Here is a 72,089-nt window from a genome sequence, read left to right as displayed (position 1 = left end):
TCAAAGTAATGAAAAGCAGAAACCTACAACCATAATTACTCTATCCAGCAAAGCTGTCATTCAGAATAGAAAGGCAGAGAAAATGTTTCCAGGACAAAGTAAAACTGAAGGAGTTCACCGTATCCAAACCACTGTTTTATGAAATGTTAAAGGGCTTGTTTAGAAGAAAGAGGATCAAAACTATGAACATTAAAATGAAAACTGTATCACAAGAACCAACAGCAGAAGCTAGGGAATCAAAACAAAGGCAAACTAAGTAGGCAATGAGAGTGGGAAAAAGAATTATAGGTATGGGGAATATATTGCGGGGAAGTCAGCTGGGAGGGGAAAAGAGGGAAGGGAGGGAAATGGTACAGGGATTAAGAAGCATAGTAGGAGGAAGTGGAATAGATAGGAAGATATTAAGAAGAACTATATTCACAACCAATGGGCATGGACTAATGAGGGGGGCAACTGGAGGGAGGGGGGTCACTGGGTGGATATCTGTGGGAAGCCAGGGTGCTTGGTGGTAGCAAATGTAGCTCATCCTCAGAGTGGAAAACCACTGGGAATGTGGCGGCATGCAGGACCCACTCCACACACTGGTTTTCCAGTGGGGAATGAGGCCTGCATTTCTCTAATAGTTAAAAACTTGCTTTCTGCTAAAGGACTCCCTCATCCTGGGATGAGAACAACAGATGTTCAGTGTGTAACCTTGAAGCAGTTTCTTAGCGCCTATTTTGGACCAATTTCTAAGAACACGATGTGCCTAGACGAGTTATCCTTATCACTCATGCATGTGTAACATTCTTTTCTCTGTTATATAAATGTAATAATTATATAAGGCAATGAGTGGCACAATGATTCACAATTTTCTTGGATGAAATCCACCTAAGAAATCAATAAAAGCCTGTTAATGCAGGGGCAAACTGTGCTTTCTTTTCTAGAAAGTGGCCAGTTCTTTCCCCTCTTCTCCACAGGATTTTTGCTGTCGCTGTGCGTTTATTCTCCTCATTCACTACGCCGTGGGCTCTGCGGTCAGAGGTCCTTGACATCTGGCACCCAAAGACCGGGACAATCAAAGGTCACGAACCTGCGCATTGAGGACCACGAGTCAACCACGGATTGGAGGGCACACATCAGCCCCAAGGTAAGGGTCGATGACACCGAGTGCTTGCCGGTAAGGTCATAGGATGCGTGAAGATAAGAGGGAGGAAATCATTTCCCAGACTGCCTCTTGTGGCCCTTTCAATTTATGTCTCTTTTCTCTGTTCATCCATGTAAAGAAAGTACATAGTGAATGAGTGTTCCGGTCTTGATCAGACTCTGAAGATCGCATTCAGGAAGCAATTAGTGTCAGTCATATGGTTTATATGAAAGCACTTGGCCCTTGCCAAGCTCCGAAGATAAAAAGGCACTTCCTCCCCTCAGCTCGAGATATCTGGTGCTCCCACATGAGTCGGAGTCCGGGATCAATTCCTGAGATGGGCAGAGCCCTTATAGGGATCGCCAAAACGTTTTAATATGATTTTTGGCTCAGCCAGTAATGCACAATATAAAGATTTGTCATCTGGCACATTCAAGCCCCCCCCCCTTGCAGTTTTAGACACTTGGGGGAGACACCGAGACCCATAAGCAGGGTCAAGGTACCCAAAATCTCCGGCAGCCCTCCTTGACTGTTTCACATCAACAGTACATTCTTGACTCACTACATTAAAATCCCTCAGTAGCTAGTTAGCTAGGGCTCAGTGAAAGCAGAAGAAATCAAAGAGTCTTAAATTGAAAGCAAAACAAAATAGACTCGTTTAAAATGGGCTCAGGTTTATCAAAGGAACAAGAAGTTTACCTATGCCTGTTGCAGCAGCTTCTGCATGCAGTAGGATGTAATGTAAAACAGCTGCATCTAATTCAGCTTTTACAGATTATTAAATAATATTACCCTGCTATTCCTGATAAGGGACCTTGATATTAACATTTGGGAAAAGGCAGGTCACAAGCTAAAATCTCTACAGGATAGTCGTGTTTCTATAAAGTTCATCTGATAATTTATTGCATACTGCTGTAGCTCAAAGCACTGTGGTCTCAGAAAAACAAAGGGAAAGTAAGGAAAATAACTCAGGTTTGAAAGATGCTGCAGCTGTGATAGAAGTAGGAGAGGGGGACAGAGAAGGGGACATGTAAAAATTTGCAATCACTGTCAAATGATCAGCTCTGCCAGCCCCTTCCCCCTGGGATCCTGAAAAGTCTCAATAGCTCTTGTCACCTCCAATGACTAACACAGGTCTGCCTACTCCTGCTAACCCAAACCTTGGCAATTGCTTAAAAACTAAGGTTTTGTATAATAAAATAATTATATATTGTGATATATTACTCAAATACTCAACTAATGTTAAAAAATGCATGTCTCTCAATGCTAAGAACTGAATTTTTGTCAGCCTATATTAATAGTATATACTTTTTAATACCACTTTAAATAAAGTCAAATATCATTTCATAATATATATTCCTTGGTTGACAAAATTTCCAAGATTTAAAATTTATACGCCTTCCTTATAGCCTTGGGGTATTTCAAAGGGCCCCCAAAATATCTCAAGGATTTATTATTTTCTTCTTACCAAAAAGAAGAAAACTCTAGACCAATCAGGCTTAATGCATTTTAAAATACTTGGAAAGCTTTATCAAATAAGGAAATTTTACAAAAATCTCCAAAACTCTATGAAGTTCTAATTATTTATAATTCTAATAATTATTTTAGAATGTTATATTGCAAAATTACATATGTTATAAAACATCTAATCACATAAGTCTTTAAAACAATAACTAAAGTCTAAACCTAAAAACAGTTGGCTAATACCTTTGCTCATTTACAGCAATCTATAGCCCAGGCAGTCTTACAAGTAACTCCTAAGAAAGTACAACAATCAAGAGTCTTGACAACCTCAAGTGCTCCAAATTAATTCTCTGAAGCCTTTAACTCTCAATAATCTCCAACAATTGCCAGGCGTTATCAATTAGCTAAGGCCTAGCCTTGGTGCAATTACCCAGCAGCTTACTCATCTTTCAACACCCTTAAGAGAGGTCCAGACTTAAATTTGTCTAATTATTTATTTCCCATCAACCTCAAAAAACTATAACTACTTATGTCTGTACCCTTTACCAGCTAATAATTAGAGGAGGAGATAGAGTTCAGCAATTATTTGGCTATGATCCAGGGGTATTCACTTACCCCTCACTCAAGTTTATTTACAACAGCTTATTTCCCAGTCCCTAGATTTTCAAGGCACAATAGCTAATTATGTTGAAAAATCTTCCTTCAGATAAACGTCTACAAAATATTCCTTAATTAAATATACATATTAAAAATAAAATTAGTCCTACCCCAATATCTGAAGCAAAAAGTATGTTTATAAATAAATCAGAAAAAAAAACTAAAAAAGAAATGAGGAAAAAATAAATGTACGTTTTTAAAACACTGTAAATTTTAGAACTAAAAACTGCAGTCCCAAATATGAGCTGTGCCAAACTTACTATCTCCCCATCTTCTCTAGCCTCTGTGAAGCTGTCAAAATCACTAAATAATAAAAACACCCCACTTTTAAACACACTAAAGGAAAGCAGTAATCACCAAAAATAAAAAAAGTTTCTATTTTTCTAGCATAAACGGGAGAACACTCTACACTTCCAACACCCTCCCAGGGAATAGCTGTCACTGTTTAACCCTATAATTCTCCCTTGATATCTTACAGAAATAGGTTTGTCTCTACTTTACACACAAAAAGTCCTAGGTTTATAACATCATCAAAGATGAAGTATTATTCCAGCAAACTCCCTGTAACTGGGTGTCTCCACAATCTTACAGATTCAAAATACAGTTTGTGAGTTGTTATGTAAATTAACTGTTTTGCACAAGTTTGTTTATTGCAGGTTTATCTATCCACCTAAGAAGCGTCTGCACCTGCTCCAAGCAGGGGACCAAATCTTACTAAAGGCCTAGAATACTCAAGCCCCTGAATAGCCGCTGGCTAAACAACAGACTGGTTCCTGTGACATCCTATTGAAGACCTGTATTGATCAGGAAACCCTGGCCCAACTCTCAGCCACAGAACCAGCCATACTGTAGCTGGGGAAAAGACAGAATTTTTTTGGTGACTAGACAACAACTCACCCATGACCCTAGATTCTCGAGACTATGTATCACCCCAGAAAATAGAACTCTAATCAGCATTCTTAGGCTGACATGTAACATCACTTACAGGGTACCTTTTCTACCAACATGAAAGGTGAAAGGCCAAATTGATTGGCTACAATTTGAACTTCATCAACTTATGGACATTAAAAAGCTCAGTAAGCAAAAGGTTTTTCAAACCCTCCATGATAATCTCAGCTCGCTAAACCCAAAAAAATGTTTTGATGGGTCTAACCTAAGAATTTAGCTGCATGGAGCTGCCAGTTGTTTATTGGTTTTAACAACAGTCTGCATGCTTCACTGCATTTGCAAATTATTTTCCCAGAGTCGTAAGAGGGACTAGAAAGTAGCAAGCCTTGTAGGTCTCACTACTAAGACCAATTTAACTAAAAACAAAAAGGGAGGTATAGAAAGCCGGGGTGCTTGGTGGCAGCAAATGTAGCTCATCCTCAGAGTGGAAAACCACTAGGAGCATGGTGACACTCAGGACCCACTCCACAAACCGGTTTTCCCATGGAGAACTAGGCCTGCATTTCTCTAATAGTTAAAAGCTTGCTTTCTGCTAAAGGACTCCCTCATCCTGGGATGAGAACAACAGATGTTCAGTGTGTAACCTGGAAGCAGTTTCTTAGTGCCTATTCTGGGCCAATTTCTAAGAACACGATGTGGCTAGACGAATTATTCTTATCACCCATGCATGTGTAACATTTTTTCTCTATTATATAAAAGTAATAATCATATAAGGCAATGAGTGGCACAATGATTCACAATTTTCTTGGATGAAATCCACCTAAGAAATCAATAAAAGCCTGTTAAGGCAGGGGCAAACTATGATATATCCTCTAGAAAGTGGCCAGTTCTTTCCCCTCTTCTCCACAGGATTTTTGCAGTTGCTGTGCATTTATTCCCTTCATCCACAATGCCGTGGACTCTGCTGGTCAGAGGTCCGCGACGGAGGGGAACAAAGGAAAAAGAAATTGGGACAACTGTAACAGCATAATCAATAAAGCATATTAAAAAAAAAAAAAAAGACTCCACAAAAAAAAAAAAAAAAGCAAAACTGAGCCATGAAGAGGGGCCCCTATGGGAAAGCTGCGGTGGAACCCCAGACTCGGTAGGGACCCCAGACAAGCAAGTGGTACACACAGGAGCACTATAAGGCTCTGCCAGGCAGGGACACCAGCTAGTGCTACAGCGTGGAGGTAACACAGAGACTTTTTTGGAGGAGGACCGGAGACAGGACCCGAGGCTGGGCAGGGCCTATGGGCATGCACACTGACTCACCAGCAGAACAGCATTACTAGACAAGTTGAGGAGTGCTGGCAGGTGTCGCAGGACCAGGGGGGACCCAACTAAGTGTGACTCACAGCAGAGATCTGAGGCAGGCCCACGAATGAGAGAACAGAAGCCTTAGAATCCAGCTAGGTCTCCTCACATCCAGCCAGCCAGAAAATGAGATTTGAAACCCATGAAATTTTGACCAGGGGGAGATCCAGAAAAATAAGACAGAGCCAGCCCAAAGGGTGTACTAGGAAAAAACTCTTTCTTTAATCTGTTTCCTACCTTCTCTCTCTCCTATTCTTCTTTAATTTTGTTAGTTTGTTTTGTTTATCCTCCCTCTCGCACTAAATATAGAATATAACTGCAATATAAACTTAATACTATACACTTCCACTTTCTCATTTCATTCTGTATTCTTCCCTCCATTTTTTAACATATAATGTAAATAATGCTTACTGTCTCACATAGCTTTGACCTTACTTGCTACTATTATCATTCTGTCATCTTTCCTCTCAAAAGTTATCTTTCTTTCAGTTAAAACAACTCTTATTTGTTTTTCATACAGTATAATAGTCTTAACCTCTTTACATCTATATTAATACTGGCTTATTTGCTGCCGATAGTGTGATTGTGGTTGGGGGATATTTTGGAGGGTGTGGATTTCTTGCTTGGGTTATGTTTTTATGTTTTAACAGCACCTTCACAAAAGAACTAAAAACAAGGTTGGCTGAGTGACCCTCAATCAACTAGCCACAGGGAAGGCTCAAGAAAGAGTAACGAAAAATAACCAGACAGGTTAAATGGCATAAATGGCATCCCAAGAGCATTAAGCTCAGGAGATCAAACAGACAGGACCACTGAATCCCCCAGGTCTCCTATACAAAACCTCTTACCACGAGCTGGGAAATCAAATCAGACAAATCTAAACAACAAAACAAACAAGAAGCATCCAACATGGGGAGACACAGAAACGAGCTCCTAATGAAAGGAAAAGAGGAATCCCCAGAAAGAGTGCTGGATGAAACAGAGGTAAGCCAGCTATCAGACATGCAATTCAAAAGAACGGTTATAAGGAAGCTCAATGAACTTGACAAACTCAGAGAAAATTACAATGAACTCCAGGGGAATTACAAAGAATTCCAGGGAAACTACAAAGAACTCCAGGGAAACTACAAGGAACTTACGGAGACCTACACCAGCATAAAAAAAGACTAAAACCTATCAACAAGAACCAAGAAGAAATGAAAAAATACAAGTTCTGAAATGAAGAACACAGTTTAATCAATAAAATGCAGACTAAATGAAGGAGAGGATAGGATCAGTGAGATGGAGGACAATGTAGAAAAAAATTCCCAGACAATAAAAAATAATAATAAAGATACAAAAAGAGTGAAGAGGGTTTAAGAGATCTGCAGGGCAATATGAAACAAAACAATATCCATAACATAGGATACAAGGAGAACAAGAGGAGCTGTTGCAGGAACTCAGATCTCTGGGTAGGGGCATGGGAACATGCCCCTACGTCCAGGTGTCCTGTGGCTCAGGAGATGAGCTGGTCTTGTCTCCACCTGCGGCTTTAGGCTGTTCAGGCCACTGGGTCATGGAATCCTGAGAACAAAGAGGTCTGTTAAGTACTCCACGTGCCTCCTTGTAGATAAAGTCTTAATTGGAGCTGGCCTTGAGGATTAGTGGGTCTGCTTTGTATACTTGAGAGGTGCTATCTAAACCATAAGTTACCCTGACTGTATTTTACATGTTATTGATACATTGTAACAATTCTTTCACTGCTGGCTGTAGAGCTCACCACCATCCCCTGTTTTATTTTTTGTAACTTTTGAAATCCTAATAAAAGGACGGTGAGGCTGCTTGCTCTTTGCCGACTGCCAGAGCATGCTGCAGCCCCCCAATCGTCTTTTTCATTCTGCTTGCTAGAAATATCTCCGCATCCGGGATCACAATCAACACTTCAGGAGCATGAGATACAAAACCTAATTGAAAAAGTAAAGACAGAAAATTTTCCTAACTTGATGAGAGAAAAATTCATGCAAGTCCAGAAAGCACAGAGGGTCTCAATGAACATGAACCCAAAAAGGTCCACTCAAAGGCACATCATAATTTAAATGGAAACATTCCGAGACAAAGAGAGAACCCTAAAGGCAACAGAGTCGTCGGCAGCCGTCCGTCTCGAGAGACGATGGTGTAGCTTCTTAAGAGTCCATCTGCACCGCCGAGAATGGCTGTGCAGTCCGACTCGGGAGTGACACGGTATCTGTCTCCTCCCGTGTTGTATCGACATCTTGCGATGACGCTGGAGTGTCCTCTCCAGTGACGCTGAAGCTACAGAGCCTGGGCAGGGTGATATGGAGGATCTGCTGTTGCCCATGCAGCAGACCCCCCCTCTCTTCGCAGCTGAAGGATCCAAGGGAAAGACGGAGTCAATACAGCTTGGCTTCAGGTGCGCCGCAGGAGTTGCCGGTGTTGACTACAACGTCAAACTGCCTTAGGGACTCCGGCTCCGGATTTTCTGTCGGGATTTACTCCCTTAGCCTTTCCCCTGAAGAGGTATGCCGCAAGGCAGCGGAGGTTTTTTGGAGTCAGAGTTTTCCTTCTCTGAAAAGGCAACAGAGTAAAACAGCAAATAACATACAAGGGAGCTCTGATAAGGCTATCAACTGATTTCTCAACAGAAACACTGCCAGCCACAAGGGAATGGCAAAAATTATTTTAAACACTGAAAAACAAAGGCCTACAACCAAGACTACTCCACCCAGCAAGGCTATATTTCAAAATCAAAGGTGAAATAAGAAATTTCCCAGACAAAGGAAGACTAAAAAGATACATGTCCACCAAATCAGAATTGCAAGAGTTGCTAAAGGGGATGCTTTAAGAAAAAGAAGAAAAAGAGAGAGGCAAAGGAACTCTGGTACAAAGGAAAATAAATAAATACCTGTCAATAATAGCCTTAAAAGTAAACGGATTAAATGCTCCAATCAAAGGACATAGAATAGCAGAATGGATAGAAAAACATAACCCACATATATGCTCTCTACAGGAGACACACCTCAAAACAAAAGATATATACACAGATTGACAGTAAAGGGATGGAAAAACTATTCCAATCAAATAGACATAAAAAAAAAAAAACTGGGGTAGGAATACTTATATCAGACAAAACAGATTTCACAGCAAAGGCCATTAAAAAGGACAAAGAAGGACATTTCATAATACTTAAGGGAACAATCCATCAAGAAGATATAACCCTGGTCAACCTATATGCTCCCAACCTAGGAGCACCCAAATATATAAGGAAAATATTGGAAGACTACAAAAAAGATATCAGCAGCAACACACTCATAGTAGGGGATTTTAACACCCCACTGTCAACAATGGACAGATCTTCAAAGAAAAGAAACAACAAGGATATACAGGCATTGAACAACACTCTAGATCAAATGAACATAACTGATATATATATATATATAGAAATTTTATCCCCAGAGAAGGAAAATATACACTCTTTTCAAATGTACATGAAACATTTTCAAAGCTAGACCACATGGTAGGACATGAAACAAGCCACAACTAATTACTAATTCAAGAAAATTGGAATTATATCAAACGTCCTTTCAGATCACAGTGCCTTGATACTAGAAATCAACCTCAAGAAAAAAACTCAAAGACATTCAAACTCATGGATGAAGAATAACATGATATTAAATAATGAATGGGTTAACAATGACATCAAGGAAGAAATCAAGAAATATCTGGCAATAATGATAATGAACACAAAGGAGCCCTAAACATATGGGACACAGCAAAAGAAGTCCTGAGAGAAAAGTTAATAGCAATACAGGCCAACCTGAAAAGGATAGAGGAATCTCAAACAAAAAATCTAACGCTACAGCTACAGGAACTAGAAGAACAACAAACAAAGCCCAGAGTGAATACAAGGAAGGAAATCATCAATATCACAGCAGAATTAAATGATAGAAACTAAACAAGCAATTCAAAAGATCAAAATAAGTAGGAGCTTATTCTTTCAAAAAATAAACAAAATCGACAAGCCTTTAGCCAGGCTTATCAAGAAAAAAAGAGAGGGGACCCAAATAAACAAAATCAGAAATGAAAGAGAAGAAATCATGACTGATATCACAGAAATATAAAGGATTGTAAGAAATTACTACAGATAACTATATAGCAAGAAACTCGACAACCTAGATGAAATGGACAAATTTCTAGAAACATATAATCTTCCAAAACTGAATTAAAAATAAGCAGGACTTGGAAAGCTGGCGGCGGAGTAGGGGCAGTGTTCTCTGCTCGCTCCTGTTAAGGAGAGACTCCAGGAAGGAATGCGGAGAGGAGTGACTGAGTGAGTGTGGATCTCCGATAGCGTGAACAGGGAGGAGAGCATGGAAGCAGCGTGGAGGGGGGTGGAGGGGTTTACCACGCACTGCAGGCTGAGTCATTCCGGGACCCGGTGCGTCTGCAGTACCACACTCGAGGGCTCAATAACTGAGAGCTGCTTGGAGGTTCCCCCTGCTAGGGACACACCAATAAGTGAATTCTTGTAGGGAGTTAGGGAGACGATTTGGCTGAAAAAGCCAGAGGAGTGAGAGAACAGTAAACAACCAGGACTGGGAGAAACTGTGTGAACTGAGTCTAGAAGGAAACCTCCTCAGCTGCAACCTTCAACCAAAAGTTCAGCATTTCGGGTGCACACAGCACTTGCTATAGGGCACTACAGAACAAAGGGACAGTTTTGGGGCAAGGAGACAGGCCACACAGAAAAGCTGCTGCAGAACTCCGGACCGGGGGAGAGCTCCTGAGCAAGAGAGCAGTGCATACCCCCAGCGCTTTGAATGATCGCGCTAGAATCCTACAGAACAAAGGGTGGGTTTGGGGCTAGGAGAGAGACAGGGCACGCAGGACGTGCAAGAAGGGAAGAGAGCAGAGGCTGTGGTTCCGAAGTAGAGACGGTTTTAGGGCGGAGAGAAGGGCCCGCAGGGGAAGGCTGCTTCGGAGCTCCAGACTGGTGGAGAGCTCCTGGGTAGGAGAGCACCATGCTGACTGACCACACTAGAGTCCTATAGAACAAAGGAACGGTGCTGGGGCAGAGAGGGAGATAGAGCACGCAGGCCAATAGACAAGGAAGCCAGCGGAAGCTATAGCTTGGGAATAGAAACAGCTTTGGGGCAAAAAGAAGAGCCCAAGTGGGAAAGCCGCTGCAGAGCTCCAGACCACGGAGAGGTCCTGGGTAGGACAGTGCCACTGGACCTGGCGCTTTGACCAACTGTGCCAGATTCCTGCAGAACAAAGAGACGGTCTTGAGACAGGGAGACAGGTAGGGTGTGCAGGCATATAGACAGGGAAGAGAGCAGAAGCTGTAGCCCTGGAATAGAGACATGACTGGAGGCAGAGCGGGTATTGCTGGCAGGCGCAGGCTGGACCAATGGAGGGAAGGAGTAGCTGGACAAGCCTGAGGAGGGCTGAGGGTGCCACAGGAGGAGACAACTAAATGCAGCTCACAGCAGAGCGATGGTAGGCCCATGAATAATAGACTAGCAACCCCAGAATCAAGCAGGACCTTCCCACAGGCAGCCAACCAACCAGAAAACATTTGAAACCCATAGAATTTTGAATAGGGGCGGACCCAGGAAGGCAAGGAGGAAAAACAAAAAACAAACAAACCAAAAATACCCAGAGACTGTGCCTAAAAGTTGAATTGAGTTAAAATCCTCTCATTCTTTTATTTCTTACTCTCTCTCTAACTGTCCCTCCCATCCTTTCTTATTCTCTCTCCTTTTCTCCCCTCCTGTTCCCTCCCTTCTCTCCCTTTAGCATGTCTTCCCTTCATTCTATTCTTAGTTAATTTTTTAATTTTAAGTTCTCTCCCTTTCCTTCCTATTCCCTCCTTCTAATCCACTTCCCTCCCCCTTATCCTCATCCTCCCTCCGTTTCCTTTCTCTCTTTCCTTTCTCTGCACTATGCATTTTCAATTTTATTAAATTTCTTTCTTCATTTTGTCCCCCTTCAGTCTCCATTCGTTTTTCTTTCTTCCCTTTCCCTTATTTTCCTTCTCTCCCTATAAATATTTTCTCTCTCTTTCTTTCCCCTATTCCACTTTATATTCTAATCTTTTAATATTTAAATTTTAATTCTAATCTATTCGCCTCCTCCTTAACCCTCCCCTTCTTACCCGTTCTCTCTTTCCTCCCCACCCCCTCTCTTTTTCTCTCCCTCTTGTATTTCTCTCCTTCATCCTATATTTTGTCAACTCTTCAATTTCAATTTTTCCCTCCCTAATATCTCCTCTTCCTCTCGATTTTCTTCCCTCCCCCGTGTTCTTTCCCTCCCTCATACTCTTCTTTCTTCCCTTCTTTCTTTTTAAGTACGTTTAATTTTATTAATATTTTTCTTTATTTTGCCCCCTGCTCCCTCTCCATTCAATTATTCTTGCTTCCCTTTTCCATCTCTTATTCCTCTCTCTCTACATTCTCTCTTTCCCTCTACCTTGCTATTTCATATCATGTTTTAATCTTCTATTTTTTTAATAATATATATTTTTTAAAATTTTAATCCAGTCCCCCATTTTCTCCCTCCCTTTGTTCTTTCATTCTCTTTCTTACCCTATTCTTCTCTACTTTCTCTCTCTCTTTCCTCTCTCCCTTCCTGTCTTGCTATTTTCTACTCGGTATTTTTATTCTTGAAAAATTCTTTCTCAATATGTTTCCTACATTCTAACCCCCTCAGCACTCTGCTTCAATTTTTTGCTGTCTGTGTGCCTAGATGTCTGTTGTGTCTATCCTCCCTACCACACTAAACATATAGCATGTACCTATTATATAATCCTAATACTAAACACTTCCACTTTCTGACTACACACTGTAACCCTCTCCTCCTTTTCAAACATACAGTGTAAATGTTTCTTTCTTTTTTAATTTTTTTTTAATTTATTTTTTGTTATTCAATTACAGTTCTCCCATTTTCCTCCATTGCTCCCCCCTCCCAGCCCATCCCTTCTCCCACAATTATATCCCTCCCCGTTGTCCATGTCCATGAGTCATTCATATACGTTCCTTGACCTGACCCTTCCCTTACTTATCCCCCTTCTCTCCCTCCCCCCTCCCCCCTACTGACTACTATTCTAGTCTTTGTCTATTTAGTTCGTTTGCTTGTGTTGCTCTTTAGTTTCCTGTATTGGGTGATATCATATGGTATTTTGCTTTCTTTGCCTGGCTTATTTCACTAAGCATAATTCTCTCTACTTACATCCATGTTGTCGCAAATGGCAGGAGTTCCTTCTTTCTTTCTGCTACATACTATTCCATTGTGTAGATGTACCAGGGTTTTTTGATCCACTCATCCACAGACGGGCACCTAGGCTGTTTCCAGCACTTAACTATTGTAAACAGGGCTGCTATGAACATAGGGGTGCATAAGTTCTCTTGAGTTAGGGTTTCAGGATTTTTCAGGTATAATCCTAGCAGTGGAATCACTGGTTCAAATGGCAGTTCCATTTTTAGTTTTTTGAGGTAATTCCATACTGTTTTCCATAGTGGCTGCACCAGTCTGCATGCCCACCAACAGTGCAATAGGGTTCTTGTTTCTCCACATCCTCGCCAGCATTTGTCGTTTGTTGATTTGTTGATGATGGCCATTCTGACAGGTGTAAGGTGGTATCTCACTGTGGTTTTTACTTGCATCTCTCTGATGGCCAATGATGTTGAGCATTTTTTCATGTGTCTATGGACCTTCTGTATGTCCTCTTCGGAGAAGTGTTTGTTCAGGTCCTTTGCCCATTTTTGGATTGGGTTGTTTGTTTTCTTGATGTTGAGTCGTATCAGCACTTTATATATTTTGGAGATCACTCCCCTGTCTGTCATATCATTGGCAAATATGTTTTCCGATATGGTTGGTTTCCTTTTCATCTTGCTGATGTTTTCTTTTGCTGAGCAGAAACTTTTTAGTTTGATGTAGTCCCATTTGTTTATTTTTTCCTTTATTTCCCTTGCCTTGGGAGATGTATCCGTGAAGATATTGTTACGTGTGATATCTGAAATTTTCCGGCCTATGTTTTCCTCTAGGACTTTTATGGTATCACGGCTTACATTTAAGTCTTTAATCCATCTTGAGTTTATTCTCGTGTGTGGTATAAGTTGGTGGTCTAGTTTCATTTTTTTGCACGTCCCTGTCCAGTTCTCCCAGTACCATTTATTAAAGAGGCTCTTCTCACTCCATTTTATGTTCTTTCCTCCTTTATCAAAGATTAGTTGACCATAGAGGCCTGGGTTTATTTCTGGGCTTTCAATTCTGTTCCACTGATCTATATGTCCGTTCTTATGAGAGTACCAGACTATTTTGATCACAGTAGCTTTGTAGTATTGTTTGATGTCTGGTATCGTGATTCCCCTTGCTCTGTTCTTCTGTTTCAAGATTGCTTTTGCTATTCGGAGTCTTTTTTGGTTCCATATAAATTTTTGGAGGATTTGTTCTAGGTCAGTGAAATATGTCATTGGTATTTTAATAGGGGTTGCATTGAATGTGTAAATTGCTTTGGGTAGTATGGCCATTTTGATGATGTTGATTCTTCCCATCCAAGAACATGGTATTTGCCTCCATTTATTTGTATCTTCCTTAATTTCTTTCTTCAATGTTGCATAATTTTCAGTGTACAGGTCTTTTATCTCTTGGGTTAAGTTTATTCCTAAGTACTTTATTTTTCATGTTGCTTTGGTAAATGGTATTTTCTTTTTTGTTTCTCTCTCTGAGATTTTATTCTTGGTGTACAGAAATGCCTTAGATTTTTGTATATTTATTTTGTACCCTGATATTTTACCAAATTCACTTATTATATCAAGTAGTTTTTTAGTGGAATTTATAGTGTTTTCTAGGTATACTATCATGTCGTCTGCAAATAGTGATAGTTTTACTTCTTCTTTTCCATTTGGATGCCTTTTATTTCTTTGTCTTGTCTGATTGCTGTGGCTAGGACTTCCAACACTATGTTGAATAGAAGTGGGGAGAGTGGACAGCCTTGTCTAGTTCCTGATTATAGGAGGAATGCTTTTAGTTTTTGTCCATTGAGTATGATGTTGGCTTCAGGCTTCTCATATATAGCCTTAATGATGTTAAGGTATGCTCCCTCTATTCCCATTTTGCTGAGTATTTTCATCATAAATAGGTGTTGTACTTTATCAAATGCTTTTTCTGCGTCTATAGATATGATCATGTGATTTTTGTTTTTCATTTTGTTTAGGTGATGTATTTTATTGATTGATTTGCGAATATTAAACCATCCTTGCATCCCTGCGATGAATCCCACTTGATCATGGTGTATGATTTTTTGATGTATTGTTGGATCCTGTTTGCCAAAATTTTATTGAGTATTTTACCATCTATATTCAGTGATATCGGCCTGTAGTTTTCTTTCTTTGCTGTGTCTTGACCTCGTTTTGGGATTAGGGTAATACTGGCTTCATAGAAAGAGTTTGGGAATGTTCCCTCTTCTTGTATTTTCTGGAATAGTTTGAGGAGGGTAGGAGTTAGTTCTTCCCTAAATGTTTTGTAAAATTCGCCTGTGAAGCCATCCGGTCCAGGACTTTTGTGTGCAGGGAGATTTTGGATTACTGTTTCAATTTCCTTCTTTGTTATTGGTCTGTTGAGACTTTCTACTTCTTCTTGATTCAGTTTTGGAAGGTTATATGTTTCTAGAAATCTGTCCATTTCTACTAGGTTGTCAAATTTCTTGCCATATAGTTGTTTGTAGTAATTTCTTATAATTGTTTGTATTTCTGAGGTATCAGTCGTGATTTCTCCTCTTTCATTTCTGATGTGTATTTGGGTCTTCTCCCTTTTTTTCTTAATGAGCCTGGCTAGAGGCTTGTCAATTTTGTTTATTTTTTCAGAAAACCAGCTCCTAGTTTTGTTGATTTTTTGGATTGTTCGCTTCGTTTCTATATCATTTAATTCTTCTTTGATCTTGATGATTTCCTTTCTTCTTTTTGCCCTAGGCTTTGTTTGCTGTTGCTGTTCTAGTTCTTGTAGCTTTATGGTTAGGTTTTTTATTTGAGATTCTTCTAGCCTTTTCAGATATGCCTGTATTGCTATGGATTTCCCTCTTAGGACTGCTTTTGCTGTGTCCCATAGATTTTGGGCTGTTGCGTGTTCATTGTCATTAGTTTCTAGAAATTTCTTGATTTCCTCTTTGATGTCATTGTTAATCCATTCGTTATTTAAGAGCGTGTTATTCATTCTCCATGAGTTTGGGTGTCTTTGATTTTTTCCCTGAGGTTGATTTTTGGTTTCAAGGCATTGTGGTCTGAAAAGATTCTTGATATGATTTCAATTTTCTTGAATTTGTTGAGGCTTGTTTTGTGTCCTATTATGTGGTCTATCTTTGAAAATGTCACATGTGCCTTTCAAAAGAATGTATATTTTGCTTCTTTGGGGTGAAAAGTTCTATATATATCAGTTAAGTCCATGTGGTTTAGTGTGTTGTTCAATGCCTGTATATCCTCGGTGTTTCTTTGCTTGGATGATCTGTCTATTGTTGATAATGGAGTGTTGAAGTCCCCTACTATGAGTGTGTTTTTGTTAATATCCTTCTTGTGGTCTTCTAGTATTTGCTTTATGTATTTGGGTGCTCCTATGTTGGGTGCATATATGTTTATCAGTGTTATATCTTCTTGATGAATTGTCCCTTTAAGTATTATGAAATGTCCTTTTTTGTCTCTTTTTTTTGCCCTTGCTTTGAAATCCGTTTTCTCTGATATGACGACTGCTACCCTATCTTTTTTTTCAGGTCCATTTGCTTGGAATATTTTTTTGTATCCCTTTACTTTCAGTCTATGTAAATCTTTTATTTTGAGGTGTGTTTCTTGTAGACAGCAAATATGTGGGTCCGGTTTTCTTTTCCATTCTGTTACCCTATGTATTTTAATTGTAGCATTTAAACCATTTACATTTAAGGTTATTATTGACATGTATTTATTCATTTCCCTTTTGTATCTCTGTTCCTCTACTCTTTTTTTGTTTTTTCTCTTCCTTTTTCTTAGAATATTGCCTTTAGCATCTCTTGCAATGCTGGTTTGGTGGAGATGTATTCTTTTAGTCTTCCTTGGTCTGAGAAACTCCTTATTTCACCTTCTATTTTGAATGAGAGCCTTGTTGGGTAGAGTGTTCTTGGTTGTAGGCCTTTGTTTTTCATTGCTTGAAATATTTTTGACCATTCCCTTCTGGCTTGTAATGTTTCTGTTGAGAAATCGGTCGATAGCCTTATTGGAGCTCCCTTGTAAGTTATTTGCTGTTTTTCTCTTGCTGCTTTTAGGATTCTCTCTTTGTCTTGGAATGTTGCCATTTTAACTATGATGTGCCTTGGAGTGGGTTTTTGGGGGTTCCTCTTGATTGGAACTCTCAGTGCTTCTTCGACTTGCATAACTTTTTCTCTCATCAGGTTCGGAAAATTTTCTGTCACTATTTCTCCTATCAGATTTTCAATTCCACGCTCCTTTTCTTCTCCGTCTCGTATTCCGATCATCCTTAAATTATTTTTTCAATCGCTATCCTGTAATTCCGTTACCTCTTGTTCATATTTTTTCAGTCTTTTTTAATTTTGCTGTATCATTTGAGAATTATTACCTACATTATCCTCTAACTCACTAATCCGATCCTCTGCTTCGTTTAGTCTGCTTTTGACTGATTCTGCTGTTTTTCAATTCAGAGATTGCATTCTTCATTTCTTCCTAGTTCTTGTTGATAGTTGCTATGTCTTATTTTATGCTGGTGTAGTTCTCTGCAAGTTCCCTGTAATTTTCTTGGAGCTGTTGGTAACTTCCTTGGAGGTTGTCATAGTTGTTTTTGAGGTTTTCGAGCATATTGAGGTTCTTCACCACCATAGTTTTGAATTCCATGTCTGACATTTGGGCTATGTCTATTCCATCTACCTCTCTCTCTGGGGATTCCTCTTTTCTTTTCATTGAGAGGTTGTTTCTGCGTCTTACCATGTTGGATTCTTCTTGTTTGTTTTTGTTATTTGGATTTGTCTGCTTTGTCTTCCCACCTTTGTGTTATGAGATTTTTTATGATAGATCTGGGGGATTCAGTGGTGCAGTCTCTTTGATATCCTGAGCCTGATGTTCTTGGGGTACCTTTTATATAGTTTGTTTATGCTGTCTGGTTATATTTCAGATTTTTGTTGTTGTTGTTGTGATATTCCTTCTGGCTTGTTGATTGGGAGTCACTCTATCCACTTTATCTCAAATTCTTTTGTGGAGATGTCAGTTCAGCCTTCTTGTGTCGTCTTCTTTTTCTGAGTCCACAGCTGGTCTAATGTGATGGGTCAGAGATTCCTATTCTTTGCAGCAGTGGTGTGCGCGAGGTGGCCCGCAAGGCGCAATGCAAAGCAACCAAGAGCCCACCTCAGGTTTGCCACGCTGTGCTCCAGGAAAGCAGTCCATGCCGCACTTCGGGGAAGCTGGGAAGGTGTATTTTTTTTTTTTTTTTTTTTTTTTTTTACTCAAGCATCACTGCGTGCCCAAGGCAGCTGGGGAACTAAGCTCAGGTCTGCCGTGCCGAGCTCCAGAAAGCAGGCCCTGCTGCGCTCTGGGAAAGCCCTTGAGGTGTTCTTTGGCTGGAGTGCAGGTGTGCACCCAAGCGGCTGGGGAGCTAGCCTCAGGCCTGCAGCGCCGTGTTCTGGGCGTTGGTCTTTCGCCTTAGGGCAGGGCTGTAGACACTTGTGTTCAGTAGAAGTGAGTGTCTGTGAGTCCTGCTGCCCACCGTTCCCGCACCTCCTGAGCGGGCACGCGAAGAGCCTGGGCAAGTGCTCTGCACTCCGGATTCTGGCCTGGTACTTCAGCCTGGTGCCCACTGTGCTGGCCAGGGGTGATTGCGCACAGGCTTCTGCGTGTCCAATGGGCCCTCCCTGTGCCCGTTGGGTCACTGATTTTATGTCTGTTGGCGTGTGTCCGAGGGGCACCTGGACGCACAGCCCTGCGCACCTGGGCCAGTGAATGAAGTCACTTCCCTATGCGCGCCCCCGTGACCCAAGGGGAGGGTTGGGGGGTGGATGAGCGCACCACTGCGCCTGCGCTCCTCAAGAATGGCCTACCACCCTCAAACTTTCCTCCCCTCTCCACCATCCACTAGAGAAAAATATAAAGGAGAATTATGTTCTCACTTGCCCAGAAGCACGCTGTATCCTGTCTTTCAGCGCCAATGTCACTTGGTCGAGTCCGGTCTCTGGCAGCGGGCAGAGATCCGCTCTCCTTCCAACTCCTCTCCTGGGGCAGCCTGTGGTCCCTAAAAATCCTTTGTGTCCTTCCAGCCACAGCTCCGGCAGCCGCCCCAGTCAGGAATCCCATTTCGTCCCCTTTTTCTCGGCTATCCTCCCTAAACAGGTTGTTCCCAGATGGATTTTCTCTAATCCAGCAGTGCCATGGCTCGACCCCTGCCAGTGTCCAGCTGCTCACTGAGATGTTCTGTCTGTAGTTAGTCCAAACTGCAGAAGGGTCTCGGGAGCCTGAAACCTCAGCCTCTCCTCACTCCTCCGCCATCTTCCCTCCTCATACAGTGTAAATGTTAATTGCTGTCTTACATAACCTTGATCCCAATTGTTAATATTATTACTCTATCAACTTCCTTCCCCAAAATTACCCTTCCTTCATTTTAAACAACTCCTATCTCTTTCTTCTATGAAATAAGAGTCCCAATATCTCCACAAGTATATTAATATGGGCTCCTTTGCAACATATAGTGAGATTGTAGTTGGGGGAGATATTGGAGGGTGTGGGTTTCTTGCCTAGGTTGTGTTATTACGTTTTAGCAGCACGTCCACAAAAGATCTCAAGACAAAGTTGGGCAGAGTTACTCTAAATCAACTAAACAGAGGAAAAGACCCACCAAAGAGTAGCTGAAATACAACCAGACAGATTAAACAAATAACATCAAGGACAACACAGGCGGGGATCGAAGATGGTGGAGGAGTAAGTGTAAGCTACATTAACCTCCTCCCAGGACCAGCCAGTGTTGACTCAACCACAGTAGAGCAGGCAGACCATTCCTCTCCAACTGGTGTAAGCCTGAGGGGAAATAAAAACCCTGCCTACAGGAATTAAACGGCCACACCCACGGTCCTTAAGCCTGATGGCTAATCATAGATTGAGTACATTAACAACTAAAGAAGAAAGACAAAGTCAGTAGATCCCTGGAAGTCTCCAACAGGCTGCCTAGGACCAGACTGGTACATGATCTGACAGTACAAGATGCAGATCCGGGAAGTGCAGATCATTCTAAGAAGCACCAACAAACAAGAGGAGTCACAAAAATGGGGAGACAGAGAAACAACCCTCCATTGAAAGGAAAGGTAGAATCCTCAAAAAGAGTGCTAAATGAAATAGAGAGGAGAAATCTATTAGACATGGAATTCAAAACATGAATTATGGAGAAGCTCAATGAGCTCAGAGGAAACTACAAAGAACTCCAGGGAAACTATAAGGAACTCCAGAAAAAGTACAAGGAACTTACTGAGAACGACACCAGCATGAAAAGGCACATAGAAGCTATCAATAAGAGCCAGCAGGAAATGAAGAATACGATCTCTGAATAGAAGAACACAGTAGAAAAAATTAAAAGCAGGCTAGACGAAGCAGAAGGTCAGATCAGCGAGCTAGAGGACAATGTAGACAAAAACTCCCAGACAATGCAACAAAATGAAAAGACTGAACAAGACTGAAGAGGCTCTAAGACAGCTGCAGGACAACATCAAACATAATAATATCTGTATCATAGAGATTCCAGAAGGAGAAGAAGTGCAAGGGATAGAAAATCTCTTCGAAAAACGAATGACAGAAAACTTCCCTAACATGAAGAGAGAAAGATTCAACAACTCAAGGAAGCACAGAGGGTCCCAATGAAGTTGAACCCCAACAGGCCCACTACAAGACACATCATAATTAAAATGGCAACATTCAAAGAGAAAGATAGAATCCTAAAAGCAGCAAGAAAGAAACAACTAATAACATACAAGGGAGATCCAATAAGGCTATCATCAACTTTCTCAGCAGAAACAATAGAAGCCAGAAGTGAATGGCAAAAAATATTCCAAGCAATGAAAAACAGAGGCCTACAACCTAGAATTCTTTACCCAGCGAAGCTCTCATTCAAAATGGAGGGTGAAATAAGGAGCTTCCAAGACAAAAGAAGGCTAAAAGAATACATCTCCACCAAACCAGCATTGCAAGAGATGCTAAAAGGTCTGCTTTAAGAAGATAAAGAAACAGACAGAGACAGAAAGGAACACGAGTACAAAGGGGGAAAATGAAAATGAATAAGTACTTATCGGTAATAACCTTAAATGTAAATGGATTGAACACTCCTATTAAAAGACATAGGATAGCTGAATAAATTAGAAGGAATAACCCACATATATGCTGTCTACAAGAGACCCACCTTAGAACAAATGATATACACAGACTTAAAGTGAAGGGATGGAAAAAAATTATTTCAAGTAAATGGACATGGAAAAAAACTGAGGTAGCAATACTTATATCAGACAAAACAGATTTCACAGCAAGGACCATAAAAATAGACAAAGAAGGGAATTTCATAATATTTAAGGAAAAAGTACATCAAGATGATATAACCCTTATAAATTATATATATATACATCGAATTTAGGAGCACCCAAGTATATAAGGAAACTTTTGAAAGACTGCAAGAAATATATAGAGAGCATCACACTCATAGTACAGGACTTTAACACCCTATTGTCAACAATGAACAGATCTTTGAAGCTAAGAAACACCAAAGATACTGAGGCATTGAACAACACACTAGATCAAATGGACTTAGTATAAATATATATATATAAGTTTTCAAGCCATAGAAGCAAAATATACATTCTTCTCAAGTGCACATGGAACATTTTCAAAGATAGACCACATGGTAGAACACAAAACAAGCCTAAACAAATTCAAGAAAATTGAAATTATATCAAGCATCTTCTCAGATCACAATTACTTAAAATAGGAAATCAACCTCCAGGAAAAAAGTCAAAAACATTCAAACTTATGGAGAATGAATAACATGCTATGAAATAATGAGTGCGTTAACAATGATATCAAGGAAGAAATCAAAAAGTTTCTGGAAACTAATGATAATGAACACACAACAACCCAAAACCTATGGGATACAACGAAAGCAGTCCTGAGACGAAAGTTCATAGCAATACAGGCTTACCTAAAAAAGCTAAAAGAATCTCTAATAAAAAATTTAACCCTACGGCTACAAGAACTAGAGGAATAACAACAAGCAAAGCCAAGATCAAGCAGAAAGAAGGAAATCATCAAGATCACAGCACAATTAAATGACAAAGAGACTAAACTAACTATTCAAAAGCTCAACAAAAGTACGAGCTGGTTCTTTGAAAAGATAAACAAAATTTACAAGCCTTTAACCAGGCTCATCAAGAAAAAAAAAGAGAGGACCCAAATAAATAAAATTTGAAACGAAAGAGGAGAAATCACAACCGATACCACAGAAATACAAAGGATTGTAAGAAATTATTACGAACTACTGTATGGCAAGAAGTTTGAAACCCTAGAGGAAATGGACATATTCCTGGAAACCTATAGTCTTCCCAACCTGAATCAAGAAGAAACAGAAAGTCTGAATAGACCAATAACAGCTAGTGCAATTGAAGCAGTAATCAAAAAACTCCCAGCACATAAAAGCCCTGGACCGGCTGGCTTCACAAGTGAATTCTACAAAACATATAAGAAAAAACTAACTCCTATCCTCCTCAGACTGTTTCAAAAGATCCAAGAAGAGGGAAGACTCCCAAACTCGTTCTATGAAGCCAGTATTACCCAGGTCCAAAACCAAGTCAAGGCACAACAAAGAGAAAAGTACAGGCCAATATCGCTGATGAACATAGATGATAAAATCCTTAACAAAATATTGGCAAACAAGATCCAGCAACACATTAGAAAGATAATACACCACGATCAAGTGGGATTCATCCCAGGGATGCAAGGATTGTTTAATATTTACAAATCAATAAACATAATACACCACATAAAAACAATGAAAGACAAAAACCACATGACCATATCAATAGATGCAGAAAAATCATTTAATAAAGTACAACACCCATTTATGATGAAAACTCTCAGCAAAATGGCAATAGAGGGATCATACCTCAACATAATAAAGGCCATATATGAGCAACCTGAAGCCAACATCATACTGAATGGGCAAAAACTGAGAGCATTCCCCCTGAGATCAGGAACAAGACAAGGATGTCCACTTTCTGCACTCCTATTCACATAGTCATGGAAGTTCTAGCCACAACAATAAGAGAAGAAAGAGAAATAAAAGGCATCCAAATTGCAAAAGAGGAAGTAAACTGTCATTATTTGCAGATGATATGATAGTGTACATAAAAAACCCTATAGACTCCACAAAAAAACTACTCAACCTAATAAGTGAATTTGGCAAAATAGCAGGATACAAAGTCAATATTAAGAAATCGAAGGCATTTTTGTACAGCAACAATAAAAACTCAGAGATAGAAACTGAAAGAAAAATCCCATTTACCATAGCAACAAGAAAAATAAAGTACCTAGGAATAAACTTAACCAAGGAGGTAAAAGACCTGTACTCAGAAAACTACATAACACTGAAGAAAGAAATTAAAGAAGATACAAATAAATGGATGCATATACCATGCTCAATTGATGGGAAGAATCAACATCATTAAAATGTCCATACTACCCAAAGCAATTTATAGATTCAATGCAATCCCTATTAAAATACCAATGACATTTTTCACAGACCTAGAATAAATACTTCAAAAATTTATATGGAACCAAAAAAGAGCCCGAATAGCCATAGAATTTTGAGGAAGAAGAACACAATAGGAGGAATCACAATACCTGATACCAAACTATACTACAAGGGAAAATAATCTGTTACTGGCAAAGAACAGACATATAGATCAATGGAACAGAATAGAGAGCCCAGAAATAAGCTCAGGTTCATATGGTCAACTAATATTTGACAAAGGGAAAGGAACATCAAATGGAGTGGAAAGAGCCTCTTCAACAAATGGTGTTAGGTGAACTGGACAGGACATTCAAAAAAATGAAACTAGACCAACAACTTACACCATACATCAGAATAAACCCAAAATGGACCAAGGACTTAAATGTAAGCCGTGATACCATAAAAGTCCTAGAGGAAAAAATAGGCAAGAAAATTTCAGATATCCCACGTAGCAACATTTTCACTGATATATCTCCTAAGGCAAGAAAAATAAAGGAAAGAATAAACAAATGGGAGTACGTCAAACTACAAAAGTTTCTGCTCAGCTAAAGAAAACATCAGCAAGATGAAAAGGAAACCAACCATATGGGAAAATATATTCGCCAATAACATGTCAGACAAGGGATTGATCTCCAAAATATATAAAGAACTCATAAAACTCAACATCAAGAAGACAGACAACCCAATTAAAAAATGGGCAAAGGACCTGAACAAACACTTCTCCAAAGAGGACATTCAGAGGGCCCATAGACATATGAAAGACTGCTCAACATCACTAGCCATCTGAGAGATGCAAATAAAAACCACAATGAGATACCACCTCACACCAGTCAGAATGGCTGTCAAAACAAATCAACAAACAACTTGTGGTGGAGAGAATGCGGAGAAATGGGAACCCTGGTACATTGCTGGTGGGAATGCAGACTGGTGCAGCCACTATGGAAAACAGTTTGGAATTTCGTCAAAAAACTAAAAATAGGACTGCCTTTCGAACCATTGATTCTACTACTAGGATTACAACAGAAATATCCTGAAACACCAATTCAAAAGAACCTATGCACTCCAATGTTCATAGCAGCACTATTTACAATAGCCAAGTGCTGGAAACAACCTAAGTGCCCATCTGTAGATGAGTGAATCAAAAAACTGTGGTACATTTACACAATGGAGTACTATGTAGCAGAAAGAAAGAAGGAACTTTTACCATTTGCAGCAACATGGCATGAACTAGAGAGAATTGTGCTTAACGAAATAAGCCAGGCAACGAAAGAAAAATACCTTATGCTGTCACCTATTACAGGAAACTAATGAACAACAGAAACAAATGAACAAAATTGAACCCTAGGTATGTAAACAAGAAGGAGACTAACAGTAACAAGGTGGGGTAAGAGGGAGAGAAGGGGGTAAGAAGGGGAAGGGTCTAGGCAAAGAACATATATAAATGACACACGGACATGGTCAACTGAGTGGAGACTGAATGTGGGGGAAGGGAAGGGCAGGGTGCAGGGAAGCAAGAAGGAGAAAAAGTGGGACAACTGTAATGGAAAAACAAAAAAATTTTGTTTGGTGGGGGAAAAATGAAAATATAAAGAATGGAAATGCCAGTTCAGTGAATATTAAGACAAGGATTTTCCTTCACATTGTATATTTTTCTCCCTATCTGATCCCTCCAGAGTTTGGCATTCTAAAGAAGTAAGTAATGACATAAGTTTCTTTGCATAAAACTAATAAGACCAGTTGTTAATAGAGGTTCTTTTTTTTTTGACCAAGTCTTTGACTGGAATGTGAAGCTTAAAGGAGACATGGTTGGGCTCAGATTGTTACCAAAAAGCCCTGAGGAACTGGGAATGACTTTCAAAGGTAATAAAAGGCACGAGATAAAAGGCCTGGTACCATGGTTGGTTGTGTGGTCCACAGCAATTTTTCCAGGGAAGGAACGAAGGTTGTTTTCCTGAAAGATGGCTCGATGGAACCTTAAGGAACAATGAAAAACCAGAAAGACTTTGAAAATACAGGTGTTTACAAACAAGGCTGAATGCCAGGTATGTGGCCCAGCTTCTGTGCCCTGAAGAGCAAGCTGAAGGTCACCCTAAATATTCCCTGGGTATGTTCCAGCAAAGCAGAACTAAAGATCATAAGTGATCATTTGCTTCTCTTGTGTTTATACAAATGAACAGGATACATTAAAAATGGACTTAATGTAGTCCCTTTAACGACAAGGAGGGTAAACTTAGGGAGAAAAATCATTATTCAAGGAAAATCACAATGATCAGTGGTAGACTATAAAGTAGTGCAGTTAACCATCTTAAAAGTTTCTTTTCATTTAAAATACAGTTTCACTTGAAAATTAAACCATGTCTGTGACATCATCAAAGATATTCAAGTTGCAGGCAAGTAGAATGTCAAGTGCCTTGCAACTGGATGTCTTCCCAATAAGACAGTCTTACATATTTAGAGATATGTTTGTGGGTTATGTTACATAAATTAACATGTGTTTTCTGTTTTCAAAGGGCATAAGCCTATGACCGCATTACCTGAGTGATTGTGTGTACGTATAAGCCTCACTTAATCCTCTCTGCAGCACTGCCTCCTGAGACTGAACGGTTTGTCTGAACTAAATGGCTGGGTTGGTGAAGAATGGGGTGATCTGTGGGCTTCACTTTAAAACTGGCTTCTCTCTACTATCGTAATGGCTTGGACAGAAACTACCCAGAGGTCTGAGACTGGGGAAACCTAAATTATTTCGCTCAGCGCAAACTAAGTGTAATGGGCAAAACGGTTTTGGACAGGTGAGATGTGCCTAGCACACCTTCCTCCAAAGAAGCACTTTTTTTCTTTTTTTCCCCTAATGTGTAACATTGAAAAATTAATCCCTGCCTTTTGTCATCTAGTGTTTATGGATTGAATGATGTCTTTTAACCCTTTTTGACAAATCTGTTGCCCCCAGAACACAACAAGGATGCCAGCCTGTTAAACCAAGCATGTTGTTGTCCAGAGACAGCCTACTGACCTGGAGTCTGCAAGATACTTCCTCATGTGGGAAGGCAACCCTCCCCTCCACACCCCCCTCTTATTAGGGATTTCTGGACACAAGGGTAGGTAGGACGACGACCATGTCCAGCTTGAAATAGCCAGAGGAGCTTGGGACCTTCGCCCATTGTTTTCTATAAGATTACAAAGGGTCTTAATATCTCAGAGGGAGGGATTGTTATTTTTTATTGTTAAAATAATTAATTAATCACATATTTACTAAAAAATAATAATAAGAAGAAGAATATATGAAAAGGTGAAGCGGGAAAGCTTGTATGTACAAACCATGGGTATGGACTTGGGGGGGGGATGCTGGGGGAGTGAGATGCTGGGTGGAGGGGAGTAAAGGGGAGAAAATTGGAGATATTGTAAAAATATAATCAATAAAATACAGTTAAAAGAAAGAACTTGTTCAGGGTCATAGGTCACAATCCTTTTGAGCATTATCATGAATTTATGGATTTCTAACAAAAATGTATTTCAATTGATAGCAAAAAAAAAAAAAGCAGAAAGCCTGAACAAATCAATGACAAAAAGTGAAATTGAAAGACTAAACAAAAATACCCAACACAAAAAGGTCAGGACAGGATGGCTTCACAGGCAAATTTTACAAAACATTTAGGGAAGAAGTAACACCTAAACTTCTCAAACTATTCCAAAAATTCCAAGAAGTTGGAAGACTCCCAAACATTCTCTTTGAAGCCAGGATTACACTAGTTCCAAAATCAGGTCAAGACAAAACAAAGAAAGAAAACTACAGGTCAATATCTCTTGGGAAAATAGATGCTAAAACCCTCAACAAAATATTGGTAAACCAGATCCAGCAACACATTAAAAATATTATACATCATGATCACGTGAGATTCATCCCAGGGATGCAAGGATGGTTTAATATGCACAAATCAATAAATGTAATACACGACATAAAGAAAATGAAATACAAATGCCATATAATCATGTCAATAGATGCTGAAAAATCAGTTGAAAAAGTACAACACCATTTTATGATGAAAACACTCAGCAAACTGGGAATAGAGGAAGCATACCTCAACATAATATAGGCCATATATGAGAAACCTGAAGCCAATATCATAATCAATGGACAAAAACTGAAAGCATTCCCTCTGAGACCAGGAACAAGACAAGAATGTTCACTCTCTCCACTCCTAATCTACATAGTATTGGAAGTTCTAGCTACAGCAATCAGACAAGAGAAAGTAAGAAAAGGCATCCAAATTGGAAAAGATGAAGTAAACTGTCATTATTTGCAGATGAAATGATAGTATACATAAAAAACCCTGTGGACTCCACTAAAAAACTGCTTCACCTAATAAGTGAATTTAGCAAAATAACAGGGTACAAAGTTAATATTCAGAAATTAAAGGCATTTCTGTACACCAACAATAAAATATCACATAGAAACTAGAAAACATTTCCATTTACTATAACAACAACAAAAAATTAAGTACCTAGGAATATATTTAACCAAAGAGGTAAAAGATCTGTACTCAGAAAACTACATGATCCTGAAGAAAGAAATTAAGAAAGATACAAATAAATGGAAGCATATACCCTGTTCATGGATGTGAAGAATCAACATCATTAAAATGTTTATACTACTCAATGGGAAGGGATATGATCGTGGGAGAATGGGTGGGATGGGTGGGGGGGGAGCAAAGGGGGAAAAATGGGACAACTGTAATTAAAAAACCAAAATAAATTAATTAATTTTAAAAAATGTCCGTACTACCAAAAGAAATTTATAAATTCAATGCAATCCCTATTAAGATACTAGGGACGTATTGCACAGACCTAGAACACATACTTCGAAAATTTATATGGAACTAAAAAAGACCTCGAATAGCCACAGCAATCTTGAGACAGAAGAAAACAATAGGAGGAATCACAATACCTGATATCAAACTATACTACAAGGCCACTGTAATCAAAAGAGTCTGGTACTGGCATAAGAACAGACATATAGATCAATGGAACAAAACAGAGAGCCCAGAAATAAACCCAGGCCTCTATGGTCAACAAATATTTGACAAAGGGAGAAAGAACATAAAACGGAACGAGAAGAGCCTCTTCAACTAATGATGCTGGCAGAACTGGATAAGGAAGTGCAAAAGAATAAAACTAGACCATCAACTTACACCACACACCAGAATAAACTCAAGATGAATCAAAGATTTAAATGTAAGACGTGACACCATCAAAATCCTAGAGGAAAATATAGGCAGAAAAATTTCAGATGTCCCACGTAACAATATTATCACTGATACATCTCATAAGACAAGGTAAATAAAAGAAAAAATTAACAAATGGGACTACATCAAACTATAGAGTTTCTGCTCAACAAAAGAAATCATCTGCAAGATGAAAAGGGAACCAACCATATGGGAAAATATATTTGCCCATGATACATCAGATAACGGATTGATCTTCAAAATATATAAAGAACTTACATATCTCAACACAAAGAAGACAGACATCCCAATGGGCAAAGGACCTGAACAAACACTTCTCCGAAGAGGACATACAGAAGGTCCATAGGCACATGAAAAAATGCTCAACATCATTGGCCATCAGAGAGATGAAAGTAAAAACCACAATGAGATACCACCTTACACCTGTCAGAATGGCCATCATCAACAAATCAACAAACAACAAGTGCTGGCAAGCATGTGGAGAAACAGGAACCCTACTGCACTGTTGGTGGGACTGCAAACTGGTGCAGCCACTATGAAAAACAGTATGGATTTCCTAAAAAACTAAAAATGGAACTGATTTTCTAACCAGCAATTTCTATGCTAAGATTAAACCTGAAGAATCCTAAAATACCAATTCAAAGAATCTATGCACCCCTATGTTCATAGCAGCGCCGTTTACAATAGCCAAGTGCTGGAAACAACATAAGTGCCCATCTGTAGATGAGTGGATTAAGAACCTGTGGTACATTTACACAATGGAACAGAAAGAAAGAAGAAACTCCTGCCTTTTGTCACAACATGGATGGAATTAGAGAGAATTATGCTTAGCGAAATAAGCCAGGCAATGAAAGAAAAATACCATATTATATCACCTGATACAGGAGACTAATGAAAAATGCAAACAAATGAACAAAATTGAACAAGAAACAGAGTAACTGTTGTCAGGGGGGAGAGGGGAGAGAGGGAAGGGAGTAAGCAGGGGAAGGGTTTAGTAAAGGAGCTAATATAAATAACCCATGAACCCGGACTACGGGGTGGTCATTGACTGTGGGAGAAGGAGTGGGCTTGGTGGGGGTAGCAATGAGGGAAAAAATTGGACAATTGTTATAGGAAAACAATAAAACTAAATTTTTTTAAAAAATAAAGTTTAAGTGTTATGAAAATTTGTGTATGTTCTTGTGGGTACTACTTTTCACTCATAATAAGTGTGGGAGAGGAATAAAAGACAAGGGCAGGGACATGGGATTCTATATGGTTGGGGGCCAGACTGGCTGAATCACAATCACAGAGGGAATAAGGATTGAGTCAGAACTGAGCACTGAAGACAAACTTTCTCAACATTTGAAACCACAAAATGACTTGGCATTTCTGCTAGTAGGAGAGTGGGATGAGGAGCTCAGGGTGTAGGTTGCCAGAACTGGTATGGAGTGAAGAGTTTGGGTGGCAGTACTATCACAAAAAAATAGACAAAGAAATTACTTCTGGGGCCCCTACCTCATCATAGTGTCTGTTTCACATGATCACATGATGTCAGCAAGTAAAGGTCTTCAGAAAGGCTAAAAATTACTGAAAGTACAAATGGTGATTGGAAGCCATAAGTCTAGTACTGATGAGCACATTTAAATTTAGGGTGGAGCAGTGGGCTCCCAAGGGAAGTGCAGTGAAAGCAATCTGCCTTCAGTGCAGGCAATAAAGTGGAATTTTGTCTACAGAGAATTCGAAAACCACAGTCTCCCCTCCAATTATCTTTTATCTTTAGTTTTTCCAAAGTTACTCTTTTTTCTCTGAAGAGAACATTATTTAAAATGGTGTTATTGAAGTATAATTTGCATTTTACACTCATTCAGTTTCATGAGTTTGGTCACAGGTACACACTTGTTAAACCATCACCAGTGGCCCAAAGTTTCATTTTACCACTTGGCAATTGATGTCACCTGCTCTCCCTGTACCTTTATCCTTGTATAACCAGTGTTTTCTTGCTGTTTCTACAGATTAGTTTATATTTTCTAGCATTTTATATAAATGAAATCAGTATGTACTCATTTTATCCAGCTTCTTGCACTCAGCATGATTATTTAGAGTCAAAGTTTTGTGTACATCAATATTATATTTTGATTGTTATTTTGAGTTTAGTAACATTTAAATTATACCCCAAAGATGTAACTACAATTTTAAAAGTTTTAAGATTACTGTAAATTCATATGTAGTTTCAAGAAATATAATAGAAAGCTACATCATACCTTAACCTAGTTTTCCCCAGTGGTAACATTTTGCATATACATGAGTCTGTCCGGAAAGTATCCATCCATGTACTATGAAAAATAGAGACATTTATTGAAGAAGATACAAGATACAAGAAATGTTGTACATAGGACAATGATGCCTCAGCCCCTGTCAAAATAGGCACCTTGGGACCTCACACAGTTTTCCCAATCACCTCAGCTGCCCTGTAGTGTTTTCCCGAATCTCATCAATGATCTGATATATCTTCTCTTCCAAAGGTGGTTTTAGTTTTTGGGAAAACCAGACATCACAGAGCGCCAAATATGGCCTGTAGCATGGCTGAGTCACCTGGGTGATTTGATGTTTCACTAAAAAAACTCTACATGAAGCATGATGCATGAGTCGGTATGTTGTCATGATGAAGCTGCCAATCACCAGTTGCCCACAGCTGTGGCCTTCTTAATCATCTGAATAGTTTCTGCGGAGAAATGTTCAAGCTTAATACAAAATTTGATCCAGATTCATCATTCCACTCAGTCATTTTGAATACTATAGCCACACAGTACACATATTTACTGCCTCCCCTAACTAGTATAGTCAAGTCGTCATTATTCACACATGGGCATTCCAGACCATTTTCCTTGGTTGCCAGGTTACATTGATGTCATGCAAACCATTCTCATCATACTAACAATGGCTGGGCTTTTTCCAGACAGATCCAATAGCTCAATCAGAAAAGTGCAATTTATATCATTCATTTACCTCACTCACATTCACAAGTTTGTGTATTTGTATGTGCTAAGTTTTAGGCAATTTTATTACCTCTGTAGTTTCCTGTGACTATCACTGCAATGAAAGTACTGAGAAAAGTTCCATCACAAGGATCCCTCATGCTCCTTTTATAACAACAGCCACTCCCATCCCTCCCCAACCACTAGAATATAGTAATTGATTATCTCTATAATATCGTCATTAAAGTAATGTTATGTAAATGGAATCATTCAATGTATAACCTTTTGCTATTGACTTTTTACATTCAGCATAAATCCCTTGAGATTTATTCAAGCTCAATATTTTTTTTTCTTTATTGTTGAGTAATATTCCATGGAATGGATATACCATGGTTTGTTTATCCATTACTTTATTGGAGGTCATTTTTTTTTTTGTTTTGTTTCGATTTTTTGGGACTATTTTGGCTGGGAGGATCATCCCTGTATATGTTTTTCTATGAACCGAAAGATTTCATTTCTCTGGGATAAATATCCAAGAGTACAGCTGCTGGATCACATGATAATAGCACAGTAGGTTTTATAATGAACTGTCATCCTTTTTTTAAGAGTGGCTGTACCATTTTACATTCCAAACAGCAACCTAAAGTGTTACACTTTCTCTATATTCTCAACAGCATTTTAGTTATTTTTTAAAGTTAAAGTCATCCTGGTGCATGTGCAGTGATCTTTTCATTTGTGTTTCCCTGATGGTTAACATTATTAAACACATTTTTATGTGCTCATTTGCCATCTGTGTATCCTCTGTATTGAAAATTCTATTCACACCTGTAATCCCTCTCCCCTTTTGACACTAGTAGAATCAGGCTTTAAGAAATTTGAACACAGGCACATGTTTCCAGGTGTACATAAATACATCTCCACTTTCCAATTTTTTTTTCTTGTTCTACTACTTAATGTTTTTAGACAGGGAAAAGCAACAAGAACTTCTTTAATATGACATAATGAACTTTTAAAAAATTATTTGATTACTTGAATTTCTAGCACTTCTTGCAGTAATATGTTTGTGTATCCCCTGTCTTCCCACCTACCATTAGCTGATCATTGCCTCCTAGATCCTGATGAGTTGTCTATGGTTAAATGGTGCTTTTAATCTTTGTATCAACAAAGAGCTTCTTCGTTGGTTTCTCCAAAATTATACTTTATTCCTCTCTAGTGTGTCATTACAGCCCCTTTGGCTTTTGTTTCTTCGTCATGGTATAAATGTGGGTACTCAATGCACCCCTACTTATAAAATGCTGGATGAGGATTCTTATCCTTGACATTTAGGATGATCTCTATATGTGTCCATTTTCATTCCTACTACAAAGTCATTAGTAAGCTTTATGACAGAGGGACTAATATTTCTATGTTCTATCATTCCATCCATTTTTGGTCCTGTCCCTCAGAGTACTGCAATGGAGTTCAGTCCTTGTAGCATAATATACACCATGTGAATTTTAACAGTATATTCAGCCTATAGCTGTTGTAGATGGACAACACTGCACTCCTGAACATTCCAGTCATAGATTCAATTGATATTTTCAAACAAAGTCATACAAAACTAGAGAAAATTCTACAGCCACACTATATTAAGGTTTCAGCGAATTTTTCTCCATGTCTAGCAGCTCATCAATAATCTCTAGGTTCTCCATTCTTTGGCCAATCAGAAATAAGATAGCCATCATACAGTGACTTAAAAATAAAGAAATCCCTAGCCAATTAGTTCAAACTGGCATAACTGGAAAGGTTCTTGTCATCTCTCCCTAACCAGACTCTGGTCTATTAGCTGTACTTGAGCAGACGAACTAGTCCACTAAATTACTCATTCCATTGTCTGCATTCATTTAACGAGGTCCTGTGTTGTAGTACTTTGTGGTTGAGGGCGCGGAGGCAATTCCAGCAGACAGAATGGGACGGATGGAGAGCTGCCGCACGCTCAGGCAGGTCAGCACTGAGCAGAGCAAGCACCTTCCTTGTATTGAAATCTGGGAGTGGCAATTACAGGATACACATCCTATCGCTTAAGGAGAAAACAGAATACCCGGGTTCAAACATTAACTACTTAGGTACAAAACAGAACTGTAAGTCCTTAAGGCTAAGTTCCAAACAAGATGATAGGACGAGGGAGTAATGGAGTACTCAGCAAAGTCTCTTTGTCCTCAGGATACCATAGCTCAGTGGCCTGAAACAGCTTGCAGCTAGCTTGCAGCTGCCGGTGTTAGCAAGTCCAACTTGCTTAACTGAGTCACAGGACACCTGGACAGGGGGGCGTGAAATGCCCCTACCCAGAGACTTGATTTCCACCAACAGTCCTGCTTGTTATTCTATTGTGAATACACCAGGATTGCTTGTTTATATAGTAATTTTATGTTTAATTTTTTGAGGACTCTTAATACTATTTTCCTTAGCTGCTGCACTAATTTATATCCCCACCAACACTACACTTTACTTTGTGCTGAGATTGAGTGGTTAGGGGTGCTGAAGAGATTTTCTCAATATTTTTCTTGTGTCCTCAGCTTTTGATTGTCCTTATGTATTCTCCATATAGGGACTGTTTCACCATACTTTTTTTAGTCACCTAGTGGTGAATGCTGTTGCTTATTATTCATTGATAGGTAAGCAGTATGGAGAAAGTGTTCTCTATTCTCTTAGTCCAACTTCAGTCTTAGGTTTCCTTTGTGAGCCCTATCTTCAGGGGTCAGTTCTTCAGTGTTCTTACACTTTTCCCCTATGATAGCTAGACTTGTTATGGGTGTTATATGGGTGACATATTCTAACTAATCTTCTGGCAGTAGATGTGAGAACTCACATATTTGTATCACCAGCAAATGCATATTTTTTGGCAGGAAGTCATGCCCAGTAATCTTGGGGGTAAGCAAGGTTATAGAGCTGAATGCACATGTTACTGTGTGCTATTAGTGAAAATATAAGTAGTTTCCAAGATGGTTTCAGAGTAGATATAAGCTACACTCCAGCAAACTGGATTTACAGCTACACAATAGAACAATCAGCCTGATTAACCAAATGAAGCCTAGCTGAACAGAAGTACTATAACCAAGGATTTATAGAATAAGACACATAGAGATTGGTAAGAAGGGCAGAGACACTTAAAGCGCTGGTACCCACACCCACGTGCAGTGGTTGAGAATCTGGAGGCTTATCTTGGCTTCAAAAGTCCACCATGAGGATATGGTGTCTCAACCCTATGTTGGGATCCCCATCCCAGAACACCAGAGCCAGGAAGAGGAGTCCATGTAATATCTGGCAGTGCAAATCAGCAGGAACTTTGTAAGCCTGGGAAAGAAGAGAATCTTCTAGAAACCAAGGTGCTCTCAGTAGAGGGAAGCTTACTGAGAGCATACATGTGAGGAATGACTCCCTGTGGTTTCAGGAATTGTAACCCAGGCCATGAGCCAGACTTGCCCCACGGCTTGTCTTTAAGTCTCAACAGCACACTGAAAGGCTGGGCAGGAGACAGGACTGAGGGCCATTCAGAGGGTTTCCATGGGAATTGGATTAAAAAATTTTTTACTATGCTTTGGAGCTTGCTCTGCTTTTCTTATCTCTTAGTTAACTATAAACAATCTCTAGCAAGAAATACATGAAACCATGCACCTGATGCCAATGTGGCGTCAAGATATTTAATAGACCCTGACACAGACTGGTCACTGTGCCCTCTATATTGATACTTGTAATCTGCAATTATTAACTGTAATCCAAGCGCCTAAAAGATATGGATGATTTATGAATTTTGACATTTTATCTCCCACCCACACCCTTCTCAATAAAAGGCATGAAGGATGGAGGTCTTGCGCTTTCTCCACTAGAGGGAACAGCCACTTCCCTTACTCCCTAGACAAAATACAAAGTTCTGGATAGATTTGTTCCACCGTGATCATGAAACCTCTGCTGAACAGAGTAGTTTCCAACCAAGCTGGGGCATTGGAAGCAGCTCAGCCTCATCTGGTGCACGGACGTGGGGCAGTGAAGAGAAGTGATGCCTGGAAGGGCTACGGGGCCAAGAGCCCTTCCATGGATGGGAATTTTGGCTTCTCTGTCCACGGTAAGGGTTTGCAGTCCCCAGGCTCTTTCTGGAAAAGGCTGCCTGTGTGGTTAAGCTAGGGGAGGGAGGATTTTTGTTCTTTCCACTGCTCTCTCTGGCGGGGGTTTTGGTTTCGCCTTTGTGATCTCTCAATCACTAAAGGACCATTTTTTACTTCTCTTGTTCAATAAATTGTCACAATCTTATGGGCATGGGACAAGCCCATATATGCTTATAGGGCGCTTGCCATTTGTAAAAACCCCCGTGAAAGGATAAGCTGGTACACAGACTGGATTAGAGCACTAGGCTCCCACCAGATGCAAGTCAAAGTGTGTGCAACATCAGGAACAGAGTCACAAGCACTCACTGCCTAACTTTCTGGCGTCTCCCCCCAATAGGATTTTATAAGAGCAAGAGAAGGTTTAGGTCAGAAATAGGATTTATATGGGGGCTCCGGCGGTGACCAAGCTTTGAAGATAAGAGGCACTTCCTCCTTCTGCCCCAAATTCTCAGTGTGTCTACATGAGTTGGGACCTAGCTGAGGTGTTTGGGGGCAATCCGTGAAACATGTAGGGGCCTCGCAGGGAATTCCACTCACAGTAATATAATTCTTGGCTCACCTGGGGACATGCAAAATAAGAACTGGCATTCAGCACTCTGAGCCCTTCCAGTTGTTTTATTTTATTTTTTTTCCCGTATCTCAAGGAAACTTTCCTATTTATTTATTTATTTTTTTTCAGTATTAATATTTTTTAAGTATATTTTATTGATTATATTGTTACAATAGTTCCAATTTTTTCCCCTTTGCTCCCCTCCGCCCAGCACCCCCCTTCCCCGACAATCCCCTCCCTAAGTCCATGCCCATGGCTCACCCTTTCATATATTCTTCTTTTTTTTAAAATAATTAATTAATTAGTTAAATATTTTAACAATAAAATCAGACTTAAGACCCTTTACAATCTTATAAAGGACAATGGACGAAGGTCTCGAGCTCCTCTAGCTGCTTCAAGCTGGACATGGTCGTCGTCCTACCTATCCTTGGGTCGAGAAATCCCTAATAAGAGTGGGGATGTGGAGGGGAGGGTGGCCTTCCTACAAGGGGAAGGATCGTGCAGACTCCAGGTTGGTTGGCTGTCTCTGGACAACGGCATGCTTGGTTTAACAGGCTGGCATCTTTGTTGTATTCTGGGGGCAACAGGGTTAAAGGACATCATTCAATCCGTAACCACTAGATGACAAAAGACAGGTATTAATTTTTCAATGTCCCACATTAGGGAAAAGAAGGGCTTCTTTGGAGGAAGGTATGCCAGGTACATCTCACCTGTCCAAAACCCTTTTGCCCATTATACTTAGTTTGGACTGAGGGAAATATTTTAGGTTTCCCCCCTCTCAGGCCTCTGTGCTCTTTCTGTCCAAGCCATTAGGATAGAAAAGAGAAACCAGTTTTAAAGTGAAGCCCACAGACCACCCCGTTCTTCACCAACACAACCACTCAGTTCAGCCAATCCAGTGAGTCTCAGGAGGCAGCAATGCAGACAGGATTAAGTGAGGTCTATACGTACAGACAATCACTCAGGTAATGAGATCGTAGGCTTATGCCCCTTGAAAACAGAAAACACATGTTAATTTATGTAACATAACCCACACAGAAGTTTATAGATCTGTAGGACTGTCTTATCGGAAAGACATCCAGTTTCAAGGCATTTGACATTCTTCTTGCCTGTAAATTACACATCTTTGATAATGCCACAGACATAGTTTAACTTTCAAATGAAAACAAATTTTAAATGAAAAGAAACTTTAAAGACGGTTAGCTGCATTACTTTATAGTTTACCACTGGGCATTGTGATCTTCCTTGAATCTTGATTTTTCTCCCTAAGATTACCCTCCTTGTCATTAAAGGGACTGCATTAAGTTCATTTTTAATTTATCCTGTTCATTTGCATAAACACAACAAGAGCAGCAAATGATCACTTATGATCTTTAGTTCTGCTTTACTGGAACTTACGCAAGGAACATTTAGGGTGACCTTCAGTCTGCCCTTCAGGGCACAGAAGCAGATCCACATACCTGGCATTCAGCCTTGCCTGTAAACCCCTGTCTTTTCCAGGTCCTCCTGGTTTTCCATTGTGCCTTATGGTCCCTTCTAGCCATCTTTCAGGAAAACAACCTTCGCTCCTTCCCTGGAAAGATTGCTATGGACCGCTCATCCATCCAAGGTACCAGGCATTTTATCTCGTGGACTTTTATTACCTTTGAAAGTCAGTCCCAGTTGCTCAGGGTTTTTTGGTAACAACCAAAGCCCAAGCATGTCTCCTTTAGGCATGACATTCCAGTCAAAGTCTTAGTCAAAAAAATCGTTATTAACAACTGGTCTTATTAGTTTTATGCAAAGAAACTTAGGTCATTACTTACTTCTTTAGAATGCCAAATTCTGGGGGGATCAGATAGGGAGAAAATATATACAGTGTGAAGGAAAAACCTTGTCCTTCTAATATTCACTGAACTTGCATTTCTATTCTTTATATTTTTATTTTTCCCCCCACTAAAAATTTTTCTGTTTGTTTGTTTTTCCATTACAGTTGTCTCACTTTTTTCCCCCTCTTGCTTCTCTGCACCCTGTCCCTCCCTTCTCCCACATTCAGTCCCCACCCAGTTGTCCATGTCCATGGGTCATTTATACATGCTCTTTGACTAGACCTTTCCCCTTCTTACCACTTCTCTCCCTCCCATCTCCCCCTTTGTTACTGTTAGTTTATTCCTCGTTTACATACCTCTGGTTCAATTTTGCTCATTTGTTTGTGTTGTTCATTAGTTTCCTGTAACAGGTGATAGCATAAGGTAATTTTCTTTTGTTGCCTGGCTTATTTCGCTAAGCATAATTCTCTCTAGTTCCAGTCATGTTGTTGCAAATGGTAGAAGTTCCTTCTTTCTTTCAGTACTTATTCATTGTCATTTTCCCTCTTTGTACTCGTGTTCCTCTCTGTCTCTCTCTATTTCTTCATCTTCTTAAAGCAGACCCTTTAGCATCTCTTTCAATACTGGTTTGGTGGAGATGTATTCTTTTAACCTTCTTTTGTCTTGGAAACTCCTTATTTCACCTTCCATTTTGAATGAGAGCCTTGCTGGGTAGAATATTCTTGGTTGTAGGCCTTTGTTTTTCATTTCTTGGAATATATTTTGCCATTCCCTTCTGGCTTGTAGTGTTTCTGCTGAGAAATCTGATGATAGCCTTATTGGAGCTCCCTTGTATGTTATTAGTTGTTTCTCTCTTGCTGCTTTTAGGATTCTCTCTTTGTCTTTGAATGTTGGCATTTTAATTATGATGTGTCTTGAAGTGGGCCTGTTGGGGTTCATCTTCATTGGGACCCTCTGTGCTTCCTGGTCTTGCATGATTCTTTCTCTCTTCATGTTAGGGAAGTTTTCTGTCATTAGTTTTTCAAAGAGGTTTTCTATCCCTTGCTCTTCTTCTTCTCCTTCTGGAATTCCTATGATACGGATATTATTACGTTTCATGTTGTCCTGCAGCTGTCTTAGAGCCTCTTCAGTCTTGTTCAGCCTTTTTTCATTTTGTTGCACTGTCTGTGAGTTTTTGTCTACGTTGTCCTTCAGCTCGCTGATCCGATTTTCTGCTTCCTCTAACCTGTATTTAATTCCTTCTACTGTCTTCTTCAATTCAGAGATCATATTCTTCATTTCCTCCTGGCTCTTATTGATAGCTTCCATGTCCTTTTTGATGCTTGTATAATTCTCAGTAAGTTCCTTATAGTTCTTCTGGAGTTCACTGTAGTTTTTCTGGAGTTCTTTGTAGTTTCCGCTGAGCTCATTGAGCTTCTCCATAATCCGTGCTTTCAATTCCATATCTGATAGTTGGCTCCCCTCTATTTCATTTAGCACTCTTTCTGGGGCCTCTACCTTTCCTTTCGTTGGGGGGTTGTTTCTCTGTCTCCCCATTTTTGTGACTTCTATTGTTTGTTGGTGCTTCTTAGAATGATCTGCACTTCCTGGATCTGCCCCTGGTGGCGTCAGATCCTGTACCAGTCTGGACCTAGGCAGCCTGTTGGAGACTTCCAGGGATCTACTGCCTTTGTCTGGCTTCTTAGTTGTTAATCTATTCAATCTGTGATTAGCTGTCAGGCTTAAGGACTGTGGGTGTGGCAGCTTAATTCCTGTAGGCAGGGCCTTTGCTTCCCCTCAGGCTGATGCCACTTGGCTGGGAATGGTCTGCCTGCAGTACTGGGGATGAGTCAGCACTGGGACCTGGTAGGCTGCTCCCTCAGTTCTCCCCTCAAAGCCACCAGGCCAAACTCTCCCCAAGCATCTCCAGTCCTCTCTGCCTTTTCCTCCGCTTGAGCCCAGGGTAAGTGGTGGCCAAAATATTTTTGTATGTGATCCACTTAAGAGCTCTTTTTCTCCAGCTGTTTCTCTCCGGCTAGCAAGAAACCCTGTGGCTTTTCGCTTTTCTCAGCTGGATACTATTTTACTTTCCACTCTGTTGCTGTAGGCTGGGAAGCCCAGCTGGGGGTTTAGACCCTGCCCTTCTCAGGGGGAATCCCCGGCTGCTGAGCTGTTTCTCAGCCCCTTCAGCTGCCACCCGTGTGAGCCCAGCCAGCCCTTCCGCGTCTCCACACTCCCTACCGGTCACATTGTGATGTAGTGGCCTTTTCTGTCTCTCCGTGGTTATAAGACTTCTCTCCAGCTGGTGTTCGGTTGGTTATTCCAGATGATTTCTCCAAAATTACGTTGTAAATCCAGACTAGTTCTGGGAGGAAGTTAGTATAGCTTCCACTTACTCCTCCGCCATCTTGTTTCTTTCCTCCCTTCCAGTTGTTTTAAATGACTGGGAAAGAATGCGAGGCATGTAAGAGAGGTAGAGATAACCAAAGGGTGACACCCTTGGGAGCCCTCCTCACAGGAAGCACACACCAACCCACTACACCAATTAATCCCTAGTTTAGAATTAAGGAAATTACTGGTCTACTTTATTATTTTTTTAAGTATATTTTATTGATAATGTTGTTACGGTAGTTCCAATTTTTTTCCCCTTTGCTCTCCTCTGCCCAGTAACCCCCTTCCCTCCAGTAATTCCACCCACCTTAGTTCATATCCATGGGCCCTGCATATACGTTCTTTGGCTTCACCCTTTCCTATACTATTCTTAACATACCCCTGTCTATTTTGTACTAACCGATTATGCTTCTTAGTCCCTGCACCATTTCCCCAATTTTTCCCCTCCCCCCTCCCAGCTGATAACCCTCTAAATGATCCCCATACCTATGATTCTGTTCCTATTCTGGTTTGCTTAGTTGTATTTTCTTTTTCTTTTTTAGATTCAGTTGTTTATAGTTGTGAGTTTGTTGTGATTTTAGTGTTCATAGTTTTGATCTTCTTTTTTTTAAGTAACTCCATTTGACATTTCATAATAATAAGAAGTTGGTGATAATGAACTTCTTTATCTTCACCTTGTCTGGGAAGTTCTTCATCTACCCTTCCATCCCAAATAATAGCTTTTCTGGATAGAGTAATCTTGGTTGTAGGTTGCTTTTTATCACATTGAATACTGCTTGCCAGATCCTTCTTGCCTGCAAAGTGTCCTCTGAGAAACCAGCTGATAGTCCAAAAGGCACCTCGCTGTAGGGAACACTCCACCTCTCTCTTGCTGCCCCCAGGACTCTGTATTTATCTTTCAACTTTGGTACCTCAATTATCATACATCCTAGTGTGGTCCCCTCTGGGTCCAGCTCGCTTGGGACTCTCCGTGCTTCCCAGACCTGTCCATCTCCTTCGCCAAATTTGAGAAGCTTTCCTCATTTTTTTCAATTATTGCTTCCTCATTCTGTACTAGTTGACTACTTTTTCTTCCTATGTTCCAAATCATTGATTTGAACCCTGGTTTCCTTCACTCCACAATTGGTTTTGTGTGGATTTTTTTTCATTTGACTTAGCATAGCCTTCACTTCTTCTCTTATGCATTTGCTGTACTCAAGCATATCAATCAAGCCTGTGAGCATCTTTTTCGAATTCTGCGTCTGTTAGGTTCTCTATCTCTTCATCTGTTAGGTTGGCTATCTCCTCATCCCTTAGTTCTCCCACTGGAACCTTGATACATTTCCCCTTTTGGGCCATACTTCTCTGTCTCCTCATTCTGACAGGCTCCTGTGTTTGTTTGCCTCCATGTCCCAGGTAGAGCTGACGCTCCTGTTATGTTGTAAGGGCCAGAGCCTTAGGGATTCATCAGTACAGGGTGACCTGTTTCACCACGTTGTGGTGCTGTATGTGGGGGAGGGGTCCAAGAGAAAACAATGCTGCCTTCCCAGTACTCACACCTTTTCCAGGCACTTCTCACACTTCCGCACTGGACAGGAACCCCCCTAGTTGCTGCTCTGGCCATCATTTCCAGAGTGGGTTGGTGTGCTGACATTCTAGGACTGTGCGGGCCCTTTAAATAAGCAGACTCTGCTGAGACCAGCAGTTTCTGCCTCTACCCCAACCCCCATTGGTTTGCACAGTCAGAGACAATGAGGCTTCATTTTCCCCGGTCCTGAAACCATGGGCTGCAAGGTCTGGTGAGGAGCTTAAACGCTCCCCAGGTGTCCCTCCTGACTTTTTAAAACATGTGACTGTGCTTTATGCCAGCCTGCTGCTGCTGCCACTGCTGCCATAGCAGTTGCCACCACCACAATGCATCCTCTCCACCCCAGCTCCGCCCCTCCTGCCTATCTGGATAAGTATTTCTTCTTTATATCTTTGTTTGCTCGACTTCCATGCAGTTTTATTTTCTGGAACTTCTGGTTGTTTCTAGTGGTGAGGTAGTTGTATTCCTTTTTAGTTGTGGACAGAGATGCAGCATGTCCGTCTATGCCTCCATCTTGGCTGGAAGTCTCTTGCCTTTACTGGTCCACTTTAAATGGGAGGCAGGGGAAAGGGGCGAAATGAAAACTGACAAAAAACGACCCACTACCCATGAAAGAATTAGATCAGAGTTATCCAAAGAACAAAAACTTTACTTAAAGTTACTGCAACAACTAATAAAAGGAACTGGACGCCAGATAAAGGAACGGCATCTGATTAATTTACTGCAGTCTCAAAAAACAAAGGGAAAGTAAAGATAATAACTCAGGCTTAAAATGTGCTGGAGCTGTGATAGGAATAGGAAAGGGGAAAGAAGAGGGAAATATGTGGAATTCTGACAAACAATCGACTCTGCAGACACCTTCCCTCTGGGATCCTGGAAAGCCACAATGTCTCTTGCTGCCTCAGCCGGCTGACACAGGCCCACTGGCTGACACAGGTTTACCTACTCTTGCCTGACCCAAACCTTGACAGAAAAACTGTAAAAATGTTTTTCCTATAGTTGACTAAAAGCTAAGGTTCTGTTTGGTAAAATAATTATATATCATGGTATATTACTCAAATATTCAACTGATATTCAAAAATTCATGACTAAATGCTAAGAACTGAATTTTTGTCAGCCTATATTAATATTATATCTTTTATTATCACTTTAAGTAAATTGTTAAATATCACTGCATAATATATATTCCTTAGTTGAAAAAACTTACAAGAGTTAAAACTTAAAAGACTTCCTTGGGGTATTTCAAAGGGCCCTTAAAATATCTCAAGAATTTATCATTTTTTTTCTTACCAAAAAGAAAAAAACTCTAGACAAATCAGGCTTAATACATTTTGAAATACTTGGAAAACTTTGTCAAGTAAGATAATTTTACAGAAAAACTAAAAAACAATTGGTTAATTCCTTTGCTCATTTACAGTAATCTATAGCCCAGGAAGTCGTACAAGAAACTGCTAAGAAGATACAACAATATGAGACTTGGCAACCTCAAGTGCTCCAAATTAATCCTCCAAAGCCTTTAACTCTCAATCATCTCCAACAATTGTTAGGCATTATCAACTGCCTAATGCCTAGCCTCAATATAAATACCTACCAACTTATTAATCTTTTCAACACTCTTAACTCAAGTTTATTTACAACTTTTTAGTCAATCCTTGAATTTCCAATATGCTATTGCTGATTATGTTGAAAAACTGAAGATTAATCTTCCTTCAGATAAACATTTATAGAATATTCCTCAATTAAATTTACATGTTAAAAAAAATTAGTCCTACCCCAATATCTGAGGCAAAAGCTATTTTTATAAATAAATCAGAAAAAAAAACTATAAAAGCAACCATTATATAAAGGAAAGGACAAAGTTAAAAAGATTGTGTAACTCACAACCACACATCCACCCAGACAGCTGAAATCTCTGGAGCTTTTATAGCCCTCCAACAATAGCCACATAAACCCTTAAATCTAGTCTTTGATTCTGGCTGTACGGTGTATACTATACTCCACACAGATGAGGCTTTACTTAAAGTGTCTATAGACCCCCTGTTGCTTAGTTTATTCCTAACTTTACAAAGTTTGATTAATAGGAGGACATATTCCATATTTGTCACTCATATTCACTCTCATTTATGTCTCCTAGCCCTATGGCAAGACAACGAATGTGCTGACGGCATAGTCAGTGTATTAACTACCTCCCAAAAGGCACTTGCCTCTCATTAATTTTACCATCAAAATTTTCAAACACTTCTGAAAGACATTGGCATTCCCTGTTCTCAAGTTAAGCAAGTTATCTGGGAATGCACAAATTGCCAGGTGCTAAGTGCAGTGCCTCCCAGTAGTAAAACCAAACCTCAAGGATTGGTCCCCCAAGTAATTTAGAAAACAAATGTCACTCATTAACTCCCTTTAAAAAATTTAAATACCTCCATATATCAATATATACTTACTTTGAGGTATTGCATGCCTCCTCTTTTGCAACAAAATCAGCCAAGCATATTCAAGCATATTGGCTCAAGGCATTTAATTTTTGGGGCTGACCACAGCAAATAAAAACTGATAATAAGCCAGGCTACATAGCCCATCACACCTTTAAAAATCTTCTTAAAAAACAAAAAAGGAGGAGTATGGAGTCCTCCCAAAAGGGTATAACTAATTTAGAAACCTAATTAGACTTCATTTTTTTAAAAAGTTATTATGTTTCATATAGAATGTTGGGTCAAAAGAATTATATATGTTGCAGAAAATCTGAATAAGTCTTAGATAGTCTATGCAAGTTGAAGAAGGATTCTGTAGGGAAAAGAAAGGAAAAAAATAAAGTGAGGGAAAAGGAAAGAAAAAGAAGAAATTAAGAAGGTGATAAAAGGGACTTCCATCAGAGATGGAGGTCTAGAAAGACACGCTGTGTCTCCCCCCACAACAAAGAAGAAATACAACTACCTCAAAACTAGAGACAACAAGAAGTTCCAGAAAATTGAGATAAATGGAAGTTGAACAAAGATATAAAGAAGAAATACTCATTCAGACAGGTAGGAGGGGTGGAGCCAGGGTGGAGAGGATGTGGTGTGGTGGTGGCAGCAGTGGTAGTGGCGGGAGCGAGCTAGCAGAAAGAGAAGTAAAACATTTAAAAAGTCAAGAGGGACACCTGAGGAGTGCTCCCAGCACCAGACCAGACCGCACAGCTCATGGTCCCAGCACAGCAGAAAATCAAGCCTCATTGCTTCTGACTGTGCAAACCAGTGAGGATTGGGGTGGAGGAAGATACTGCCACTGTCTCAGCAGAGTCCATATGTTTAAAGGGTTGCACAGTCCTAGAACTTCTACAGACCCACCCATCCTGGGAACAACAGCCAGGGCAACATCAAGAGAGGCACCAGCCCCATATGAAAGTGAAAGAGGTGCCTGGAAAAGAAGCGAGTGCTGAGAAAGCAGCATTGTGCCCTCTCAGACACCTCCACAACATACAGTGCCACAACGTGGTGAAACGGGTTGCCCTGTACTGATGAATACCTAAGGATCCGCCCCTATAACAGGTACAAGAGCTCTACCTAAGACACAGGAGCCTGTCAAGTTGAAGAGACAGAAAAGTATAGCCCAAAAGAGGGGAAGAATCAAGGTTCCAGTGGGAGAACAAAGCAACGAGGAGATAGCCAACCTAACAAATGCAGAGTTCAAAACACTGGTGATGAAGATGCTCACAGACCTGACAGATATCATTAAGTATGACAAATGCATAAGGGAAGAAGTGAAAGCTATGGTGAATGAAACAAAAGAAAATCCACACAAAACAGGTGGTGAAGGGAAGGAAACCGGTGTTCAAATCAATGATGAGGAACATGAGGAAGAATAAAACAGTCAACCAATACAGAATGAGGAAAAAAGAATTGAAAAAAAAATGAGGAAGGACCTAGGAACCTCTAGCACAAGTTAAAACATGCAAACATCTGAAGCATAGGGGTGACAGAAGGAGAAGAGGAAGAGAAAGAAATTGAAAGCTTAAATGAAAAAATAATGAAGAAAAACTCCCCAAATTTGGTGAAGGAAATATACGTACAAGTCCAGGAAGCACAGAGAGTCCCAAACAAGCTAGACCCAAAGAGGACCACACCAAGACACATCATAATTAATATGACAAAAGTAAAAGATAAAGAGAATCTTAAAAGCAGCAAGAGAAAAGCAGAGAGCTACTACAAATGGGTGCCTAGAAGACTTCCAGCTGATTTATCAAAAGAGACTTTGCAGGCAGGAAGGGACTGGCAAGAATTATTCAAGGTGATGAAAAGCAAGGACTTACAACCAAGATTACTCTATGCAGCATAACTTTTATTTAGAGTGGAAGGGCAGATGAAGTGCTTTCTAGACAAGGTAAAGCTTAAGGAACTCACAATCACCAAACTATTATTTTATGAAATGTCAAAGGGATTTACTTTAAAAAAAGAAGATAAAAATTATGAACATTAAAATGACAACAAGCTCACAACTATCAACAACTGAATCTGAAAAATAGAAACAAATTCCAGAGGAGAAGAAGATGGCAGAAGAGCGAGGGGACACTGCGCTTTCTCCTTCCTGAGATCTGTCTGTAGTTTGGACTAATTGCAGACAAAACATCTCAGTTAAAATCTGGATACTGGCAGGAGTTGAAGCTTGGCACTGCTGGATCAGAGAAGACCGTCTGGGAGCAACCTGTTTGGTGAGGAGAGCAGAAGAGAAAGGGATGAGATGGGATTTCTGATTGGGCTGGCTTCCTGAGCTGCAGCTGGCAGTACACAAAGACTTTTCAGTGACCCAAGGTTTTCTCAGAGAGGAATCGGGAGCAGAGCAGAACTCTGCCCACTGGCAGAGCCAGGAGTGGGCCCGGTGGCATCTGGCACTGAGAGGCAAGAAACAGTGTACTACTGTGTGTTTATGAATGTGTTTTTTCTTTTCCTTTTTCTCTTTTGTTTTTTGTGGAGAGGGGAGGAGAGGCTAGGGGTGGGACAATATTCTTCAGGATCACAGGCTCAGAAGTACACTCACCCACTCCCCAATCCTCCTACTGGGTCACACGAGTGCACACACGGAGGTGCCCGTCTGCCCACCCACAAGCGCAACCAACTCGCAGGCCATGGCGCCCAGGCACCCCTCGGGTCCACCCCAATGGGTGCAAAGTCAACTAGCCAGGTGTGCCCCAGTGGGAGTGAGGCTAGTGCACTGGCCACTACACACAGGCACCCCTGACCTGCCCGAATAAGCGCCAAAGAAACGCGCCAGCCGCCGCACACGGGAACCACCCAGGCATGCCCAAGCAGGCACAGAACCAGTGGGCTGTCCACCGCGCATAGGTGCCCACCACTGCCTCACACAGGGGCCCGTGGCCCTGACCCAACTGGCACAAAACCAACTTGCCAGCCAGCACACATGAGCACCGAACCAGCGCCTGGCTTTCAGGAGGGAATGCACTCACCTTTGACTGAGGCCAAAGGACAGTGAAATGAACAAGAGGCACTTTGTAATAAGTTTTCGGTGCTGGCTCTTGAGAAAGAGCTGAGAGAGCAGTGAACTAGGTCCCAGTACAGAGGCATCCAAAGTGCTACAGGAGAAATCACTTAAGCAGACTGATCCCCTCCAACTGGTGTGAAATGGAGATAGCAGCTCAACAACTGTATACAAGAAGAATAAACAATAAAGGCAGAAAATAAGAACAGATCAATCTAAGAAGTAGAAACAAAAGCAGTGCCCAAAATGGGGAGGTGGAATAAAACCCCACCAAACAGAAACAACACTCCGCCAAAAAGAAAGGAGGAATTTCCAGGAGGAGGTATAGATAACATACAAGTAAGCAGGCTATAAGACATGGGATTCAAAACAATAGAAATGAGGAAACTCAATGAACTCGAAAAACTCAAAGAAAACTATAACAAACTCCAGGGGAACTATAAAGAATTCCAGGGAAGATACAAGGAACTTACTGAGAACTATACTGTCATAAAAAATGACATAGAAAATATCAATAAAAACCAGGACGAAATGAAGAATACAATTTCTTGATGGAAGAACACAGTAAAAATCAATTAAAAGCAGGCTAAATGAAGCAGAAGATCAGACCAGTGAGTTAGAGGACAACGTAGAAAAAAATTCCTAAACAATGCAACAAAATGTAAAAACACTGTAAAAGAGTGAAGAGGGTTTAAGAGAACTGCAGGACAATATGAGACAAAACAACATTAGGATCATAGGGATAAAGGAAATAGAAGGAAAGGAGTAAAGGATAGAAAACCTGATCTAAAAAATAATGACAGAAAATGTCCTGAACCTGAGGAGAGAAAAAGTCTCACAATTGAAGGAAGCACAGAGGGTCTCAAGAAGATGAACCCCAAAAGGCCTACTCCAATGCAAACAATAGTTGAAATGGCAACATTCATAGACAAAGAGAGAATCCTAAAAGCAGCAAAAGAAAAACAACAAATAACATACAAGGGAGCTCCAATAAGGCTATCAACTAATTTCTCAACAGAAACCCTATAAGCCAGAAGGGAATGACAAAAAATAGTTGAAACAATGAAAAACAAAGGCCTACAACAAAGACTACTCTACCCAGCAAGGCTTTCTTTCAAAATGGAAGGTGAAATAAGGAGTGTCCCAGACAAAGCAAGACTAAAAGAATACATTTCCATCAAACCAGCATTGCAAGAGATGCTAATGGAAATACTGTTAGAAAAAGAAGAAAAAGAGAGAGGGAAAGGAACACTTGAACAAAGGGAAATGAATAAATACATGTCAATAATAACCTTAAATGTAAATGGATTAAATGCTCCAACCAAAAGACATAGGGTAGCAAAATGGATACAAAAACATGACCCATATATATGCTGTCTACAAGAGAACATGAAAACAAAATATTTACACAGACTGAAAGTGAAAGGATGGAAAAAATATTCCAAGCAAATGGACATGAAAAAAAAAAAAAAAGCAGGTGTAAGCATACTTATATAAGACAGAACAGATTCCACAGCAAAACCATAAAAAGAGACAGAGAAGTACATTTTATAATACTTAAGAGAACAATCCATCAAGAAGATATAACCCTGGTAAACGTATATTCACCCAACATAGGTGCACCAAAATATTTAAGGAAAATATTGGAAGACTACAAAAAATATATCAACAGAAACACACTCATAGTAGGGGACATTAATACCCCATTGTCAAAAAAAGACAGATCTTTGAAGAAAAGAAACACCAAGGATATTGAGACATTGAACAACACTCCAGACAAAATGAGCTTAGTTTAAATGTATAGAACTTTTAACCCCAAAGAAGCAAGATATACATTCTTTTCGAATGCACATGGTACATTTTTAAGGATACACCACATGAGAGGACACAAAACAAACCTCAACTAATTCAAGAAAATTAAAATTATATCAAGCATTTCCTCATATCACAATGCCTCGAAACTAGAAATCAACCTCAAGGATAAAACTCATAAACATTCAAACTCATGGAGAATGAATAATATAATATTAATTAATGAATAGATCAATAATGATATCAAGGAAGAAATTATTAACTTTCTCGACACAAAAGATAATGAGCACACGCCAGTCCAAAACTTATGGGGCACAGCAAAAGCAGTCTTGAGAGGAAAGTTCATAGAAATGCAGGCCTACATGAAAAGGATAAAATAATCTCAAATAAAAAATCTAACACTGCAGCTACAAGAACTAGAAAAACAACAACAAACAAAACCAAGAACGAGTCCAAGGAAGTAAATCATCAAGATCAGAGCAGAATTAAATAAAACATAATAATAAAAACAAACAAAATCGACAAGTCTTTAGCCTGGCCCATCAAGAAAAAAAGAGAGAGGACCCAAATAAACAGAATCAGAAATGAGAGAGGAGAAATCACAACCAATATAACAGAAATACAAAGGATTGTAAGAAATTACTAAAAACAACTATGTGCCAAGAGACTTGACAATCTAGATGAAATTGACAAATTTCTAGAAGCATATAATCTTCCAAAACAAAATCTAAAAGAAACAGAAAGCCTGAACAGACCGAAAACAAAGAGTGAAATTGAAACAGTAATAAAAAACTCCCAGCACACAAAAGCCTTGGATGAGATGGCTTCACAGGTGAATTTTACAAAATATTTAAGGAAGAACTAACACCTACGCTTCTAAAACTATTCCAAAAAATTCAAGAAGATGGAAGACTTGCAAACTCTCTCTATGTAGCCAGTATTACCCTAATATCAAAACCAGGTCAAGACACAACAAAGAAAGAAAACTACAGGTCACTGTCACTGATCAACATAAATGCTAAAATATTCAACACAATATTGACAAACAGGATCCAGCAATACATCGAAAAGATCATACACCACGATCAAGTGTGATTCATCCCAGGGATGCAAGGGTGGTTTAATATTCGCAAATCAATAAATGTAATACACCACATTAAGAAAATGAAACACAAAAACCACATGATCATGTCAATAGATGCTGGAAAGGCATTTGATAAAGTACAACACCCATTTATGATAAAAACACTCAGCAAACTAGGAGTAGAAGGAGCATACCTAAACATAATAAATTCAATATATGAGAAACCTGAAGCCAACATCATACTCAATTAACAAAAACTGAAAGCATTCTCCCTGAGATCATGAACCATACAAAATGTCCACTCTTTCCACTCCTATTGAATATAGTATTGCAAGTTCTAGCCACAGCAATCAGACAACAAAAAGAAATTAAAGGAAAAGAAGAAGTAAAACTGTCACTGTTTGCATATGACTTGATAGTATACATAGAAAACCCTTAGACTCACGAAAAAAAACTTCTCAACCTAATAAGTGAATTTGCCAAAATAGTAGGGTACAAAGTCAATATTCAGAAATTAAAGGCATTTCTCTACACCAACAATGAAATACCAGAGATAGAGAAAAAATCCCATTTACTATAGCAACAAGAAAAATAAAGTACTTAGGAATAAATTTAACCAAAGATGTAAAAGACCTATACGCAGAAAACTACATAATTCTGAAGAAATAAATTAAGAAAAATAAAAATAAATGGAAGCAAATACCGTGTTCAATAATGGGAAGAATCAACATCGTTAAAATGTCCATAGTACCCAAAGCAATTTAGAGATTCAATGGAATCCCTATTAAAATATCAACGATGTATTTCACAGACCTAGAAAAAAACTACTTCAAAAATTTATATGGAACCTAAAAAGACCCTGAATAGCCACACCAGTCTTAAGACAGAATAATACAATAGGAGGAATCACAACACCTGACATCGCTATACTAAAAAGCTACTGTAATCAAAACACCCTGGTACTGATATAAGAACAGACATATAGATCAATGGAACAGAATAGTGAGCTCAGAAATAAACCCAGGCCTCTATGGCCAACTAATATTTGATAAAGGGGGAAGGAACTTAAACTGGAATGAGGAGAGTCTCATCAACCAATAACTCTGGGAGAACTTGACAGGGACATGCAAAAAAAATGAAATGAGACTACTAGCTTATGCCACACACCAGAATAAACGCAAGATGGATCAAAGACTTAATTGTAAGACGTGACACCATAAAAATACTAGAAGAAAAAAAAAGCAGGAGAATTTCAGATATCTCACATGACAATATTTTCACTGATACATTTCCTAAGGCAAGGGAAATAAAGGAAAAAAAATAAACAAATGGAACTACATCAAACTATACAGTTTCTGTTCAACAAGAGAAAACATCTGTAAGATGAAAAGGGAACTAACTATATGGGAAAACATATTTGCCAATGATACATTAGATAAGGGATTGATCTTCAAAATATATAAAGAACCTACATATCTCAATACAAAGAAGACAGACAGCCCAATTAAAAAATGGGCAAAGGACCTGAAGAAGCACTTCTCCAAGGAGGATGTACAGAAGGTCCATAGGCATATGAAAGAATGCTCCACATTACTAACGATCAGAGACAGGCAAATAAAAAACACACTGAGATACCAATTTACACCAGTCAGAATGGCCATCATCAACAAATCTATAAACAAGTGCTGGAGAGGATATGGAGAAACAGGAACCCTAGTGTGATGTTTTTAGGAATGCAGACTGGTGCAGCCACTATGGAAAACAATATAGAATTTTCTCAGAAAAACTAAAAATGGAACTGCCTTTTGTTTGTTTTTTATTTATTTGTTTATTTATTATTTATTTTTTATTTTATTTTTTGGTTTTTCACTTACAGTTGTCCCATTTTTCCCCCATTGCTACCCCCCACCTAGCCAATACCTTTTCCCGCAATCATATTCCTCCCCATTGTCCATGTCCATGAGTCATTTATACACGTTCTTTGACTAAACCCTTCCCTTACTTATCCCCCTTCTCTCCCTCCCCCCTCCCTCCTATTGACTGCTATTCTGCTCTTTGTTCTACTTAGTTCTTTTGTTTCTGTTGTTCTTTAGTTTCCTGTATGAGGTGATAACATATGGTATTTTTCTTTTTTTGCCTGGCTTATTACACTAAGCATAATTGTCTCTAGTTCCATCCATGTTGTCGCAAATGGCAGGAGTTCCTTCTTTCTTTCTGCTACATAGTATTCCATTGTGTAAATGTACCACAGTTTTTTGATCCACTCATCTACAGATGGCCACTTAAGCTGTTTCCAGTATGTAGCTATTATAAACAGTGCTGCTATGAACATACAGGTGCATAAGTTCTTTTGAATTAGGGTTTTAGAATTTTTCGGGTATAATCCTAGCAGTGGAATCCCTGGTACAAAAGGCAGTTCCATTTTTAGTTTTTTGAGATAATTCAATACTGTTTTCCATAGTGGCTGCACCAGTCTGCATTCCCACCAACAGTGCAGTAGGGTTCCTGTTTCTCCACATCCTCGCCAGCATTTGTTGTTTGTTGATTTGTTGATGAAAGTGGTATCTCATTGTGGTTTTTATTTGCACCTCTCTGATGTCTAGTGATGTTGAGCATTTTTTCATGTGTCTATGGACCTTCTGTATGTCCTCTTCGGAGAAGTGTTTGTTCAGGTCCTTTGCCCATTTTTTAATTAGGCTGTTTGTTTTCTTGATGTTGAGTCGTATAAGCTCTTTATATATTTTGGAGATCAGTGTCCTGACTGTGATACTACTGGCAAATATGTTTTCCCATATGGTTGGTTTTCTTTTCATCTTACTGATGTTTTCTTTTGCTGAGTACAAACATTTCAGTTTGGTGCAATCCCATTTGTTTATTTTTTCATTTATTTCTCTTGCCTTAGGAAATGTATCCGTGAAGATATTGTTACATGAGATATCTGATATTTTTCTGCTTATGTTTTCCTCTAGGACTTTTATGGTGTCACGGCTTACATTTAAGTCTTTAATCCATCTTGAGGTTATTATCATGTGTGGTTTAAATTGGTGGTCTAGTTTCATTTTTTTGTACGTCCCTGTCCAGTTCTCCCAGCACCATTTGTTAGAGGGTCTTCTCACTCCATTTTATGTTCCTTCCTCTTTTATCAAAAATTAGTTGACCATAGAGGCCTGGGTTTATTTCTGGGCTCTCTATTCTGTTCCACTGATCTATATTTCTGTTCTTATGCCAGTACCAGATGTTTTGATCACAGTGGCTTTGTAGTATTGTTCGATGTCTGGTATCGTGATTCCTCCTGCTATGTTCTTCTGTTTCAAGATTGCTTTTGCTATTCGGGGTCTATTTTGGTTCCATATGAATTTTTGGAGTATTTGTTCTAGGTCAGTGAAATATGTCATTGGTATTTTAATAGAGATTGCATTGAATCTGTAAATTGCTTTGGGTAGTATGGCCATTTTGATGATGTTGATTCTTCTCATCCAAGAACATGGTATTTGCTTCCATTTATTTGTATCTTCCTTAATTTCTTTCTTCAATGTTGCATAATTTTCTGTGTACAGATCTTTTATCTCTTTGGTAAAGTTTATTCCTAGGTATTTTATTTTTCTGGTTGCTATAGTAAATGGTATTTTCTTTTTTTGTCTCTGTCTCTGAGATTTTATTGTTGGTGTACAGAAATGGTTTAGATTTCTGTATATTTATTTTGTACCCTACTATTTCGCCAAATTCACTTATTATATCGAGTGGTCTTTTAGTGGAGTTTATAGGGTTTTCTAGGTATATGATCATGTCATCTGCAAATAGTGATAGTTTTACTATTTTTTTCCCAATTTGGATGCCATTTATTTTTTTGTCTTGTCTGATTGCTGTGGCTTAGGACTTCCAACGCTATGCTGAATAGAAGTGGGGAGAGTGGATAGCCTTGTCTAGTTCCTGATTTCAGGGGGAATGCTTTCAGTTTTTGTCCATTGAGTGTGATGTTGGCTTCAGGCTTCTCATATATAGCCCTAATGATGTTAAGGTATGCTCCCTCTATTCCCATTTTGCTGAGTATTTTCATCATAAATAGGTGTTGTACTTTATCAAATGCTTTTTCTGCGTCTATAGATATGATCATGTTATTTTTGTCTTTCATTTTGTTTAGGTGATGTATTTTATTGATTGATTTGGCAATATTAAACCATCCTTGCATCCCTGGGATGAATCCCACTTGATCGTCGTGTATGATTTTTTTTAATGTATTGCTGAATCCTGTTTGCCAAAATTTTATTGAGTATTTTAGCATCTATGTTCTTCAGTGATATTGGCCTGTAGTTTTCTTTCTTTGTTGTGTCTTGACCTGGTTTGGGGATTAGAATAATACTGGCTTCATAGAAAGAGTTTGGGATTTTCCCCTCTTGTTCGATTTTTTGGAACAGTTTGAGGATGATAGGAGTTAGTTCTTCCCTGAATGTTTTGTAGAATTCGCCTGTGAAGCCATCCGGTCCAAGGCTTTTGTGTGCAGGGAGATTTTTGATTACTGTTTCAATTTCCTTCTTTGTTATTGGTCTGTTGAGATTATGTACTTCTTCTTGATTCAGTTTCAGAAAGTTATGTGTTTCTAAAAATCTGTCCATTTCTTCTAGGTTATCAAATTTTTTGCCATATAGTTGTTTGTAGTAATTTCTTATAATTGTTTGTATTTCTGAGGTATCAGACGTGATTTCTCCTCTTTCATTTCTGATGTTGTGTATTTGGGTCTCTCTCTTTTTTTCTTATGAGCCTGGCTAGAGGCTTGTCAATTTTGTTTATTTTTTCAAAGAATCAGCTCCTAGTTTTGTTGATTTTTTGGATTATTTGTTTAGTTTCTATGTCGTTTAATTCTGCTTTGATCTTGATTATTTCCTTCTTTATGACCTAGGCTTTTTTTGATGTTGTTGTTCTAGTTCTTGTAGTTTTAGGATTAGATTTTTTACTTGAGATTCTTCTAGTCTTTTCAGATATGCCTCTATTGCTATTAACTTTCCTCTTAGGACTGCTTTTGCTGTGTCCCATAGGTTTTAGAGTGTTTTGTGTTCATTGTCATTAGTTTCTAGAAATTTCTTGATTTCCTCTTTGATGTCATTGTTAACGCATTCATTATTTAAGAGCGTGTTATTCATTCTCCATGAGTTTGGGTGTCTTTGATTTTTTACCCTGAGGTTGATTTTTAGTTTCAAGGCATTGTGGTCTGAAAAAATGATTGATATGATTTCAATTTTTTTGAATTTGTTGAGGCTTGTTTTGTGTCCTACCATGTGGTCTATCTTTGAAAATGTTCCATGTGCCTTTCAAAAGAATGTATATTTTGCTTCTTTGGCGTGAAAAGTTCTATATATATCATTTAAGTCCATGTGGTTTAGTGTGTTGTTCAATGGCTTTATATCCGTGGTGTTCCTTTGTTTTCATGACCTGTCTATTGCTGATAATGGAGTGTTGAAGTCTCCTACTATGAGTGTGTTGTTGTTAATATCCTTCTTGTGGTCTTCTAGTATTTGCTTTATGTATTTGGGTGCTCCTACGTTGGGTGCATATATGTTTAGCAGTGTTATATCTTCTTGATAAATTGTTCCTTTAAGTATTATAAAATGTCCCTCTTTGTCTCTTTTTATTGCCCTTGCTTAGAAATCCATTTTGTCTGATATGAGGACTGCTACCTCAACTTTTTTTTCAGGTCCATTTGCTTGGAATATATTTTTATATCTCTTTACTTTCACTCTATGTAAATCTTTTGTTTTGAGGTGTGTTACTTGTAGACAGCAAATATGTGGGTCATGTTTTATTATTCATTCCCTTACCCTATGTCTTTTAATTGGAGCATTTAATCCATTTACATTTAAGCTTATTATTGACATGTATTTATTCATTTCCCTTTGTATCTCTGTTCCTCTACTCTTTTTTTGTTTTTTCTCTTCCTTTTTCTTAGAATATTCCCTTTAGCATCTCTTGCAATGCTGGTTTTGCGGAGATGTATTCTTTTAGTCTTCTTTTGTCTGAGGAACTCCTTATTTCACCTTCCATTTTGAATGGGATCCTTGCTGGATAGAGTATTCTTGGTTGTAGGCCTTTGTTTTTCATTGCTTGAAATATTTTTGACCATTCCCTTCTGGCTTGTAATGTTTCTGTTGAGAAATCGGTCGATAGCCTTATTGGAGCTCCCTTGTAAGTTATTTGTTGTTTTTCTCTTGCTGCTTTGAGGATTCTCTCTTTGTCTTGGAATGTTGCCATTTTAACTATGATGTGCCTTGGAGTGGGTTTTTGGGGGTTCCTCTTTATTAGAACTCTCTGTGCTTCTTGGACTTGCAGAACTTTTTCTCTCATTAGTTTGGGAAAATATTCTGTCACTGTTTCTCCTATCAGTTTTTCAATTCCATGCTACTTTTCTTTTCGCTCTCTTATTCCTATGATCCTGATATTGTTTTTTTTAATGCTATCCTGTAATTCCCTTACATCTTGTTCATATCTTTTCATCTTTTTTCATTTTGCTGTATCTTTTGAGAATTATTTCCTACATTATCCTCTAACTCACTAATGCAATCCTCTGTTTCATTTAGTCTGCTTTTGGCTGATTCTACTGTGTTTTTCAATTCAGCGATTGCATTCTTCATTTCTTCCTGGTTCTTGTTGATAGTTTCTATGTCTTTCTTATGCTGGTGCAGTTCTCTGCAAGTTCCCTGTAATTTTCTTGGAGATGCTGGTAACTTTATTGGAGGTTGTCATAGTTGTTTTTGAGATTTTCGAGCATATTCAGCTTCTTTCCACCATTGTTTTGAATTCCATGTCTGACATTTGGTCTATGTGTATTCCATCTACCTCTCTTTCTGGGGATTCCTCTTTTCTTTTCATTGAGAGGTTGTTTCTGCATCTTACCATGTTGGATTCTTCTTGTTTGTTTTTGTTATTTGGATTTGTCTGCTTTGCCTTCCCACCTTTGTGGTATGAGATTCTTTTTCGTAGATTTGGGGGTTTCAGTGGTGCAGTCTCTTTGATCTCCTGAGCCTGATGTTCTTGGGGTACCTTTTATATCATTTGTTTACGCTGTCTGGTTATATTTCAGAATTTTTTGTTAAGATCTTCCTTCTGGCTAGTTGATTGAGAGTCACTATCCACTTTATCTTGAATTCTTTTGTGGAGATGTCAGTTCAGCCTTTGTGTGTTGTCTTGTTTTTCTGTGTCCATAGCTGGTCTAATGAGGTGGATCAGAGGTTCCTGTTCCTTGTAGCTTTGGGCCCGTGCAAGGCGCCTTTTTTCTGCGTCTGTTAGAGCCAGCCTAGGTGTCTTTGCAGGCATGCCTGTGAGTGGGTATGGTGGCCCGAGAGCTTGCCTCAGGACTGTCGCACAGCGCTCCGGGAGTTTCTCAAAATGGCTAGGGAGTTAACCTCAGGTCTGCCACACTGTGCTTCAAGAGTTGGTCACTTGCCTGCCAGTGCTGGGCCCCAGACACTCATGTACAGTGTAAGTGAGCGATTGGTGCCTATTGATGTTGGTGAAGTATTTTTGTACTCGTGCGCCCCTGCTCGCCCAAGGCAGCCGGGGAGCTAGCCTCCTCGCAGCACTCTGGGTGAGTGTCTGTGAGTCGCTGCTGCCTGCTGTTCCGGTTCCACAGCCGCCCACCCTTCCCACACCCGCCTCGGCGGGCACCAGCCGAGCCTGAGGGAATGCTTTGCGCTCCGGCCGGGCACTCGGGCCGGGCTCCCACTGGAGCTGGTCAGGGGCGGCTGCGCACAATCTTCTGTAAATCCAGAAGTCTCTCCCTGCACTCGTTTGGGCACTGATCTTATGTGTGTTGGGGTGTGTCTGAAGTGCCCCTGAACTCTCGGCCCTGCGCACCTGGGCCAGTGAATGAGGGCACTTCCCTATTCATGCACACGACCCAAGGGGAGGGTTGGGGAGTGAGCACGTGCACTTCTGCGCCTGCGATCCTCAAGAATCTACTTTCACCCCCAAACTTTCCCCCCCTCTCCGAAGTTAACAAGAGAAAAATATAAAGAAAAAAATTACGATTTCACTTGCTCAGCAGCACGCTGTGTCCTGTCTTTCAGCGCCTATACTGCCTCGTTGAGTCCTGTCTATGCCAGCCGGCAGAGATCTGCTTTCCTCCTGACCTTCCTCTAGGGAAGCCTGTGGTCACCAAAAAGCCTTTGTGTCCTTTCAGCTGCAGCTCGGGCAGCCACCCCAGTCAGGAATCCCATTTCGTCCCTTTTTCTTCTTTCACTTTCCTCACTAAACAGGTTGTTCCCAGATGGTTTTTCTCTAATACAGCAGTGCCAAGGCTCGACTCCTGTCAGTGTCCAGCTGCTCACTGAGATATTATTCTGTCTTCAATTAGTCCAAAATACAGACGGGTCTCGGGAGCCTGAAAGTGCAGCCTCCCTTCACTCTCCCACCATCTTCCTTCTCCCTCCCAAACTTTCTATAAAGCCAGGATTAACCTAATTCCAAAATTAAGTCAAGACACAACAAAGAAAAAAAACTACATCTTATATCACTGATGAACACAGATGCTAAAATCCTCAGCAAAATATTGGCAAACAGGATCCAGCAATACGTTAAAACATCATACACCACGATCAGGTGGGACTCATCCCAGGGATGCAAGAATGGTTTAATATTTGCACATCAATAAATGTAATACACCAGATAAACAAAATGAAAAACAAAAATCACATGATCATATCAATAGATGCTCAAAAAGCATTTGATAAAGTACAACACCCATTTATGATGAAAACACTCAGCAAAATGGGAATAAAGGGAGCATATTTCAACATAATGAAGGCTATATACAAGAAACCTGAAGCCAATATCATACTCAATGGACAAAAACTGAATGCATTCCCCCTGAGATCAGGAACAAGACAAAAATGTCAACTCACTTCGTTCTTTTTGATCATAGTGTTGAAAGTTCTAGCCAAAGCGATCAGACAAAAAAACATAAAAAAAGGCATAAAAATTGGAAAAGAGGAAGTAAAACTGTCAATATTTGCAGATGATATGATAGTATACATAGAAAAATCTATAGACTCCACTAAAAAAATGATTCAACATAATAAGTGAATTTGGCAAAATAGCAGGGTACAAAGACAATATTAAGAAATCAAAGGCATTTCTGTACACCAAAAATAAAATATCGGAAATAGAAAATGGAAAAAAAAATACCATTACGATAGTAGCAAGAAAAATAAAGTACCTAGTAATAAACTTTACCAAAGTAATAAAAGACCTGTATTTTGAAATCTATGTAACACTGAAGAACGTAATTAAGGAAGATACAAATAAATGGAAAGCATATACCATGTTAACTGATGGGAAGAATCAACATTATTAAAATGTCTATACTACTCGAGGCAATTTATAGATTCATCTCAATCTCTATGAAAATACCAATGACATATTTTACAGACCTAGAACAAATACTTCAAAAACTTATATGGAACCAAAAGACCCCGAATAGCCACAGAAAACTTGAGACAGAAGAACGCAGCAGGAGGAATCACAATACCTGATGTCAAACTATACTACAAAGGCACTGTAATCAAAAAAGTCTGTTACTGGCATAAGAACCGACATATACATCAATGAAACAGATATAGAGCACAGAAATAAACCCCCATCTATATGGTCAACTAATATTTGACCAAGGGGAAAGGAACATAAAATGGAGTGAGAAGAGTTTCTTTAACAAATGGTTCTGGGGGAACTGGACAGGGACGTGAAAAAAAATGAAACTAGACAACCACCTTACACCACATACCAGAATAAACTCAAGATGGATCAAAGACTTAAATATAAGATGTTGCACCATGAAGTCCTAGAGGAAAACATAGGCAGGAAAATTTCAGATATCCCACGTGGCAGTATTTTTATTGATACATCTCCTAAGGCAAGGGAAATAAAGGAAAGAATACACAAATGGGACTACATCAAACTAAAGAGTTTCTGTTCAGCAAAAGAAAACATCAGCAAGATGAAAAGGGAACAAACCATATGGAAAATATATTTGTCAATGATACCTCAGACAAGAGATTGATCTCCAAAATATATAAAGAATTTACACATCTCAACACCAAGAAGAGAAGCAGCCCCATTAAAAAATGGGCAAAGGATATGAACAAACACTTCTCCATGGAGAATATACCGACGGTCCATAGACATACATATGAAAGAATGCTCAACATCACTAGCTATCAGAGAGATGCAAATGAAAACCACAATGAGATACAACTTTACACCAATCAGAATGGCCATCATCAACAAATCGACAAACAACAGGTGCTGGTGAGGATGTAGAGAAACAAGAACCCTAGCACACTGTTCATGGGAATGCATATTAGTGCAGTCGCCATGGAAAACAGTATGGATTTCCCTCAAAAAACAAAAATTCAACTGCCTTTTGAACCAGCGATTCCACTGCTGGTGTTATACCCAAAGAATCCTGAAGCCCCAATTTGAAAGAAATTATACACCCCTATGTTCATATAAGCACTGTTTATAATAGCCAAGTGCTAGAAACAGCCTAAGTGCCCATTTGTAGATGAGTGGATTAAAAATCAGTAATACTGTATAGCAGAAATAGAGAACTACCATTTGCGACAACACGGATAGAACTAGAGAGAATTATGCTTAGTGTAATAAGCCAGGCAATGAAATAGAAATACCATATGATATCACCAAATACAGGAAACTAAGGAACAACACACACAAATTAACAAAATTGAACAAGGAACAGAATAGCAGTTTTCAGGGGGGCGGGGGGAGGGAGAGAAAGGGGTATTAGGGGGAAAGTTTTAGTAAAGGAACTAGTATAAATAACCCATGGACATGGATGACCAGTTGGGGAATGTTTGTGGGAGAAGGGGTGGGTTGGGTGAGGGGTAGCAATGGGGTAAAACGGGACAACTGTAATAGAAAAACAATAACATTAAATTTTTAAAAAATCACAAGGGATCCCTTTTTCCCACATGATTGCCAATACTTGTTAATTTATTGATGATAGCCATTGTTCCAAGTGGTAGGTGATATTTCACTGTGTTTTAATTTGCATTTATCTGATGATTGGTGACATTGAGCATATTTTCATATGTCTATTTGAAGGAAACCTATATGCAGTATTGTTGAAAATGCAGATTGGTGCAGCCACTGTAGCCTAAGTGCCCATCAGTAGATGAGTAGATAAAAATACGGTACATTCACAAAATTGAATATTAATCCATTGGAAAAAAATAAAGGAAATCTTACTTTTTACAACAGCATGGATGCACATAGAGAGTATTATGCTAAGTGAAATAAGCCAGAGGAAGTCAAATATCATATGTTTCACTTATATATGAAATCTAATGAACAAAATAAACTAACAAACAAAATAGAAACAGACTCATAGACGCAGAGAACAGACTGGCAGCTGTCAAAGTCAAGAGTGGTTAGGAGGCTGGGTGAGAGTGATTAAGAGATTAAACAAAAGAAAGCAAACTCAGGCTCAGACAACTGTATGGTGATTACCACGAAAAGAGTCGGGGGTGGGGAGAAGAAGATAATGATGGGATACATAATGAGACTTGATTTGGGATGGTGAACACCCAATATAATATATAGATGGTGTATTATAGAATTCTACACATGAAACCCATATAATTTTATTAACTAATATCACCTCAGTAAATTAAATTAAAAAATTTAAAAACTCACAGACTGAAAATGAAATTGTAAAATGAAATGCAAAGCAAGACAACATTTTAAATCGATTCCATGTATTTGTTATATAAGTATGGTACTTTATTCAGTCCCATTTACCATTGTTCTTCTTCTACTTTGTGCAATAGAAATAATGAATCAAGATCCCTAAGGCATACAATGCTATTTCAAGCCTATATTCTCTTTACTGAGCTCAAATCCTTCCTTGTCCCACTTTTCTTTCCTTCAAACTCATGAGTCACCTTTTTAATTTGAGGTCAGCTATAACCTCTTCTAAGAAGCCATATATGTTTCTCCTTCCTCAAAGATAGTCTATCACACCTTCTTCTGTATGAGATATGCACATAGAAAATGATGTACTTTTTGTGCTCTGACACTATTCTGATTTGTTTCCATGGCTCTTTCCTATAAGAAGCTGTAAAGATCTCAACGACAGGAACTTTTTGTCACATCCATCTATCTACAACGTGACACAGTGACTAACTCATAGTAGGTTTTCAATAATGATTTGTTGGATTAATGAGTGAATAAATAAATATTTTTATCATGGTGGGGAGAGAGAGAGACCTGAGTCAAGAGGTTCTCTCTCCTGCCTTGGTTATTGTCTCTCCTGCAAGACATGAATTCAAGCAAGAGACAAACACGTAGAATGGAAATAAGAGACAGTGGCCCCAACATTTTTGGCACCAGGGACCGGTTTTGTGAAAAACAATTTTTCCATGGACCATGGTGTGGCAGTGTGAGACAGGAGGCAGAGGTCAACAGTAATGCAAGTGGCATCCATAGACAGGGAGGAGGTCAGGTTGGGGACCCCTGAGATAGGAAGTTTATTTTTGAAACACATGAGCACAAAGCTGCAAGCTGTCTCCCAGAAAGTTGTTAGTAAGTTTGTTAATGACTTTGGTCTATACACTTGATCTGAGGCTACAAGTGGGTACTTAGCTAATCTAAGTATGCTTACTATTGGGGTTCAGGGGTTATGTACCTTAGCTGGCTCCTAGCTTCCCCTCTTTTTCCCCCTTCTAAGATTTGGGAATAAAGTACTGCTACAGAGGCTTTCTTTTTCAGTTAACAAAGACAATTTGTCTTAGTGAAATTGTTACAGAGGTTCCCTTTACCAGCATAGGCCCCCCTCTTGCTACTGTGTAATTTCCACTTGTGATGTTCAGAACACCCAGCAATCTTAGTAGTATTTTTACAGAAGCCCTTTTTCTCAGCACAGTCTCAAAGACTCTACCCTCCTACTGTGCTATTTTTGCTTGTGATGCTCAGGACACCATAAATCTTATCAAACTTAGCTCAGGACTGCTGAGACAATTGGTGAGATATGTCTTCCTTTTGCTTCTTGCCTCCTTTGTTAAGTTCTTTGTTAGATTGTAATGGAAAGAACCCTGCCTTTTTTTCCCTTCTGGCTGCTCATTCCTAGTTGCTACCTAAAATTTTCATTGGCATATTTCATAGTTATTTTTGTTAAGTTTCAGTACGTATGCAGATCAATAGGATTTTAAAAAATTAATATTGTAAAGAGAAAAGCAGGCAATCTGCCTATGAGAAACAGTAGTAGCTAATTGATGGCTAGCTCTTTGTACTTATCATATTTAATATGCTTAATAATCCTATTAGATAATTACAATTATAATATATGTTTTAGAAGTAGAAAGTGAGGATTAAAATAATTAAGCTTCTTGCTCCAGGTCATAGGCTAATCAATGGTAAAGTCAAAATCTCTGCAAAGTAATTTCTTGCTTTGTTATTCATACTACTGGAGCTTTTGCTACCTAATGTATCATGGTTTGAGAATCATGATACTTGAAATATTATATGGTTAAGAATATTTTTATCACATTTAAGAATTATGATTAAATACATTTGAGAATGCTACATCTCCTCTTGAAGATGCACAATATGCTTTAGCACATTAAAACTGTAAAAAATACTGTAAAAAAGGGTTTAATTGCTTTTCTTAACACAGCTTAGCTTAACTGATGACAGAAATGTTTCCTCATTAGCACATCAAAAATGAGCTCTATTCAGCGATTCCATTGTGGGGTGTGTGGTGCCCCATATGTCTAACAAGCAATCCTGACTCCAGCTGGGTGTTCTATAATTTCACTCAATTCCGACCCTCTCTACCAGAGATAACATCATACCGCACAGGTTAATAGCTGTGTCTTAAAAGACTCTCCATTCAAATGCCAGTCTAAAATCCACATTATCACCTGTTCTTCTCACCAGCCAACTATAAATCAGAGGTTTCCACACACACTCTTTCCTTCCTTAGTCTTGATTAATTTGTTAGAGCAGCTCACAGAACTCAGAAATATTTTACTTAGTAGACCACTTGTTCATTTTAGAAGGATACAACTCAAGAGATTCACAGGGCAAGATAAATGAGAAGCGGAGTCCTCTCCCTGAATGTGCACATGTTAACCACTTGGAAGTTCTCCAATACCCTGTCTATTTGGATTTTTATGGAGACTTCATTACATAGGCATGCTTGGTTAAATAATCAGCCATTGATGATTGAATCAGCCTCTAGCCCTCTTTTCCTCCATGGAAATCATGGGGAGAGACTGAATATTACACTTCTCTATTCAATGTTGTTTCCCTGGCAACCAGATCCCATCCTGAGGTGCTTTCCAAAAGTCATTCTAATCATTAACATAACTTCAGTTCTTTTTTTTTTAATTTTATTTTTTTGGTTATTCAGTTACAGTTGTCCCATTTTTCACCCATTGATCCCCCCGCCCAGCCCATCCATTCTCCCACAATCATATCCCTCCCCGTAGTCCATGTCCATGAATCATTTATATATGTTCTTTGACTAAACCCTTCCCTTACTTATCCCCCTTCTCTCCCTCCCCCTTCCCCCCTATTGACTGCTATTCTGCTCTTTGTTCTATTTAGTTCTTTTGTTTGTGTTGTTATTTACTTTCCTGTGTTAGGTGATATCATATGATATTTTTCTTTCTTTGTCTGGCTTATTTCACTAAGCAAAATTCTTTCTAGTTCCATCCATGTTGTGGCAAATGGCAGGAGTTCCTTCTTTCTTTCTGCTACATAGTATTCCATTGTGTAAATGTACCACAGTTTTCTGATCCACTCATCTACAGATGGGAACTAAGGTTGTTTCCAGCATTTAGCTATTGTAAACAGGGCTGCAATGAACATAGGGGTGCATAAGTTCTTTTGAATTGGTGTTTTAAGATTCTTCAGGTATAATCCCAGTAGTGGAGTTGCTGGTTCAAAAGGCAGTTCGATTTTTAATCTTTTGAGGTAATTCCATACAGTTCTCCATAGTGGCTGTACTAGTCTGCATTCCCACCAACAGTGCAGTAAGGTTCCCGTTTCTCCACATCCTCCCCAGCACTTCTTGTTTGTTGATTTGTTGATGATAGACATTCTCTGACTGGTGTAAAATGGTTTCTCATTGTGGTTTTTATTTGAATCTTCCTGATGGCTAATGATTTTGACCATTTTTACATGTGTCTATGGACCTTCTGTATGTCCTCTTTGGAGAAGTGTTTGTTCAGGTCCTTTGCCCATTTTTTTTAATTGGGTTGTTTGTTTTCTTGATGATGAGTCGTATCAGCTCTTTTTATATTTTGGAAATCAGTCCCCTGTCTGTGATGTCATTGGCAAATATGTTTTCCGATATGGTAAGTTTCCTTTTCATCTTGCTGATGTTTTCTTTTGCTGAGCAGAAACTCTTTAGTTTGATGTAATCCCATTTATTTATTTTTTCCTTTATTTCTCTTGCTTTAGGAGATGTATCCGTGAAGAAATTGTTACATGAGATATCTGATATTTTCTTGCCTATGTTTTCATCTAGGACTTTTATGGTGTCACAGCTTACATTTAAGTCTTTTATCCATCTTGATTTTATTCTCGTGTGTGGTGTAAGTTGGTGGTCTAGTTTCATTTTTTTGCACGTCCCTATCCAGTTCTCCTAGCACCATTTGTTAAAGAGGCTCTTCTCACTCCATTTTATGTTCCGACCTCCTTTATCAAAGATTAGTTGACCATAGAGCCCTGGGTTTATTTCTGGACTCTCTATTCTGTTTCATTGATCTATATGTCAGTTTTTATGCCAGTACCAGACTCTTTTGATTACAGTGGCTTTGTAGTATTGTTTGATATCTGGTGTTGTGATTCCTCCTGCTGTGTTCTTCTGTCTCAAGATTGCTTTTGCTATTCGGGATCCTTTTTGGTTCCATATGAATTTATGGAGTATTTGTTCTAGGTCGGTTGAATATGTCATTGGTATTTTAATAGGGATTGCATTGAATCTGTAAATTGCTTTGGGTAGTATGGCCATTTTGATGATGTTGATTCTTCCCATCCAAGGACATAGTATTTGCTTCCATTTATTTGTATCTTCCTTAATTTCTTTCTTCAATGTTATGTAATTTTCAGAGTACAGGTCTTTAATCTCTTTGGTTAAATTTACTCCTAGGTACTTTATTTTTCTTGTTGCTATAGTAAATGGTATTTTCTTTTTTGTTTTTGTCTCTGATATTTTATTGCTGGTGTACAGAAATGCGTTAGATTTATGTACATTTATTTTTTACCCTGCTGTTTTGCTAAATTCACTTATTATATCGAGTAGTCTTTTAGTGGAGTTTATAGGATTTTCTATGTATACTATCATGTCATCTGCATATAATGAAAGTTTTATTTCCTCTTTCCCAATTTTGATGCCTTTTATTTCTTTTTCTTGTCTGATTGCTGTGGTGAGGACTTCGGACACTATGTTGAATAGGAGTGGAGAGAGTGGACAACCTTGTCTAGTTCCTAAATTAGGGGAAATGCTTTTAGTTTTTGTCCATTGAGTATGATGTTGGCTTCAGGCTTCTCATATATAGCGTTAATGATGTTAAGGTATGCTCCATCTAATCCCATTTTGTTGAGTGTTTTCATCATAAATAGGTGTTGTACTTTATCAAATGCTTTTTCTGCATCTATAGATATGATCATGTGATTTTTGTCTTTCATTTTGTTTAGGTGATGTATTATATTTATTGATTTGTGAATATTAAACCAGCCTTCCATCCCTGGGATGAAGCCCACTTGATCGTGGTGTATGATCTTTTTGATGTATTGCTGGATCCTGTTTTCCAATATTTTATTGAGGATTTTACCATCTATGTTCTTCAGTGTTCTTGGCCTGTAGTTGTCTTTCTTTCCTCGGCACTCCGGGTAAGCCCAGCACTAGAGCTAGAGCCCTACAGAACAAAGGAGCAGTTTTGGGGCAAGGAGAACGGCAGCACAGAAAAGCTGCTGTGGAACTCCAGACCGGGAGAGAACTGCGTTGTTGAAACCAGTGTTTGCTCTTTAGTCGCACTAGAATCCCACAGAACAAAAGGCCGGTCTGGGGCTAGGAGGGAAATAGGACACGCAGGGTGTGTAAGTAGGGAAGAGAGCGGAGGTGGAGGTTCTGGAAGAGAGATGGTTTTAGGGCAGGGAGAAGGGTCCGCAGGAAGGGCTGCTGTGGAACTCCAGACTGGCAGAGAGCTCCGGGGTAGGAGAGTGCTGTGCTGACTGACCACACTAGAATCCTACAGAACAAAGGGACGGTGCTGTGGCGGGAAGAAAGATAGAGCGCGCAGCCGATAGACAGGGAAGCCAGCGGAAGCTGTAGCTCGGAATAGAGGAAGTTTTGGGGCAAGGAGAAGAGCACACGCAGGAAAGCCACTGCAAAGCTCCAGACTAGGGGAGAGGCCCTGGGCAGGAAAAGGCCACTGGGCCCGGCACTTTGACTGACTGTGCCAGAGCCCTGCAGAACAAAAGGACGATCTTGACACAGGGAGAGAGATAGGGTTCGCAGGCATATAGACAGGGAAGAGAGCAGAAGCTGTAGCCTGGGAATAGAGACAGGACTGGAGGCAGGGTGGGGATTGCTGGCAGGCACAGGCTGGACCAACAGAGGGAAGGAGTAGCTGGACAAGCCTGAGGAGGGCTGAGGCTGCCTCAGGAGGGGACCACTAAACGCAGCTCACAGCAGAGCAGTGGTAGGACCACGAAAAAAAAGACTAGCAATCCCAGAATCAAGAAGAACCCTCCCACAGCCAGCCAACCAACCAGAAAAGATTGGAAACTCATGCAATTTTGAATAGGAGTGGACTCAGGAAGGAAGCAAGGAAAAACCAAAAAACAAACAAACCAAAAATACTCAGAGACTGTGCATAAAAGTTGAATTGAGTTAAAATCCTCATTCTTTTATCTCTCTCTAACTACCCCTACCGTCAGTCCCTTCTTATTCTCTCTCTTTATCTCCCCTCCTCTTCCCTCCCTTCTCTCCCCTTAGTATGTCTCTCCTGCATCCTATTCTCAGTTAATTTTATAATTTTAAGTTCTCTCTCTTTCTCACCCTCTCCTTTCTCTGCGCTACGCACCTTCAACTTTATTAAATTTCTTTATTGTGTCCCCCTTCAGTCTACATACGTTTTTCTTTCATCTCTTGTCCTTATTTTCCTTCTCTCCTTATACATATTCTCTCTCTCTCCCTATTCCACTTTATATTCTAATCTCTTAATATTCAAATTATAATTCTAATCTATCCCCCTCTCCCTTTACTCTCCCATTCTTACCCTTTCTATTTTTCTACCCCATCCCCTCACTTCTTTCTCTACCTCTTGTATTTCTCTCCTTCATCCTATCTTTTGTCAACTCTTCAATTTCAATCCTCCCCTCCCTAATATCTCCTTTTCCTCCTGATTTCCTTCCCTCCTCTGAGCTCTTTTCCTCCCAAATACCCTTGCTTTCCTATCTCCTATTCCTCTCTCTCTAAATTCACCCTTTCTCTCTACTTGCAACGTTACCTCCTGCTTTAATCTCCTAATCTTTTTTATAATATATAATTTAAAAAAGAATTTTAATTCAGTCCCCTCTCTTCTACCTCCCCTTCTTCTTTCGTTCTCTCTCCTACTCTTCTCTTCTCTACTTTCTCTCTCTCCCTTCCTGTCTTGCTATTTTCTACTCTGTATTTTTATTCTTAAAAAATTCTCTCTCAATGTGTTTCCTACCTTCTAACCTCCCCAGCCCTCTCTTTCAATTTCTGGCTGTCTGTCTACCTGGATGTCTGTTTTGTCTACCCTACCTCCCACGCTAATCATATAGTATATACCGATTATATAATCCTAATACTATACACTTCCACTTTCTCACTCCACACTGTAACCCTCCCCTCCTTTTCAAACATACAGTGTAAGTGTTAATTGCTCTCTTACATAACCTTGATCCCAATTGCTAATATTAATAATCAACTTCCAGCTTAAAAATTACCCTTCCTTCATTTAAAACAACTCCTTTCTGTTTCTCCTACGAAATAAGAGTCCCAGTATCTTCACAAGTATATTAACACAGGCTCATTTGCAGCCTATAGTGGGGTTGTATTTGGAGGATACATTGGAGGGTGTGGGTTTCTTGCCTGGGTTGTGTAATTATGTTTTAGCAGCACCTTCACAAAAGATCGCAAGACAAGGTGGGCAGAGTGACTCTCAATCAACTAACCAGAGAAAAAGATCCACCAAAAAGTGGCTGAAATACAACCAGACAGATTAAAGAAATATCAAGGACAACACAGACGGAGACCCAGGAGGGCAGAGGAGTAAGTGGAAGCTACACTAACCCCTTCCCAGGACCAGCCAGTGCTGACTCAGCCCCAGTACAGCAGACAGACCATTCCCCTCCAAGTGGCATCATACTAAGGGGAAATAAAAGCCCTGCATACAGTTGCCACACCCACGGTCCTTAAGACTGACGACCAACCACAGATTGAGTATAGTAACAATTAAAGAAGAGAGACAAAGGCAGTATATCACTGGAAGTCTCCCATAGGCTGCCTAGGGCCAGTCTGATACATGATCTGACGCTACCAGAGGCAGATCAAGGAAGAACAGATCATTCTAAGAAGCACAAACAAACAAAAGGAATCACAAAAATGGGGAGTCAGAGAAACAACCCCCCATCAAAAGGAAAGGTAGAATCCCCAGAAAGAGTGCTAAATGAAATAGAGGGGAGCAAAATATCAGATACGGAATTTAAAACATGGATTATGGAAAAGCTAAATGAGCTCAGCGTAAACTACAAAGAACTCCAGAAAAACTACAGTGAACTCCAGAAGAACTATAAGGAACTTACTGAGAATTATAACAGCATCAAAAAGGACATGGAAGCTATCAATAAGAGCCAGGAGGAAATGAAGAATACGATCTCTGAATTGAAGAACACAATAGAAGGAATTAAAAGCAGGCTAGAGGAAGCAGAAGATCGGATCAGCGAGCTGGAGGACAACGTACACAAAAACACCCAAACAATGCAACAAAATGAAAAAAGACTGAACATGACTGAAGAGGTTCTAAGACAGCTGCAGGACAACTTGAAACGTAATAAAATCCGTATCATAGGAATTCCAGAAGGAGAAGAAGATGAGCAAGGGATAGAAAACTTCTTTGAAAAACTAATGACAGAAAACTTCCCTCACATGAGGAGAGAAAGAGTCACTCAAATCCAGGAAGCACAGAGGGTCCCAATGAAGATGAACCCCAAGAGGCCCACCTCAAGACACATCATAATTAAAATGGCAACATTCAACGACAAAGAGAGAATCCTAAAGCAGCAAGAGAGAAAGAATTAATAACATACAAGGGAGCTCCAATATGGCTATCCTCAGATTTCTCAGCAGAAACACTACAAACCAGAAGGGAATGGCAAAAAATATTCCAAGGAATGAAAAACAAAGGCCTACAACCTAGAATACTCTACCCAGCAAGGCTCTCATTCAAAATGGAAGGCGAAATAAGGAGTTTCTCAGACAAAGGAAGACTAAAAGAATACATCTCCACCAAATCAGCAATGCAAGGCATGCTAAAGGGTCTGCTCTAAGAAGATAAAGAAACAGAGAGAGACAGAGAAGAACACGAGTACAAAGGGGAAAAATGACAATGAATAAGTACTTATCAGTAATAACTTTAAATGTAAATGGATTAAACGCCCCAATTAAAAGACATAGGGTAGCTGAATGGATTAGAAAGGATGACGCACATATATGGTGTCTACAAGAGACCCACCTTAGAACAAAAAATCTACACAGACTGAAAACAAAGGGATGGAAAAAAGTATTTCAAGCAAATGGACATGAAAAAAAAAGCCAGGGTAGCAATACTAATATCAGACAAAACAGATTTCACAGCAAAGTCCATAAAAAGAAACAAAGAAGGGCATTTCATAATACTTAAGGGGAAAATCCATTAAGAAGATATAACACTTATAAATATATATGCACCCAACTTAGGAGCACCCAAATATATAAGGAAATTTTTGAAAGACTCCAAGAAAGATATAGACAGTAACACACTGATCGTAGGGGACTTTAACACCCCATTGTCAACAATGGACAGATCTTCAAAGCAAAGAAACACGAAAGATATTGAGGACCTCAACAACACTTTAGATCAAATGGACTTAGTTGATATATATAGAAGTTTTCACCCCAAAGAAGCAAAATATACATATTTCTCAAGTGCACATGGAACATTTTCAAAGATAGACCACATGGTAGGACACAAAACAAACCTCAATAAATTCAAGAAAATTGAAATTATATCAAGCATCTTCTCAGATCACAATGCCTTAAAATTGGAAATCAACCTCAAGGAACAAACTCAAAAACATTCAAACTCATGGAGAATGAATAACATGCTATTAAATAATGAATGGGTTAACAATGATATCAAGGAAGAAATCAAAAAGTTCCTGGAAACCAATGATAATGAACACACAACAACCCAAAACCTATGGGATACAGCAAAAGCAGTCTTAAGAGGAAAGATCATAGCAATACAAGCCTACCTAAAAAAGCTAGAAGAATCTCTAATAAAAAATTTAACCCTACAGCTACAAGAACTAGAGGAAGAACAAAAAGTAAAACCCAGATCAAGTAGAAGGAATGAAATCATCAAGATCAGAGCAGAATTAAATGACATAGAGTCTAAAGTAACAATTCAAAAGATCAACAAAAGTAGGAGCTGGTTCTTTGAGAAGATGAACAAAATTGACAAGCCTTTAGCCAGGCTCATCAAGAAAAAAAGAGAGAGAACCCAAATAAATAAAAT

The 72,089-nt window shown here is 39.3% G+C and overlaps 1 pseudogene; it reads right to left on the bottom strand.

Annotated features, from left to right (window-relative positions):
* Window positions 1-32,599: 32,599 nt before the first annotated feature.
* LOC149991163 (tRNA pseudouridine(38/39) synthase pseudogene) lies at window positions 32,600-47,216 on the bottom strand (annotated as a pseudogene).
* Between the last annotated feature and the right edge of the window lie 24,873 nt (window positions 47,217-72,089).

Source organism: Furipterus horrens, unplaced genomic scaffold (genome assembly GCF_987537825.1).
Source record: "Furipterus horrens unplaced genomic scaffold, mFurHor1.1.pri manual_scaffold_17, whole genome shotgun sequence".
Lineage (NCBI taxonomy): Eukaryota > Metazoa > Chordata > Mammalia > Chiroptera > Furipteridae > Furipterus > Furipterus horrens.
This window is presented reverse-complemented; position numbering and strand designations above follow the sequence as displayed.